Below are 59778 nucleotides of genomic sequence, written 5' to 3'. Positions count from 1 at the left end.
GTCCTGGAAACTGATGCATCTGGAACTGGTTTAGGGGCAGTTTTATCTCAAGAAGGCAAACCTTTGGCTTTTTGGAGTGCAACCTTATCTGATAGGAGTCAAGCTAAGTCAGTTTATGTGAGAGAATTGATGGCTGCAGTGAGAGCTGTTCAGAGATGGAGGCATTATCTCATGGGTAGGCATTTCATAATCAGAACTGATCAAAAGAGTCTTAAGTTCCTTACTGAACAACAAGTGCTGGGGGAGGAACAGTTTAAATGGATTTCCAATTTGGCTGGTTATGATTTTGAGATTCAATACAAGCCTGGGAAGGACAATTCAGCAGCAGATGCAATGTCCAGGAGAAGTTCTTATTGCGCACTATCAGTCATTAAGGTTAATGATCTAGAGGAAAGGCAAGCTGAACTCATGCAAGATGATAAATTACAGGCTATTATACAGGATTTAATTGTGGATCCTGATTCTCATAGGGGATACACCTTGAGAGACCACAGATTGTATTACAAAGGCAAGTTGGTTTTGCCTAAACTCTCTAACAAGATTCCTATCTTGTGCAAGGAATTCCATGCTTCTTTGGTTGGAGGACATTCTGGTTTTTTCAGGACTTATAGGAGGTTGGCTGCAGTGGTTTATTGGGAGGGAATGAAAGGGGACATCAAGGATTTTGTGGCTCAATGTGAAGTTTGTCAGCAGAACAAGGTTTATAACTTGTCTCCTGCAGGATTACTTCAACCCTTGCCTATTCCCACTCAAGTGTGGACTGATGTGTCCATGGACTTCATTGGTGGGCTTCCTAAGTCTAAAGGGAAGGACACTATCTTAGTGGTGGTGGATAGGTTGACAAAGTATGCACATTTTGTTCCTCTCAGTCACCCCTACACAGCTCCTGATGTAGCTGCTGCCTTCTTACAAGAAGTGGTGCGACTTCATGGTTTTCCTAATACTATTGTTTCTGATAGGGATTCAGTTTTCCTGAGTAGCTTCTGGAAAGAATTGTTTAGACTTTCAGGGACTAAACTGAAGTATAGCTCTGCCTATCATCCCCAAACTGATGGCCAGACAGAAGTTGTGAATAGATGCCTTGAAGTTTATCTTAGATGCTTGACTGGCTCTAGACCAAAACAGTGGGTTACTTGCTTACCTTGGGCTGAGTTTTGGTTTAATAGCAACTACAATAGATCTACAAAAATGTCTCCTTTTCAGGCTCTTTATGGGAGGGACCCTCCTTTGCTACTCCATGGCACTACAATTCCTTCTAAGTTAGAGGCTGTGAATGTGTTACAAGCTGACAGGGATGAACTATTGGGGGATTTGAGAGCTAATCTTTTGAAGTCCCAAGACATGATGAGGAAATATGCTAACAAATCAAGGAGGGATGTTGAATATCAAGTGGGGGACTTGGTTTATCTCAAGCTTCAACCCTATAGAAGAAGATCCCTAGCTAAGAAGCTTAATGAGAAGCTCAGTCCTAGGTTTTATGGCCCTTTTCCTGTGGCTGCTAGGATTGGTGCTGTTGCTTATAGATTGGATTTGCCTCCTATCAGTCGCATACATCCAGTTTTCCATGTCTCCTTACTCAAGAAAGCAATTGGTACTGGTTTCCAAGTTCAGGACTTGCCTCCTGTTTTGACCGAGGACCATGAGCTGCTGGTTGAACCGGAGGAAGTGCTTGCTGTCAGAGAATTAACCCAGGGAGTTGTGGAAGTGCTTATTCAGTGGCAGTCCCTTCCTGCTTGTGAGAATAGCTGGGAATCAGCTGAGAAGATTCATGAAGCTTTTCCCACCTTTCCCCTTGAGGACAAGGTGGTACTTCTGGGGGGGGTATTGATGATAGTTCTATCCCTAAAATACCTAAGTCTAGGTTTACAAAGGTATATACTAGGAAGCATAAGGGAAGTAAGCCTTAGAAGGTTACTTCTAATATAGCTGCTTAGCTGTTATGCTGATGTCAGCAATACAATTCTGTTAGACAACTAGCAATTAGTATAAATAGGGATTTGGTCATTCAGTTGAGGCAGTTATCGAGTTGGTTAGGATTTGGGAGATTTTGGATCTCGAATTCCAGAGGCTAGGGTTTGTGTTGCATTCCAGTTTCCATTGTTGTGATCTCGAGTTCAACCTCAATTCTTGAGTGTTGATACTCTGTTTTCTCAATAATACGATTAGTTGATTCTTGAGTTCATCAGTTTTGCACCATGTTTATCTTATTTATGATGATTCATCTATGAAACATTCATTGTGCATAGTATTTCTTTAGTTGCATTTTCTGGAAAATCATTTGATTGAAGGTGTTTGACACAAAATCACGTGAATGATTATCATGGGTGCTGAGGGAGATGGTTTTCTCTTATTTTGAGGTAACATGAGAATCTCATACCCCGAGACACATAGATTGATATTTGTTCATCCAAGAATTGTTTGCTTTGTTTTCTCTTCTCTTTTCTGTTTCATAACTTTTGTTTCTCAAGGATGCAACCAATACATGTGTAAAAAGGCTGCTTTTCTGACATTCATTTGACATCGAACTACATTCCAAACACCAGTTTAGAAGATATAGGTAAACATTCTGAATTTGTTCCCAAATCAGTGGTTTTCTTGGTTTTGAATTTGTTTCTTTAAAAGGTAGCTTATGTTATGTAGTTTCTGATGTTGAAGTTCCAGTCGTACAACATGGTTTCTGGTTTTATATATTGAAAATTACTTTGTCGATGTAGTTCCATATTCTTGCTTTCCCCATTAAATCTTCATGAGCTTGTGCACAAGTGAGGCCAAGGAAGAATTGTGTAGACTTAATTTCTGATTTTGTTTTCTAATTCTTTAAAAGTTGGTATGGATTTCTCTGTGAAGGTTATCATAGTAACCTGACTGAACATTATTCAGTTTTTGGAGTCATTTTGGTTATGAATCTTACTCAGTAATTAATATAAGTGTGAACTGTTTTAGCATGTTTTATTGAAACATGTAAAGAAGAATAGAACTAGATGGAAACTTTGATCTGCAGCATCTCTTTACTCATGAATTGTTGTGCTGATAGATGATGTTTTGTTATCTAAGCTTTTGCAGGTTTATTATTAAGACTCGATTTTGGTATATTTCTTCCTTTTTATAAGAAAAATTTCTCCATTACACAAAAGAGTATCTTTGTTATATTGCAATCTTAATACTCTATGATGATTCAACCTGTTATTAGGGGTTAAAATGTCATGTTGTTACCTTATTTACTTGATTTTATTAGTTGATTAGTAGTCTTTAATTTATCTGTTAGGACGGCAAGTTCGTTGATACATAGGAAGGAGCTGATCTTTCAAGTTTAGCTAATAAGGTTGCTAAAGTAGCAGGCTGACCCTGGTGAAGCTGCATCTTTTGCCAGTCTTGGAATTGCTGCAGGATCTTTTTTTTTTTTATGAAACAGTGAAAGAATTTGTAGAAGACAATGATTCTGCAAATGAAAAATGTCAAGTTCAACTTGGGCTTAGTAGTCCTCTGAAAAAAGCGATTGCAGCAGCTTATTGACTATCACCCTATCATGCTTTTCATGAAAGGAAGTCCTAAAGAGCAAAAATGTGGATTTAGCAGGAAAAGCTGTTGAAGGTTTGAAGGAAGAAAAGGTCAAATTTGGAAGTTTTGATATCCTGTCAGATTTAGAGATTCGTGATGACTTAAGTTTTCTAAGTGCTGGCCTACGTTCTTGGTGGGTGTGACATAGCAATTGCTATGCATGAGAGTGGGGAATTACACGAGTTTTTCAAAGATCATGGGATAGGTACCGTTGGTGAAACAAAATTAACAGAATCAGGAAATGCCAAGGGTGGCACTTCTAAATCTACTGATTTGAGTACAACCTTAACCTCTTGGCTAGAGAACCTGGTAAATTCAAGCCCGGTTATACTGTTTATGAAGGGAAAACCAGATGAACCAAAGTGTGGTTTCCGTAGGAAGGTAGTTGAAATTCTTCAGCAAGAGAACGTTTCTTTATCAGTAAATTTCCCTCTTTGATTTAAACTCTCTTTCCAGTGGCACTTATGTAAGGCAATAGAAATAGGGTTTGGCTATGAGCATTGGCTTCATGGAGAGGTTGTTGCAGCTACCATGGTATCTACATTCTTTAGAATAGAAACATGAATTATACCTTTATTTTGAGGGAAACTGTATGCCAATGTACAGGTAGTGGTTGCTGACATGTCGTATCACCTAGGTCGGATTGATAATTCTTTTGTGCGGCGAGTTAGAGACATTTTAATACATGCCAAGTTACCTATTATGCCTCCTGAAATCATGACTGTTGACATATTGAAAAATGCCATGGGGTTTGTATTGATTTTGTAGTACTTTTTTCATGTTCTTTTTTTTCTTAAATTATGACAAAAGTTTCATTTATTTTTGTAGGTTGATAAGAAGGTAGCATATGGGTTGCTAAGGCTTATCCTTCTAAAGGGTCCTCTAAGTAATTGTGTTTTCATAGGGGATTATGATAGATAGGCCCTAGATGAGACATATCAGAAGGGTAGAAGGCTTAGACTCTTACAGGTCCTTCTGGGAAGAAGGTTTTCAGTTTGATTACATGCTCCAAAGATCTTAAAGATAGTTTGGGCTGAAGACAAATCAGTATGGTATACCGGGTGAGGGAGAACGATACATACTTCAATATTTAATTTTAGTACATGCCAAGTTACCTATTGGTCACTCCATCGTTTACTGTTTCATTTGCGTTGGGAAGAATAGCTTTGTGGACTGGATTGTATTCCCGGTAACCCTCCACACCACTTTGGCTCGATCTTCAATCATGTGTGTATGTTCTTCTAATTTGTATTTGTTGATTTGTCTTCAGATGCTTATCAAGGTTTTTCACACGCACTTCAATCACGAGTTGGGGCTATCAATGGGGTTTTCTTTCCAGTTTCTCTTTGAAGGTAAACCTCAGACACCATTCTTCTTCCCAGTGAACTTGAGGTTTGGATACAAGGGTTTGATGTAAATTTTAAAAATCATTCTTTGAAAAAGGTGTTTAGTGGTTGCTTCTTTTCCCTCTTCTTAAAGTTAATTTTCTTCCTTCTTTTTTTTTTAATTCCAACTGATAGAGCTTGATATCTTCAACTGTAATTTTGCGCTCGGGTGAATTGTCCTATTAAACTTGCTGCAGTTAATGGTTGATTTGAGAAGATCACATTCCAAGTTGAAGGGTATATTGAAAATTGTCCAGCAGATGAAGCCCCAACAACATTGGTTGTACAAATATCTAGGCTCAGCGAGATTAACCAGATTTATGTCCAGAAAGTTTAAGGTTTAAAGACATACATTATGACCATGCTAATGAGGCATCCAACCTATCAACCATCAAGGAGGACAAGAGAACTATTAATGTCGATGACCAAAGTGATCGCAATACCAGAAAGCTTCATTCTAACCCTGCATCAGTTGATGTTCTCTTAGGCTACAAGATTGAAATTAGGCAAGAACTAAGATGCTTCAGACCAATGGACCAAATGCAGTTAAGAGAGCTTAGAGACCAACAACTTGGGGGTAAACCAAAATTTACTTACTTAACTCCCGACACTGATATTAGAGCATGAGAAAGATAGGGTTTTAAAGGGTTTTCTTCCATGCACGCAGGTCCATTGCAATTCCTTGGGATCAATTTGCATGACAGGATAGCATAATGACTTTGATGGGATCCAAGTGTTCCCTGAAATAACTGTTAAATAGTTATGTATTATGTGGTGTTAAATCATATATGGCTAATGACTAATGATATTGTAAATGTCTGCACATAGTGTCATGGTTGATGTCTTAGTTTTTGTATAGTGATATTTATTTCATTAACTATTTATCTAAGGCATATTTATTTTATTAACTATGAAGGGCCTAAAATTTTCAAACTATATAATGCTACACAACCCTTGCCTTTTATTAGTTTGTCTACTGTGGCAAAGGCGAAACGATTTGTTCTTTATCAAAGCTGCAAATTTTGTTCTGTTTCCTTTGTTTTTTCGGGGGAAATTCATTTTTGTTTGTCTTATTAAATGTTTGCATAAGAAGAAGTGGTAAACTAGATGGATGAATTTCTTTGCAGTTGGGCGTGGGAGGTATATGAATCAATTTCTAGAGAGTGCAATTTATCTTTTCAATGTACCAAAAAAAAGTCAATGTGATTGATAATGAGCGTATCAAGTGAGAGAAATGTTTGTTTTGAGAAATAAGACTATTAAATCGTGACCATTAAATCTAGCATAAATTGTCAAGATTAAAACATAAGTCATATGATTTATTAAAAAAGTCACATGATTAAATGATATTAAATCTCAACCACCCGTTTATGATTGTACACTCACGATTTGATGCTCTCACATCTCACAATAATAGGCTTTTCGATTGATATATTTCATTGTTTATATCCACAAAATATATAGACAATTATATTTTTTTACACTAGATAATTGCTTAATACAGATAATTATTTGATTTATATTAATATCTCAAAATCATACATTAATATATATTAATTTATAATTATATTTTTTATTTTTTAATAACACTACATTAACCGTGCAAAGCACGGGCTTAGATAATAGTATGATCATGGAGGAATAAAAAGTTCAAGATGTGGGCTTTTAGAGGACTCACACTTCGGATTTTTCATTTATTTCTTTTGGTTCAAATCTAGTATTAAATTACATGTAGGGTATCTAGTACGAACACTTGGTCACATGTACCAACTTTGAGGGAGATATTTTGGGTGACATAATTATAATAAATAACAAAAATTATCGGTGAATATATAAATAGTGACAGACACTCGACACCACCTGTAATTTCTGGTAGTATAAAAATAATTCCAGAGTTTATAAGCATCAGGTGTCTGCAAAATTATCATTATTTATATGTTCACCAATCAGCTCAATAATGATAACAACAACAATCTCATATTAATGCATGGCTGGTGGAAGTTTTATCTCAAAGGAATATCCCTTTGTCCTTTAGGTGTTGTAGATTGAGATTCACCCTTGTCCATACATATGTGGGATTTTTTTTTTCTCTCAAGGGGAACTTACCTATTTTAGAACAAGCTAGTTTAGGTGTTGTAGATTGAGATTCACCCTTGTCCATACATATGTGGGATTTTTTTTTTCTCTTAAGGGCAACTTACCTATTTTAGAACAAGCTAGTTTCGTATCCGACTAAAAGAATATCAACAACACTCTTTTAAATACACTATTACACACTCTTAAACTTGTCTTGCATTTCGCAAACATATTTTGGACATACATATTTTTGGCGTTTGAGATTACTAGAAATGTGCTTTTATTATTTTTAGAACTTCATGACAGTCTAAACCGCCATAAATTATACGTCGCTTATTGTGAGTATGCATTGAAATGTGTTGTTTTATCATAGCAGGGATTTTTTTTTTGTCATATGTCGTGTCATCGTGGTAGAGACCTCCCAACAAACTTGGGTCATCTCACCGTCAAGGTGCAAGAGGCAATCAAAGGAAAAGGGAAAGCATTATGATTCAGATTTGCAAGCATTTGGGTAACAGACAAGGCATCGCTTTCCACAAATCATAGGTCTTAACTTCTCACCAACCATTTCTGAACTGTGTCAATGATATTTGTGTCTCCGTTTAAAATATGTTGTTTAAAATTAAATGAAAAATTATAAAATACTAGATATTTAAAGGGTATTATTTTAACACAAAAATTTCAAAATTTTACAAGAAATTAACAATACTCTTAAACAAACTCTTCACTGAAACATTCATTTACAAAATTTATTCAAACAATATATTCTATATAAATACATCTCCACCCCTTGAATCTGATAACTTCCTGCTAATCTCACTTTAATTTATAGCACTCTAGTTTTTTTTTCACATAAAAAAAAAAGCTGTTGGTGTCTGAGGTGTGTTTATTGGCATCATGCCAAATAACAATCCTCATTTCAGAAATTAAGTGAACTTTAGATTCATCATAAATTTTTAGTACAGACTACAAGTATCGCCAATAAGAAGTAATCCCACTCGAGTCATGACTATAAACAGCAAAATTCCCATTTCAAAAATGTAACACAACTAGCAACAGATCCTGGCAAGTGGCAATCATTTGGTTAGATTTGTCACGAATAAACCTCTATTGCCAATCCCAAAACAATTTCTCAATTTATTTTTTCCAAAGGCAAATCCTTAGAAATGTCACACAACTCATTTATGAGCTTTTTCTCATCACTCTTAATAATAATAGTAATCATAACTGTTATTATTAATAATAATAATAATGATAATAAGTCCAACAACTTTCTGGAAAATGCATTTGAATCATTCCTACTTTTCCTCAATAATATCAATGGAAGAAAAAGTCATCATCTATAATACAACCCTCTCATTGTTAAGTATTGTGAAGAAGCAAACTACTAACACAACCTACACATATTGAACAAGATACCTGATAAATAAATAGATGCAGCATCTGCAGTGGATTCTAGAAATGAAGTAAGAGTGCTGCAGGACCAAACTTAATTGGAAAGCCTTTCACACCCAATAAGTGGAGTTAGAAATTCACTCCCAAGAAGAAACAGAGACATCCATGATGAAATTCTTAGCTAATCAATAGCATCAAACCAGATAACAAATAAAAAAAGCAAAACCGTCTGAAGGTTATTAGGGAAGGGATGAGAGGAAACAAATTAAATATGCCTGCGTGGTCTTGAAAAAATACTACTACTCTGTGGCCGTTGCATGCTAGAAAAAGATATGTCAGGAACAAAAAGGCCACTATCAGATGAATATTGAGGGTTTTTTGGCCAGTGTAAACCAGAAGCTGTAGGTGGGGATGGAATCTGAGGAACTGACAAGGATGAATCTGGAACACGTCCCAAGCAGTCATCATCCTCCATTTCGTCTTCACCGGATCTTAAAAAAGGAGAATCAGAATCCCCAAGCTTACAACTGTCAGCCTGCACAAACTCATCCGATAAACAAGAGGTGAAAAAGAAAATCACAGAACCCTACAACCATAGAGCTAAGACTATAACAAAGCTTTTAACCAATATCAAAGCACAATTTGAATGGATAGGTCATGAACAATTGTTTATAATGTCAAAGCACTCAGTTTGGTCACTAATTTAGGCAACAACATAGATGCAGATATAATGTATACATTGTGTAGTTTGTCTATATACCTTACAAAGTAAACAAATACACGAAAAAATGCGAGAACAATCAACTGAATGAGTTTAATAATCTTAATGTGGGAAAATATCAGTTTTTGATAGATAGTGATGCAACAATAGCTCATCATCCAATCATGTACCCCACAGTTCTTCACAAACTGTCAAATTTATCATCCGCAATGTAGTCAATACAACACCTTTTCCTGACCAAAATTTGCAGCATATTTATGAAATCTATGTTTTTCAGTTGTTTAGTCATGTGACCATGTTAGCAGGGCATAAACCCTTGAAAGACAGGGTCATCCCTATCACGGTCCCTCAACTTCCTATCTAATAATCCTTTTGTCCAGTTATTTTTCAAGTATAATAAGTGACAGGTTAAGCCCTTCGGCAGCAATGAGCATAGGCACCTGGTGTAGATTCAGTTTATCATGGGAACGTGCAAAAGTTAGTATGCGAGGGCATGCATCCCCCATGTATGTGTGCGAGAGAGTAAACGGGTATGTACTGTATAATAAAGATAATTAGTCCATGATGAAAGTTAGATATGTGTTCTGGAACACGAACCCCAGTAAATAGACAAAGCATCAAAAGATAGAAACTCTACGATATAACAAAACAAATGAACAGGAGATACCAGGTAACATTGCATCCAGATCTGGATGACAATAAATTATGAGGGTTATACTGCAACAACTATGGACATACCCGTGATGATCCATCCATGTAATTATAGTTCTGACTAAATTCATTAATCCCAAAAAAATCATCAATTGACCACTGTGAGATGTTTCCAGCTGTAGAACCACCACCATAAGACGCCTTAGCTGGTGGAAACTCCCCAAATCCTCCAACTTCAGTGGGTAACACTTCATTGTAATCTGATGACTGAAGCATTGCAGAAACCTTTCTGGAGACAGAAGAAGACTTCGTATCAGAATTTTTCTCTCCCGAATCTGACTTCAAAGAAGTTGAGGAAGCCCCAGGTTCTGTAGCTTCAAGGCCTACTCTTACACCAGTGAGTAGAAATCTTTGATGACCAGAGACATATGCATTTGCAGTGTGTATCGACAAATCACATTTTCTGCAAAGTAGAGCTCGATCCTCTAGACAGAAAAAATAGCCAAATGCTTCCTGTAATGAGTAGCAGACTCTACCATCACCACAAGCTTATCCAAAATAACAAACATTTCTAACTCATTTAAACTAAATCAGGACAAATAACAAATTAAGAAGGTTCTGAGTCCATATAAACACCAAACTTTTCCTATTTCCTGAAAGGAAGCAACAGGTTTTTCAAAGTAGGCTAATACTAGAGACTAGCATATCCAAGGTAAAGAATTGACTTCTGAATATGGTGAAAGAAATAAAAAAGCAATTAATGAATATCTCAAGCACATTCCACATGCTAACTTGTTACAAGAAGCACGCAGAAGATTATTGTTACCACCAACAAAGAAAAAGTCTGAAGTCTGAACAACTATTAAGATGTGTAAGCTCCTTCTCATAGCAAGGTCATGCTTTAACTTCCCAACATCTTCCCTTCCCCTCCCCAAAATCTAAAATATGAAAACATGCTCAAAGAGAAGGAGAGGAAGTGGAAGAGAGGAAGACACGAAAGCAAATGAATATCTCCATGAAGCACAGGTGAGAGATTGAAACAGGTAATTAATAAATGTGAGAATCAGAAAAGTGCATTATTGTTAGTTTAGACACAAAAATGAAGAAGTATAGATTACAATTAGGGTTCAACATGATTCCAATTAATATTATTGCCCCTAATCTATTAAGATTTAAAGTAAGTTCCAAGGATGTATGATATATTTAAGATGCCCCATAACCATTCAAAGACTTCACCTTCACGCAATTGAATCAATGATGTCATTATTAAAATTCAAAAATATAAATAGAGAAATATGAATGCCCTCTTTTAGTAACTATAGAAAAAAATGGAATTTATTGTAAAAACTCAAAATGTAAGGACCAGTTGCAATTACCAATTTATTTTTTCAGTTCTTGTTTTCCATTTTAACTAAAAAACTTTCACATTGTTTTCAGTGTTTTGAAAAGGAAACAGTGATTCCTTTAAAAAACTTTGAGAACAGGATACAAGGTAAAAACAATATGGCAGTTTTGTATTTAAAACTGAAATCATAAAAAATGGAAATAGAAATCTATGTAATAAAATCGAAACTAATTTTTTAGACTAAGTATGAAATCAAAAAATAGATTAAGAAATCTATCTAATAAAAATGAAACTAATTTTTCACACTAAGTGAGTGTTCAGATAACACTTGAGTGAAATGTGAACGGACTTTCATCTCAATCCAAAATAAGAGTCTTGTTCACATTTATCTTAAAGTGTGTGCAAAAGTCACTCGTGTCAACAGATATCCAAACATAGCTAACCTATGACTAAGACATAGTTTTAGTAGCCACAAGTGTTTCCACTCAATCCTCTTCCATCCAATTTGGGCGTAAGAAAATTAATGGTATTACCGTATTACGGTAAATAACGATACGCGATGAAATAGCTTCCATCCCCTTCCATTTCATTCCATCCTCATTTAACAAAACCAAACAATCCAATATTTAATAACTAACATTCCCTTCCATTTCATCACATTCCACCACTTCCCATCAATCCAAACATAGGAATAGGCCATTACAAAACTTGCCAACAGCTAAAACTAACTTATTGCAAAATCAGCAACAAAAGTGGATACAATCCAAAACAACTCTTTGATTTGATAATACCCAATATTCCTTTTTCCATGGATTTAGCAGTTATAAAATCAAATAGAAAATCTCTCTATTCTGCAATAACAGAAAAAAGAAATTACCTGGCAAATATCACATTTAGGCATATGAGAGGAAGAGAGAGAAAGAGGAACTCTCTGGTGCTTGCTAGCGAGTTTATTAGCAGCATGAACCTTCTCATCACAATCCCAACACAGCGCTGCCTCATCAGCACAGCACAGAACCTTCGCCTCCGCACCTTCACACACGTTACACTGAATCTTCATCCTCTTCAAAATCCCTTGCTTATCTCCAAAATTGTTCCTCTTGTCTATAAAATTTGATCAAATTCAGAGTGATTTTGCGGTGGAAATTGAGAGAAGAAGAAGAAGAAGATAGAGAGATAGAATATAGAGGAAGCAGGTTAACGCGCATTGAAGAGAGGGTTTAAGAAGCGGGGAAGAAAGAAAGAAAGAAAGGAAGGAAAATGGAGGATATTTTGGTGCCACGAAGCTCGGTGTACACGTGGCAGCTAGTGGGTAGTGTCGTGGCAGAGGAGACCGCCTTTGCTGGCTTTGTTCATGGAAGTTGGAACTGTAATGTAATAAAAATCCAGCAAAAAACATTACATTACAAAGAACAAATATCTTGTTTTTTCCAAGTTGCATGGCTGTGGTGTTTGACTGTAGTGGAAGTTTGAACAAGATATTTCCATGGTACTTTTAAATAATATTTAATGTATAAGATATTTATTAGATTCGGAAAAATTAAAGTATTACATTATAGGTGAATCGGTGTTTCCCTACTCTTGATGAACTGCTGCTAAATGTGAAAAGTTAAAAATAAAAAATGTGTCTAGCAAGCGTCTTATTACTCGTGCAAAATAAAGATGCAATTTTAGTATTTTTGAATCGTCGAAAACTAAAAAAAAAATATTAGCCAAGTTTCCAAATCCTGCAAAATAAATACTCAAGTTTGAGGCGGTCTCACAAATTATTAGGAAAATATATTTATTTTTACAATATATAAATTATGGCTGTAAAAAACTACTACATCTAGTGTAAAAATTGGCGGTTAAAAACATTGTTATTAGAAGAATCACGACAATTCTTTTACACCAAATTTTAGGAGATACTTGTGATACTCATCATTTATATGGTTTCTCACAACCATAAATTGTAGAGTTTTTTTTTTTTTTTTATAAACTCTGGAGTTTGTAAAGGGTCATGCTCTGGTAAAGTAAGTCATGATAAGTTTAGTAATAGTAGCAAAACTAGAAAAGTTAATTAGGACTTAGGAGTGACCTATAAAAAAATAGTAGAATTTTGAATTTTTGTTATTGCCAAACATGATAGTTAATACGTTGTTTGAATTTAATTTTTGAATATTCTCTTCGTTCTAAAATGGTTGTAGTTTTAATTTTTCACAGTTTTTTTAAAATAGTTGTTGTTTCACAAATCTAAGACTATTTGTCACATCTTCTTCATTATATCCATGTTTTAATATTATATTTCTCACTTATTGTAACACCCCGATTTCCAGGTGTCACTTTAATAACCAAAAATAAACTTTACGCGGAAAACAGGTAATTTTTTTTTTGATTGTTTCCTTTTAATAAAAGCAATAAAGAAATAAAAACAAAGCCCAACAACTAAACTAACCGATAAACAACATATACAAAGGTACAGCCTCTGCTGCACTATCCCGTCACGCGCACACGCAGTGACTCCAAGGTAACATGCTCGTAGGCGAATATATACAAACCAAAACTGTACGCAAAAGCATCAAATATACCACTATCCAAGAGAAAGTCGGCCTCAAAATGGCCTCAACCCAAGACCCCTATAGTCCGACAGACTCTCTGTGATCCTCAGCAAGAGAACCACACAAAAGCCATATATCGGGAACCTACCCGGTCCCAAAAGTAAGACGAATCAGAGCTATGACAGTGACAACCAACTCAAAAGACTCTAACCACCCATATCCCACACTACTATCATCGACTCTCCCTCGATCAGCCATGAAGTCCGGGTCCTCGTCGAAAGCTTCAGTAATAGACATTTCGCTCCGGGTCTTTCCCGCACGACGAATCATCACGAACCGGCTGACAGACGCCTGGCAGCAGGCCGACCGCCCAAACACAAACATACAAACAAAGCCAAGGTGCTAGGGTCAACTTACAGAATACAATAGATATACAATCAACATGCGATAGAGGGGGGTATGTTTATATGTTGTATATATACATATAAGTTCTGCATTGTATCAAATCTCTAATACAATTCAATCATCAATACCTCAACAAATATAGTTAGAGTGCATGATATGTCAATGCAACGTCAATTAAGAGGGTTCCGGAGGAAATAGGCTGGGCACGATCGAGTCGGTCCTAACACTGGCATTGTGTCGACCATAACCCTCGGGTGTCACTTACAACCTTGACATAGTCGGATCAGTCCTAACCCTGCGGGTCGACTTTTCCCTCCGCTATGCCTGACATCAACAGGTCGATCCTAACCACACAGTCGATCATATCCCCCATCGAATGGCCGAGTTACCCGAAGGCATGCTGTACCCGAAGGTATATATTGTACCCGAAGGTATATAGATATACTGTACCCGAAGGTATATACTGTACCCGAAGGTATATAGATATACTGTACCCGAAGGTATATACTGTACCCGAAGGTATATAGATATACTGTACCCGAAGGTATATACTGTACCCGAAGGTATATACTGTACCCGAAGGTATATGTCGATTCGGCGACAAAAGACAATTAATTATGAAAGGAGTGCGATCACCCTTGATGACTTCTTGAGTCATCTGACTCATCAAATCTCGATGGTCAAAAACTGCTCCGACCCAAACTCAAAACAACCCAAGAGTTAGTGTCGGTCAATACAACACAACTCCACCAACAAGAATACACGAGGGTCTAGTGTCGGTCAATACAACACAGCCCAAACAAAACCCAGAGTCTGTGCCGGTCAATACAACACGACTCGAACAACACTACCAGGAGTACTAGAGTACTCGGTGACTTTCAATCATCACCATAGCCCACCTTGATGGCTTTCCCAATTCCAAACTCTCCAAACCCACAACATAAGTCGACTTTTCCCCGCCTTTCATAAATATTTTTCCCCTTCAGTTCTCCTATGCTTAAACGTTAATAAAAATGATTTCAATTCAAATTAGTCAAATTATGAGTTTATTTCTCAAAGTCTAAGTTTCCCAAGTCTTTATTTTTCGAAAGCTCTATCATTCTAAGTTTCCAAAAAAAATCAACCACCCAAAATACATTTCCCGGGGAAAGTCTAGGAATTCCAACGAATCCCAACAAATGGCTAAGTCTCAAACCCCACATTCGGACTTGCCTAGGGTTGTTCATCCAACCCGAAATGTCAAAGATCACCAGATCAATGAACCTCCACTCCGAAGTTGCGTCGAAACGCTCAATTCAACACATCATCAATATCATAAGTTATGAAAACAATCATAACAATAAATCATCATCATAAACAACATCAGATAAAGCATAAGTCGAATTTATCGACGCCTATCATGCAATCATAGCTAAATATAGCAAGTTGCCCTAACCTCGAGCTGTTCCAGCTTCGCAAACAAAGTTTCCTCAAACAATTGCTCTGAGTATTCCAAAGTTCCTTCAACTGAACCTCGGAGGAAAACAAAGCAGAAACCAAACAAAATCGATTAGTTCGATCGCAAAACAATACATAAACGATAGACAAAGCATTAAAGCTTCAGAATACGACAATCGGGTACGAAAGGACAAGTTTTCGAAAACGAAAAACTCCCCCCTAAAGGTAATAACCCACGGCCTCAAAGGAAAAAGGGCTTCGACTCTTTTTCTTCGATCAAATCAATTCACAAGGTAGTTTTAGGGTAAAACTAAGGCAAAGAAACTGTCAGAACAATTTTCGGACAATCGGGCCGAAATACGACTATCCAGGGGCATTTTGGTCCAAAATAAAGGCTCAAAACTTCAAAGTTATCAGTTCTGAAAACAAATTTGACAGCAATGATCCTCATGACATCCGTGACAACAAATCCTAAAGGCACGAAGTCAGATTAAGTCTTTTCGACAATAAAGTTTCGAAATGTGAGACAAAAAGGGTTTTGAAACAGTTTTTCAGATCCTGGACAACTGGATCACAATCAGCGTTTACTGACAGAGGTTTTAGACTCAGGGGAACGTAAGGAACATAACCCAACCAAGAAATCGAAGAAATCGGACCATTTTAGAAAAAGCTCAAAACTGTGAGCACAGAAACGACTTCAGAAACGCAACAGAAACAACAATCAGAGGTAGGTATCGTGTTAGTTACCTCGATACCTAGAAGTAGGGACGAACTGCACGAAGATTGGTCAAGTTTTCGCGAAAATCTCCTCCCCCCTTGCTCTCCACGAAATTCAGCCACAAAAGGAAGAAAATGAAGGAATTTTTGCTTTTTGAGCTATTTATAAGCAGGCGAAATCGCGGGAAAATGAAAATTTCGCGATTCCGATTTTTGCAGCACGATCACCGTGGAATTCTAAGAGAGATTCTGGCGTCAGAATTCCAAAACTCAAAACAAATATCTAAGATTTGGGAAAAACGATATCCAAAACGCCAAAAGCGGTGTAAGTTAGTCTGTCCTGAAAAACTACTTTTTGCTGTGATGCTCAGACGACAAAACTTCCAACAGAAGAAAGATTGGAAATGTCGAATCAAGTCTGGCTGCGCGGACGGAATCTTCGTTAGATGTCCCGAATAGAAAAAGTCTTCATCCTTCGCTCAAAACTAAGGTTTCGAAGCAAAGAAATTAGCGTCGGCGGACATCCGAAAAGTTAAACCTATCGTGCGTACAGTCCAGAGTTCCGAAATGAAACGCTGGTCGATGGAAAAATAAAGAGAAACTTTAAATTTTCCAAGAGTTCGAAATCTCACTTAAAACGTTGCTTTAAGAGCGAAATCGCTTATTCTGGACATGCTCGCCATAAGGCAGGTGTGCAGACGACTCGCACTAGCTCCGAAAGGAACAACGCCACATTCCTCGAGCAATTCCTGAACTTTCTTCTTCATTAATCTTTCTCAAATATCAAACTCCTGTCACGCTTACACTGATTCCACGCGTGAGTCGGAAATTAACTTGTTGCGAAAATCCGGGTCTTACACTTATCACCTCCGACTTTTACATATCGCAATTCTTACCAATCGCTTAACCGTTAATTATCATTTTTTCTCTTTAATATAACTCAACTTTAAATATGAATATTTTAATCAAATTTAATTTTATATTACTTAATGAGCTCTTAAATTGTATGTATTTTAGAGTGGAGGAAGTATAAAATATTCACAGCTATAATATAATAGTATTTGTTGAAAGGCTTATGTTAATAACTTTAAAAGCTTTTTGTGATTATCCTTAGGAATCAAAGCAGTTTTAGATCCATTACTTGACCATGAAACATGTATTTAACTATTTTAATATTTATCAATTGTAAAAAAAAAAACTACCTTTCACTTTAAAATAATGCTCACATTATATAAGAAGGTGTGTGTATTATTTAAGTGTGCTATATTTTCTTTAAAAAAAGTGTGGAGGAGCCTTAAAAGATCCACCTCCAATGTAACAAAAGATTGTTGCTGAATTATGTTGTTTTAAAAAATCGAGCCGGACCAGCTAGTCTTACACTCTTATTAGTTGGATCAAGAACTGGTCAAGTGATCGGTTAAATTTGGATTATTTCAAAATTAGTAAGAACAAACAAATAACAAGTCGAACTTGACCAAAACCAATTCGGTGCTTTAAAATTAGTCAAACCAGTAAAAATTCAATCAATCCCAAAGCTGATAGTCTAATGCAAACTAAAATCTAATTGTATTATTTTACACTTCTTTTTTCATCTTTTTCTTCCATTAACCACTATCTTCATTGGGACTACTATAGTACGCTTCACATAGGTGGCAATCCTGCTAAACATCTCATGTGTGTCAACTACTTTTATCTACTCATGATCAACAGCTAACATCTTTACCAAATTAAAGTTTTTCTTCCCACACTCCACAATCTTGTTTCCATACCAAATAATTAGGCCTATCATCTCAGTCACTAGGGGGGTGCTACTGCTATTTAAGTAGAGAGTTAACGATGTTGTTGCTAGTTTTGGCAGCGAGAGAGGTTTAAGAATGCCGTTAGTAGTTATATATAACAATTGATTTACCAAATATAGCGCATAGCCACATACAAACATGTGCAATATAACTTTTTGTATCAGAACTCAGTAGTTAGTCTTTATCTCATGAATAAACCCAAGTTTTCTTTGATTCTGAATTCATTGGAAATCACATGCTTCTCCATGAACCCCCAGTTGGTAGTTAGAAGCTGTCTGTCATGCTTTATAATGGCAATCAGCAATGGATGATTTTTCTATTTTGTGTGAAATTTTATATGACCATCTTACCTGAAAATATTGTATTTAATTATTTATTCACTTTTCTATAAATATTAAATAATTGACATTTATATAAATATCAACGAAGACTGATAGATAAAAAAAGATTAAAAAAAACTTCAGTACAGCTCCTGTTAAATAGTTTGAAAGTTTTGTAATGAATTTTAGTATTTGATATTTTTCTCTCTTTATTGTTTGAAAACTTGCTATCTATCCCCAATTCTGTTTGGGTTGGAGAGGCGTTTTTTTTTATCTTGATTAAAGTATCCCCACAGCCGATAGCTGTGTGAGACTAATCTCTCGCCCCACGGTCAGCGCACTAAGCGGTAGGGGGCTGGCCAATAAGTTTTTTCATTAATCGATTTCTTTAATAAAAAAACTTGCTATCTTCATTTTTAGCTGGCTGAGAATGTATACATATATATCCACTTATTTTGGGAAATGCTTTGATTTATGTAAACAAAATGAGATAGCACAAAGTTAGGTCATGCCCTGTCATGAACCGATGTTTTAGGGAATAGAGGATTTGCAAGCGTGAACCGAGGGCCCATTGTTTAGGCATGAGACTGAGTTGAAGCTGGATATTTTGAAGCATGAGATGAGATACACCGTGGTTTTAGGCAAAGGGACATGAGATACACAACACAAGGGAGAGGAAAAAGAGTTTTCCAATGAAAAAATGTTACCAAGAATGGATGACAACCAAGTTCCACATGAGGTGAACAAAATTTATTTTTGAAGTGACATGCTATATCACTCGTTTATTTTCCTATCAAACCCATTCAGCGATTTTGAAGAAGCTAGAAATAGTTCAACAACTTGGGCCTAAGTTGATGGAGTGGATTGGAGCAAGACTGGGATATTTGTTACATTGATAGTGAAGATTCAATGTTGAGCTTATTGGATCAAATTAAAACTTATTTTCAACCTGAAGAAAATATTAGTTAATTGTTTCTGGAAACAGCTCTGTTTTAATTAACATTTAAATTTTATCATAATTTATTTTATTGTAAATAATGATTATAGAGAAAAAATTGAAAAGATAGACAAACGAAAGAAATTTAAAAAATAATCAAAAGCAGATATAATAAAAATAAATGCTTTAGAGCCTGATCTAGATTTGGGCAAAGATGTATATCAAGTTTAAACTAGCCCTAAAAATTTAGGCTCAAGCATAGGTCCATATCAAGGCCGGGTAGGCTCATTACAGACAATATTGCCTACAGACCAGTCTCCCTGTTAGTTTTCTCTCTTTTATTTCAACATTTCATTTTGCCATTCTCACACCCAAACCCAAACTTAACACTCAAACCCAAACCCAAACCCAAATTCAATATGGGTGCAAAAGTTAAACTCAAACCCAAACCCCTGTAAGATCAAGTTTTGATCTAGTAGTACAACTCTATGTTTTGATGATTACAAGTTAACCTTTTAGTATGAACAATTATGGTACTCTAACGTGTTTTCTGAGTGTGCTCTTAACAGGCTCTGACCTTGACACAATCTCACACAAATCAGAAGCACTATGCTAAAAGAGTGACCCTAGCAACGCTTTCGCAATCTCTATGTTCAATCTGAAAAGTAGAAAAGCTTCAGAAGATCTGAAGTAAATCAAGCTCTGATAAGGACTCAGCTCACTTGAAGTTCCGATGATCCAAACGTTCTGACAACCCAGACATTCTGAAGGCTCAGAAGTTCTGATGGTGTAGAAGACTCTGAAGATCCAGAAGCTGAAGAGTGAAGACTACGAAGTCCAGAAGCAACTGGCTCTGAAGACCAAGTGCTGATCCTCTAAGTTGAGAATCAGAAGGTACAACGGTCAGAGGATCCATGCTTCCCTCTTACTCTGATCAACAAGCTTCACAAGTTCCAACACGAAGCGCTCCTCTGATCAGAAGTCAAACGAGGTTAAAGGTCAAGTCACTATCCAAAGTACAAAAGCAATTGTACTATCCTGACGACCTGACCTAACATTCTCAGCCACAACAGAAGCTGGAAATTCCAGAACTGCCATCCAACGGTAGCATTCCCATGCAACGTTCAAACCCTAATCCTTGGAGTATAAATAGAGGCTGAAGATTGAAAGATGCGGTTAGAAGAATCTTACACGCGCAAGCTATATTCAAACCTTCTAAGCATTCTTTCATTATTGAATTCATTGTGTTTACTATAAGCTTTTTAGAAGCAATCTCTTTGTAAACAAGATTTCTTAAACAATTGTTTAGTTACCTTTAGAAGATCAAGGTTGATCGGATCCTAGAGAAGACTAAGAGAGTGAATCTTAGTGTGAGCTAAGTTAGTGTATTGTTAGTCACTTGTAGGTTTCAAGTGCAGTTGTAACAATTATCTGATTAGTGGATTGCCTTCATTCTAAGAAGGAAGAAATCACCTTAACGGGTGGACTGGATTAGCTTGAGTGATTCATCAAGTGAACCAGGATAAAAATCCTTGTGTGCTTTTCTATCTCTTATCTTAAGCACCTCTTGTGTCTCGAAAAGATTTGCTAAAATCTTAAGGTGGAAGTTTTATTCTGAAAACGTTATTCAAACCCCCCCCCCTTCTACCGTTTTTCATACCTTCAATTGGTATCAAAGCGCAAGTTCTGATTACCACACCTAACAGTGTTCAGTGATCCGGGCCGGTGTGAAAAACAAATGGCTACCACCAGTGAAACACAGAAAGATGGATACAATGCAAATCCTCCCATGTTCGACGGTCAAAGGTTCGAATATTGGAAAGATAGAATTGAAAGTTTCTTTATGGGCTTCGATGCAGATCTCTGGGATATCATTGTGGATGGCTATGAGCGTCCAGTTGATGCAGACGGCAAGAAGATTTCCAGGTCAGAGATGACTGCAGAGCAAAAGAAGCTTTACTCACAGCACCACAAAGCAAGAGTTATTCTTCTTAGTGATATTTCCTATGAAGAGTACCAGAAGATTACAGATCGTGAGTTTGCCAAGGGCATCTTTGAATCCTTGAAGTTGTCTCATGAAGGAAACAAGAAAGTGAAAGAATCAAAGGCGCTGTCTTTGATCCAGAAGTATGAATCCTTCATAATGGAACCTAACGAGTCCATTGAGGATATGTTCTCCAGATTTCAGATGCTTGTAGCTGGAATAAGACCTCTCAACAAAAGCTACACTACAAAAGATCATGTCATAAGGGTCATCAGAAGTCTTCCTGAAAGCTGGATGCCTTTAGTGACGTCAATAGAGCTTACCAGAGATGTTGAGCGTATAAGTTTAGAAGAACTCATCAGCATACTGAAATGTCATGAGCTGAAGCGCTCAGAGATGCAAGATCTGAGGAAGAAGTCTATAGCCTTGAAATCCAAATCTGAGAAGGCTAAGTCTGAAAAGTCAAAAGCTCTCCTAGCTAAAGTAGAAGAATCTGAAGGAGCATCAGAAGATTCTGATGAAGATGAGCTGACTCTGATCTCTAAAAGACTCAACCGCATCTGGAAGCACAGGCAGAGCAAGTACAGAGGCTCTGGAAAGGCCAAAGGAAAGTCTGAATCCTCAGGCCAGAAGAAGTCCTCGATTAAGAAAGTCACATCCTTTGAGTGCAAAGAATCAGGGCACTACAAGAGTGACTGTCCAAAACTGAAAAATGACAAGAGGCCAAAGAAGCACTTCAAGACAAAGAAAAGTCTGATGGTGACTTTTGACGAATCAGAGTTAGAGGATGTTGACTCTGATGGTGAAGTTCAAGGACTCATGGCTATTGTCAAAGACAAAGAAGCAGAGTCAAAAGATGCAACTGACTCTGACTCAGCATCAGAAGAAGATCCTAACTCAGACGATGAAAATGAGGTATTCGCTTCTTTCTCAACCTCTGAACTAAAACATGCTTTGTCTGACATAATGGATAAGTATAACTCCTTATTGACTAAGCATAAAAAGTTGAAAAAGGATTTCTCTACTGCTTCTAAGACTCCTTCTGAACATGAGAAAATTATTTCTGAGTTGAAAAATGATAATCATGCTTTAGTGAATTCTAACTCTGTGCTTAAGAACCAGATTGCTAAGTTAGAAGAAATAGTTGCTTGTCATGCCTCTGATTGTAAAAATGAATCTAAGTATGAAAAGTCCTTTCAAAGATTCCTGGCTAAAAGCGTAGGCAGAAATGGAATGCATGGCATTGGCTATTCTAGTTCTAGTAGAAATGAGTCTTCTATGCCTAAGGCTAAATCATTGTATGAATGCTTTGTACCCTCTGGTACCATATTGCCTGAACCATTACCTACTAAAGTTGCTAACCCCCCTCTCAAAAAGGGAACTTTCTCCATGTCTAAATATCATGCTAAAATTCTTTTATACTATCATTTTGAGAAACCCAAGGTGATCAGAACCTCTGGGGTAACTAACAAGAAAGGACCCAGAAAGTGGGTACCTAAGGACAAGATTATCTATGTTGCAGATATCCTTGATAGCTCCACTGAAACACCAATCATGGTATCTGGACAGTGGATGCTCGCGTCACATGACGGGAGAAAGGCGTATGTTTCAAGAGCTAAAACTTAAGCCTGGAGGCGAAGTTGGCTTTGGTGGCAACGAAAAGGGTAAAATTGTTGGTACTGGTACTATTTGTGTAGATAGTAGTCCATGCATTGATAATGTTTTATTGGTAGACGGCTTAACTCATAACTTATTGTCTATAAGTCAATTAGCTGACAAGGGTTATGATGTTATTTTCAATCAAAAGTCTTGCAGGGCTGTAAGTCAGATCGATGGCTCTGTTCTGTTTAACAGCAGGAGGAAGAACAACATTTATAAAATCAGATTATCTGAGTTGGAAGCTCAGAATGTGAAGTGTCTTCTTTCTGTTAATGAGGAGCAGTGGGTATGGCATAGACGGTTAGGGCATGCCAGCATGAGAAAGATTTCTCAGCTGAGTAAGCTAAACCTTGTCAGGGTCTTACCCACTCTGAAGTTCTCTTCAGACGCTCTTTGTGAAGCATGTTAGAAAGGCAAATTCACAAAAGTCCCTTTCAAGGCAAAGAATGTTGTCTCTACCTCAAGGCCGTTGGAACTTCTGCATATCGACCTGTTTGGACCAGTGAAAACTGAGTCTATAGGTGGCAAGAGATATGGGATGGTCATCGTTGACGACTATAGCCGCTGGACATGGGTAAAATTTCTATCCTGCAAGGATGATTCTCATTCTGTGTTCTCTACCTTCATAGCCCAAGTGCAAAACGAGAACGCTTGTAGGATTGTGCGTGTCAGAAGTGAGTATGGTGGAGAGTTTGAGAATGACAAGTTTGAGAGTCTGTTTGATTCCTATGGAATTGCACGTGATTTCTCTTGTCCTAGAACTCCTCAACAAAATGGTGTTGTTGAGAGGAAGAACATAACTCTTCAGGAGATGGCTAGAACCATGCTCCAAGAAACTGGCATGGCTAAGCACTTTTGGGCAGAGGCAGTAAACACAGCATGTTACATTCAGAACAGAATCTCTGTGAGACCAATTCTGAATAAGACTCCTTATGAATTGTGGAAGAATATAAAACCCAACATTTCTTATTTTCATCCTTTTGGTTGTGTTTGTTATGTTCTTAACACTAAGGATATATTGCATAAGTTTGATGCTAAGTCTTCTAAATGTCTATTACTTGGTTACTCTGATAGATCTAAAGGTTTCAGATTTTATAATACTGATGCTAAAACAATTGAAGAATCTATTCATGTTAGATTTGATGATAAGCTTGACTCTGATCAGTCAAAGCTAGTTGAGAAGTTTGCAGATTTAAGCATAAATGTTTCTGACAAAGGCAAAGCTCCAGAGGAAGCTGATCCAGAGGAAGATGATCCAGAAGAAGCTGGTCCCTCTGATTCACAACCTCAGAAGAAGAGCAGAATCATTGCATCACATCCTAAGGAATTGATTCTGAGCAACAAAGATGAACCAGTCAGAACAAGATCAGCCTTCAGACCCTCTGAAGAGACCTTGCTTAGTCTGAAAGGATTAGTGTCATTAATTGAACCTAAGTCCATTGATGAAGCTCTTCAGGACAAGGACTGGATTCTGGCTATGGAAGAAGAACTGAATCAATTTTCCAAGAATGATGTTTGGAGCTTAGTGAAGAAACCTCAAAGCGTTCATGTGATTGGAACCAAATGGGTTTTCAGAAACAAGCTGAATGAGAAAGGAGATGTAGTGAGAAACAAGGCAAGGCTAGTTGCTCAAGGCTACAGTCAGCAGGAAGGAATAAACTATACTGAAACATTTGCTCCTGTAGCAAGACTAGAAGCAATCAGACTGCTGATCTCTTTCTCAGTGAATCACAACATAATCCTTCATCAGATGGATGTTAAGAGTGCCTTCCTAAATGGATACATATTAGAGGAAGTCTACGTTCATCAACCCCCAGGTTTTGAAGATGAGAGGAACCCTGACCATGTTTTCAAATTGAAGAAATCCCTCTATGGTCTGAAGCAAGCTCCCAGAGCATGGTATGAGAGACTCAGCTCATTCCTTCTGGAGAATGAGTTTGTAAGGGGTAAAGTAGATACAACTCTCTTTTGCAAAACTTACAAAGATGATATCTTAATTGTGCAAATTTATGTTGATGATATTATATTTGGTTCTGCTAATCAATCTCTATGCAAAGAATTTTCTAAGATGATGCAGGCTGAATTCGAAATGAGTATGATGGGAGAACTCAAGTACTTTCTGGGTATACAAGTTGATCAAACACCAGAAGGAACGTACATCCATCAGAGCAAGTACACTAAAGAACTTCTGAAGAAGTTTAACATGACAGAATCCATAATTGCTAAGACTCCAATGCATCCTACATGCATTCTGGAGAAAGAAGATGCAAGTGGTAAAGTTTGTCAGAAGCTCTATCGTGGTATGATAGGATCACTTCTATACTTAACTGCATCTAGGCCAGATATTCTGTTTAGTGTTCATTTATGTGCTCGTTTCCAATCAGATCCAAGGGAAACCCACATATCTGCTGTTAAGAGGATCCTGAGATATCTGAAAGGCACCACTAACCTTGGCTTGATGTATAAGAAAACATCAGAGTATAAGCTTTTAGGTTATTGTGATGCTGATTATGCTGGAGATAGAACAGAGAGAAAAAGCTCTTTTGGAAATTGTCAATTTCTGGGAAGCAACTTAGTCTCATGGGCAAGCAAGAGGCAGTCAACCATAGCACTATCCACTGCAGAGGCAGAATACATCTCTGCAGCAATATGTAGCACTCAGATGCACTGGATGAAACATCAGCTGGAGGATTACCAAATCCTTGAGAGCAACATCCCAATCTATTGTGATAACACTGCTGCAATCTCATTGAACACTTCATACATAGCATTGACACAATTAAAAGGGAGGATATTTCCTCAACTCTCTACATTGCCTTCGCATCGCTGCTTTCTCAAGCTCCAGACGATGCTGCCTATGCTCTAAGAGGACTAAGCTCTGGCGCAACTCCTGCCTTTCAGGACCCTCCGCCACCGTCTCCAGTGTCGTCTCTATTACTCTGATCTCCTCATACAGTTCCTGTTCCCTCTGGAAGCAAATTTGCATTTCTTCCATGAACCTAAGGAAGCTTCTGAGGATGTTGTCCAACTCTGGACTCAAACTCATGCCCAATAGCCGGTTTGTCAAGCTATAGACGCTCGGTTCTTCTGGATGGCGTGCATTGATGAAGAGATCTTCATCGAAGGCTTTCTTCCTCAACTGCTCGATGCATGCTATGAAAGATGTCATTGCTCTTTTAAGTTCAAGAAAATGAGATGTGAAGACTGATATGGTTTAACCGCTACTTATACGCTCAATTCGGTCTCCAAACGTTAATGCTGAAGCTGTTTCTCGAGGATAAGTTATTGGTAACTGAAGCTTCTCTTTACTCTCGTGGTCGGTGGTAAATGTTCTGCATATGCATTAACTCATGTCATTAATTAACTAATTTCTTTTTAATCATTTTTTTATTTTTTATTCCTTCTCCATCTTTTTGAAACTTAGACCTTCTCTAAGGGGGAGTACCTTGTACTTCAAACTAAGTTTTTCACACCACATGTTTTTTGCTTATGACAAAAAGGGGGAGTATAACCTAGTTTTTGATGTGTAAGCTGTGTTAGTGTGATTATTTCTTTTCTTTTGGAGAATCTAAGAGTTCCACCTTTATGACCATAGATGTGTCACTGGGCAAATACAAGGAATACATTTCACTTCTTCTAAAGTGATATTAGTTTGACTCTGATACCCTATTCGTGACTCTGAATACTTATGCGCTCTGATTATTCAAATTCATCTATGTCATGCGTTTTCACTCTGAACTCTTATATTTTTTAGCTCAGAATCTAGACATTACTAACGTTTTCATTAAGTCTTAGATTCAGGGGGAGCTAAGTTCAGAATCAAGCAGTGACTTGAATTCAGAATGAGAAAAATAAACCATTCACATCAGGATAAGTCTAATTCTATTTCTCTAAACTCTGAGTGAATTCATTTATTGTTTAAGAATTGTTCATCAAAATACTTAGTTTTGTCATCATCAAAAAGGGGGAGATTGTAAGATCAAGTTTTGATCTAGTAGTACAACTCTATGTTTTGATGATTACAAGTTAACCTTTTAGTATGAACAATTATGGTACTCTAACGTGTTTTCTGAGTGTGCTCTTAACAGGCTCTGACCTTGACACAATCTCACACAAATCAGAAGCACTATGCTAAAAGAGTGACCCTAGCAACGCTTTCGCAATCTCTATGTTCAGTCTGAACAGTAGAAAAGCTTCAGAAGATCTGAAGTAAATCAAGCTCTGATAAGAACTCAGCTCACTTGAAGTTCTGATGATCCAGACGTTCTGACAACCCAGGCATTCTGAAGGCTCAGAAGTTCTGATGGTGTAGAAGACTCTGAAGATCCAGAAGCTGAAGAGTGAAGACTACGAAGTCTAGAAGCAACTGGCTCTGAAGACCAAGTGTTGATCCTCTGAGTTGAGAATCAGAAGGTACAACGGTCAGAGGATCCATGCTTCCCTCTGACTCTGATCAACAAGCTTCACAAGTTCCAACACGAAGCGTCCTCTGATCAGAAGTCAAACGAGGTTAAAGGTCAAGTCACTATCCAAAGTACAAAAGCAATTGTACTATCCTGACGACCTAACCTAACATTCTCAGCCACAGCAGAAGCTGGAAATTCCAGAACTGCCATCCAACGGTAGCATTCTCATGCAACGTTCAAACCCTAATCCTTGGAGTATAAATAGAGGTTGAAGATTGAAAGATGCGGCTAGAAGAATCTTACACGCGCAAGCTATATTCAAACCTTCTAAGTATTCTTTCATTATTGAATTCATTGTGTTTACTATAAGCTTTTTAGAAGCAATCTCTTTGTAAACAAGATTTCTTAAACAGTTGTTTAGTTACCTTTAGGAGATCAAGGTTGATCGGATCCTAGAGAAGACTAAGAGAGTGAATCTTAGTGTGAGCTAAGTCAGTGTATTGTTAGTCACTTGTAGGTTTCATGTGCAGTTGTAACAATTATCTGATTAGTGGATTGCCTTCAATCTAAGAAGGAAGAAATCACCTTAACGGGTGGACTGGATTAGCTTGAGTGATTCATCAAGTGAACCGGAATAAAATCCTTGTGTGCTTTTCTATCTCTTATCTTAAGCACCTCTTGTGTCTCGAAAAGATTTGCTAAAATCTTAAGGTGGAAGTTTTATTCTGAAAACGTTATTCAAACCCCCCCTTTCTACCGTTTTTCATACCTTCAACCCCTAGGTTTCGGGTTACCCGAACCCAAACCCAAAACCCAATGTGAGCACCGAATCGACAAAAAATCAAAAATATCAATCCGGAAACAACATGAACATAAGCTTATTAAACCTCATTATCATTCCAATACAAAGGAAAAAATATAGTTCATGAACATAAAACTACTTAGTAACTTTTAAAAAAACTCTACTTAGTAGCTTTAATAGTATATATAAGGGTTGGTAATTACATACATAAGACTTCGGGTTTGAATTTGGGTTTGGGTGCGGGTTTAATCAATCCCACACCCAAACCCAAATATGTTTTAAAATTTGGGTGAAACCCAAACCCGAACCCAAACCCAAAAAAATCGGGTTTCGCCCACAATTTTGGGTCGGGTTCGGGTTGGACCCCGCAGGTTTGGGTTTTCCTGGCATCTCTAAGTCCAATCAATGTAACCAGTACGTCAATAATTAAATTAGGAAAAAAAATCAACGCATAAAAATCTGTTGGGAACACGAATGAATGAATAAGCCCTTATACATTGTTTTACGACTTTTATCACAAGTGTGATGTGCTTGTAACACGAATGAATGAATAACTTGATTGACCAGTCATTTCATTAATGAGGTACAAGATTTTATGCGAAACTTAAGAGGACATCATGATGATCATTCTTAGAGTTAACTGTATTAGCAAAGGGATTATAATCATCTCATTGTCAAGTGACTATATCAAGTGAACCATTGTGTCTATCTCTCTTTTCATAAATATTGAGATGATCAACCTATTTAGTACATATAAAGAGAAACATAATTTCAACATGACCTTGGTCTGTATCAGTCCAAAAATGTTAATCTTCGTGTTACAAAAGAGTTCCCTTTGGCCATGCATATGAATTGCAAAGGCATTCTTTACAGCTATTAGTACCAAAATACAGTAAACAAGTTCAAGATGGCTAGTTTTTAACATTAAGGACAAGGGGTCTAACATAAACTCTTGATCCCTCCAGGGAGACCAATAAACTGTCCTACCAAAGGATTATAAGAATTAATGAAATATTATCAGCAAAAAGCCCTGGAGATGATGAACTGCAAGACTGCCCATTAAGAAACTACTCCAGTTGAAGCTTATGAGAAACTTTATCCTCGTCAGTTTCAAAGTAAATTCTGCTTCATCTTCAGGACTTGGAATCTGGATATTAATGTATGAGACTCTGAAATGTATTTGTAGCTCAATCCTTAAGAAGGTGTGCGGCATTGCAAGCTTAAAGTTATCTGAGCTCATGTGGCCTAACTTTTTTGCATTGCACACCCAGATCCTCCAATAAAATTTGTTAATCCTCTTCAAAATCATATGGTGCCGCATTCACTTTAATTCACATGTTTTCTGATCATAACAAGTGATCGGGCAAGAAAACTTTCAGACTCGGAGCTTTGGAAGATATCTCAATGATATCCCCATCTTCGACAGTATAGTTGATATGAGAACCATCAATATATATCACACCTTTTCCACAAGACCAATTAGTGTTCAGTGTATTGTCATCTTTGATCAGTCCATGCATAGAGTCTGACACTGCCCCCGGTGAAATAGGCTCCCTTACCATGTACTGGAGATCCTGAGATAAAATGGGCATTGGAAATCCACCAGCTGAAAGCATTGCAGCTGTTGAACCAGCAGCTGTTGAAACTCTTAGACCACTTGATCTGCAGTTAACTAGTCGTGAACCTGGCTGACCATCCTTCATGATTCTGCAAACATACATGCTTAGTTGGCTTCTTTTAGATTTTTATTATTTTCTCTTTTCATCTTCTTTATCAAGTTTGAGTTGTGGGAGACAGAATTAATACTTTGAGATGAAAATAAGGAAGAAAATAGATGAATCAAAGAGTTTTCATATCTGATGGGAAGCTAGCATTTACCTGAAGGAGAACCTAGAAAGTGCAGCAGGACATGGATGTGCAACTAAGATATCATTTAGAGCATAAGTTGACAAGTCTCGTGTATTAACAGATATCTTTATCCTTGTCAACTTGGAAGGAACAATTTGATCTTCAAGTATACCATCTAAGACCTGAAAATATTATTAGAAATATAAGAATCACATTGTAAATAGTTAGTAGTGAGTGTTAGTAGTTTGTTAGAAGTGAAATAGTTAGTTAGGAAGTTGTGTTATAAATAGCATACTCATTGTAATTTTTCACTATCAATTTTAATAATGAATGAATATTGGAATCAATTTTGCTATTCTCCCTTTTGCTATGTTTGGGATCCCATTGAAGAAATCCATGTGATTTCTAACAAATATTTTGAAAAATAGATGGAAGAATGATTATTACTGAAAGCAGCTAGCTTGCCACAAAGATCGCGTTTACAGTTGTTCAAGGATCATAAAAAGGATGCAATTATGGAGATGACCAAAAGCAAATGTTCTGATGCAAACTAATCCAACAGTAAGATTGAAATAACAGAATAGAGGCTAAAATGGAATGAAAATGGTTTTGTATATTATTGAAAAGGTGAAAATTATAGTAGGGTAACCCACTGCCCAGAGCTAAGTTCCTAAAGAGAGCTATTACTCTCTACATTCACACTAACTGAAAAATTCCCTTCAATACCCTTCTTCCATGCTCCCCTGGGGGATATGGACACACAGTCATTACCTGGTAACAAAATTTTCCATTGTATATTCTCTCACTGCCAACTAACCATTCCTTTGTAATTTCCTCACTTTTTCGTTGGGTGTAGACCCTAGATATCTTGGGTCCATGTGACAATTGCTGAGCCTGTTCTTTTTGGACCCATAACTAATTTTGTGCCCTGTCATTGCACTCTTCTTCAATTATAGCCTTGTCCTCAAGGCTAAGATCAGGGAATTGACTTCTAAGGGTGAGCTCATCTTCCCCATATCAACCGATTTTACCTTCCACGGAATTAAAAATTGGGTCATATCCTACCCACGCCTTGTAATTGATCTAGTTTCTAAAACAGCATTAGGTTCCAGCCAATCCAGGGGGGGTAAATCATGCTCCATTTGGTAATCACCTATTGCCTTATTTAATAAGGCCACGTGAATGATAGGATGTATTTGGGAAGTGCCAGGCAGTTGCAGCTTGTAGGCTACTGATCTGATACGCTCCAGCACTTGGAGAGTTCCATAAAATTGAGCTGATAACTTGGGATCAATCCTTGAAGCTACTGAATTCTGCCTTTCAGGGCATAGTCTCAGAAATACCCACTCCCCAACCTACAAGTCACGTGTCAACCTCTCCCAAGTCAGTTCAAAATCATGAGTAAGAAGAGAATTGTAAAAATGTATCATAGGTCCTTCCATACATAGGTTAGCCAAATTTACCCCAACCTTGGGGCTTGTTTGCATAACATGGAAGTAAACCCCGACTCTCGCAATCCAGCCAATTGGGCCCCCTCCATTGAACAAAGGTAACTCCACCTTCTTAACTGGAACTCCTCCAAATGGTTCCCATGCAACTTCACCTATCCTGAAGCAAAAGATGGACCATCTGACTTCTCCTTCTCTTTACCACTTGAGTCCTTGTTACCACTGCTCCATTCAGCTTCCCTTTCTCGATCTGAACGGCTAAATTTCAAACTCCTGGTTAGCATTGCAATCAGTTTCTCTAGATTTTTATCTCCCTTAGTCTGTATTGCATCGAGCATAGAATGTACATTAGCTACTTACACTTTCCAGATCTGCTACCTTGGCCTCCATCTTCTTCAGTGGGCATCGGTCGTTACTCGTCTCCTTTTCGCGTTGATCTCTGCCTCGGGTTAATGCAGCAGGTCAGACCAGTTTGATGCAAACTAATCAAACGGTAAGTGATAGAATCAGGTAACTCAGAATAGTATATTTATGTAAAATAGGGAATAGGGAGCTCAAGAGCTCTACAAAATGGTAACCCTTCCAGAGTCTATGACTCCTACCAGAGAGATAATCTCTCCTAACAGATTCCTTTCTAAGAACCAGAATGAATCCCCTCTCTTCTTCCTCTTTCAAATACCCCAAATCCCTGAAATCCCGGGACACGTCACTAACTAACTCACATTCCCCTCTCCTGACCCTACTCTTCTTTTCCTAGTGTAAACCTTCCATATCCTGGGCCTCTCACTTGATGCTCCTATGATTGGATCCTCATTAGGATTAAGCCCAAGTACCCTATCAGTAAGATTGAAATAACATAATAGAGGCTAAAAGGGAATGAAAATGGTTCTCTATATTATTAAAAAGATGAAATATACAATAAGGTCACCCACTACTGAGAGCTACGTTCCTACAAAGAGCTATTGCACTCCATTCATACTAACAGAAATACTCCCATTGATACCCTTCTTCCATGCTCCCCCCTATATTGACACACACACCCATTCCCCTATAACTAACTTTTCCCTCATACATTCTCTCAATGCAAAGAGCCAACTCAACATTTCTTTGTAAGTTGTAGCTTCCGCTCTTTTTGTTCAGGTGTAGACCCTCCGTATAACTCATTTTGGGCCCTAAGCCCCTATCAGGTTCATACGGATTTTCACTGCTCGAATATTTTGACTGTAGCACTAGCACTGCAAATTATAGGAAAGTTTCTTCCACCTGATGTTAAAAAGAGGCTGTATATAGTTGGTGAATTGATGTAATTTTCTCATTAACATAGAATGAAACAAATTTGAAAACACAAAGAACTGGCTCCATGTAGAAGTCTGTCTTTTCTAATAATTATAAGGTGAGAAAGCAACGAAAGAGTAATACTATGTGAAATGTCAATTTTCCTATAAGTTAATATACGTCACAACTCACAAGTTTTATCCATTCCACATTTCTACTATTTGCCCCAGTTTCACCTATCAAATTGCCATTTAAGTGGGAGTATGTTCTGCATAGGGTTCATATGTCAAGAGAAAATCCCTTATTTGTAGATATGTAATGAGGGTATGGATTATTTCACAACAAATGAGCATCTGATGCTGAATAGCTGTACAAAATTTGAACCAGTCACCTAAAAAAAAATATCAACAAGGGAATTTCCATTAGGGGGAAACAAGACATAATTTAGAAATTTGGAGAACTATAAGTTTATGAATAGATTCCCCTTCAAAAGATATAGCCACTTGTGCAGCAGGCTTGGAGTTCAACAACTGATAGACAAGATTGGTATCAAATTTTTAAGGTTGGCAACCAAATTGAAAACTGCATTAAAGTTGAGTTGCAGAACCATTTAGACATTTCTCATCTCCCATCATGGGTTAGAGGTTGATAAGTGCCAAATTTACCTGATTTTCTATATTAATTTCGGCACTTATTTGTTCTAAATGTGTACGTTATCTTTCAAATTATCCCTCAATAAGGTTAATTTAGTAAGTAGATAGTTTTTATATAGATAAATCTAAGATATGTTAGTTTTACCATTTAGACTCTTTGGTTTTTATTGTAGGAGAAAAGTCAAGAAGATCCAACCATTTGAAGATCAAAAGGGCTAAAAATATTGAAGTCCGCTTAAGCCAAATGTTTCCTCGCTTAAGCCAAATTACATGGCAGTAGCAGTGGTTCTGGAAGACAATTCGGCTTAAGCGAGAATTGGTCTCGCTTAAGCCAAAGACCTTACCTGAAGGTGAAGAAACCTGCTCGCTTAAGCGACACCTTTATCAGCTTAAGCGAAACTGTTGCCCTGTTTTATAAAAGGCTCGACCAGATCAGAATTGAGGCATCTCTTGACATATTTTGGACCTCTTAGAGAGAAAATTGCATAGAGAAGAAGGAAAGGAACTTTGGGAGCTTTGATCCCCCATCCATCGTGCTGGAGACACACCGAGGACGGCACGGGTCACCGCTTTCACCTTAGTTTCCTCTTGTAAGCTTTGTAAGCAATCCATGGACATGGGTTGCTAAGTTTCTTTGTTGGATTTGGATGTAGCCTTTAACTATGACTTGTTCTTCTTGATTTCTATATGAAAATATCGTTTCTATTACATGATTCAATGGTTTTCTCTTGTTCTTAATGCTATGTTTTAGTTTGCGCACCTAGAACATATCGCTTGATTCGGCGTAAGAGCGGAAGCTACAACGTCTAGAGTCCGACCTAGAGTTAACCATCTAATAAATCTAATTGCTAGGAATAGAGTTAGGTTTGTTAGTCCCTTAAACATCTGAGCTTAAAGATAACTTAGCTTTTCTATGCATGTGAGGAATCAATGTTTAGGAAAGTAAGTTATAGATATCCACTCATGTGAGGAATCAATGAAGTAGGGTAGAAATGGTGTAGATGAATCATGGATATGAATGAATATTCATATAGAATCATAGGACACTAATAGTTAAACGGTGAACTCCAATTCCAACAGCTTTCTCTCTTGATATCAATCGTTTTACTCTCGCTTTGTTTAATTTGAATGTGTTTTGGTCACCGAAACAATTATGAACCTTTTGAAAATCTATTGCTTGGGTAATTTTACTAAAGAACGACATTTGTGTTAGCAATTCCCTGCGGATACGACAAAACCCTATGCTATACTACAATTGAATCTTGAGGATTTTGAAAGTAGTATCAGTGTAGAAAAATCTCTCAACAAAATGGCGCCGTTGCCGGGGAATTGCGTCAATACAAAAGCATTGCTTTAGTTTTTCTTACTTTGAGCAATTGTGAATATAGTGTATAGTTTTAATTTCAGTTAAATTTTCCTTGTTGTTGCTAATCTCTTGTGTTAGCTTGTGTTTTCTTGTTCATTCAATCGACTTGCTTAAGAGAAAATAGCAACAAGAAGCTTCTGAATCACCCACTTCCAAAGATGCAACGACCATCCCTAAGAGATCAGGTAATGTGGTGTGATATTTGTTTTGATACTCACTATGTGGGTTATTGTCATTTCCAGGAAGAACAAGTTCCACCACCACCATACCTACCATATTACTCCCCAGAACATGATAAGATTGCTAGGCTTGAGGATACCTTGGCCCAATTCATGCAGATTTCAATAGTTAACCAAAAGATTACCGAGGCTTCCATCAAGAACCTAGAAAATCAAGTGGGGCATCTAGCACATCAAATAGCTGAATATGGTAAGGTTGTTGTGGAAACAAAAGAAATTGAGAAAGAAAATGAGGAAGAAGGTGAGGAGGAAGAAGAAGTAAAAGAAAAAAATGATCCACCAATTCACAACTCACCTCAAAATTCCCCAAAGGTAAAACATGAAGAGGTTGAGGTAAGCTTTGAAGTTTTTGATGATTTTCAGCATCACCAATGCATTGGTATGATTTATATCGTTGAACATATAGATTCTGTATTTGGTGATAGGTTTGATGAAAATATTTCACTGAATACTTCAAAGAATGTATATAGCTTAAATTGTGAATTAGGGTTGATTGAAAAAAGAAAGAAAAAGAATGATTTTTGGATGGCTTGGAAATGTTTTGATAGAACACTTGATGAAAACCAGGTCAAAAAGCCAAAGAAGCGGAAGGGGTTATACTATAACCCTTGTTTGTGGTCACCATGATAGTTTTTGTGTCAAGCTAATGACGTTAAACAAGCGCTTCCTGGGAGGCAACCCAGTGTTTAGTTAGATTTTCCAGTTTTCTAGTTATTTTAGTAAGTGACATGGTGATTTTGTGAAGTTTCACTTTAATTTGTGTTTTCCTGTGCTTCACAGCTTTTGGTCACCATATTGAGTATGTTCAAAGGCTTAGAGATCAATGATTTGATGGATTTGTAAAAGATAGGGTTGTGACTTGTTTTTGCATGTGAACTTAAGTAAATTGTGCATCCTGTGATTTTCTGTTTAAAACCTGAGTTTCACAGTTATAGCAGGTCTAATTTGATGCTTACCATGCATATGAATTGATGATTTTTGAGGTTGGTGTGTTCTGAGAAAATTGAGGTATGTAGTAGTGTGCACATGATGAAAAACAAGTCACTCTATGTGATTTTCTGCATTAACTGTGCAAAATTGCTTTCCATAACTTTTGAACAAACTCATGTTTGTGTTTAAATGTTAGTTTTCAAATATTAGAATAGGATCCAATGTGAAAATTTAGGCTTTGAAGTGAAAGTGCATTAAGACTGCTCATCGTGTAGTTTTCTTCATCTTGGAGTGTGCCATATGGGGATGTACTTCAGCTGTGCAGTTTAAGGCCTCTCACAAGTTTTAAATGATATGAATGGTGAGTCTAAAGACTTAGAAAGCTAGGAAAATGTGAAAAGAAGAAATTGAGGTGTAGGGTTGTGAAAATAGCATAATTGTGTGTAAAGGATGAGTTAGAGTATGAAATAAGAATCTTGTGTCTCTTTTCATGATTTTAGTCTTCACACAAGTTTCTTAGATGATAAGTAAGTGGTTTATCCTCTTATGAAGCATTGAGAATTGATGAATCAAAATTTGAGGTATCCACTTGTGTAAATAGTCAAAAAGAGTGCTAAATTGAATTCATGTTCTTTAATGATTAACATGTGGAATTCAAGGGAATCACAGGTTTAAATTGAAGATAGAAATGCCTCATTATGATTGAAAATCAAGGAAGAAGAGAAATACAAATTTTGGAGGTTAGACTTGTGAATTTTGGCAAGACTTAACTGTATTATGCTGCATAATTACAGGTACTTCGCTTAAGCCAGTCAAATGATCGCTTAAGCCAAAATCAGAAAGCAGTTACAGTGTACCAGGGTTCAATTTCGCTTAAGCCAGAGCAAGTTCCGCTTAAGCGACACTCTGAAGAAAAGATAGCACACAAGAACTGGCAAGTTCGCTTAAGCCTGAAAATTCTCGCTTAAGCGAGATACCTATTAAATAAAAAAATCACTCACTCTTTAAAACACAAACCCCACTCTCACACACAATCACGTGTCACTTCCTCTCACACACAAGAGCATGTAACTTGGTTCCATTGCACACACATGAGCAGGATTTTAAACTCCTTGGTTCCAGTTTCTCCATTCTCTCCCTTTCAATTGTACTTGTAAATTGGGGATTTTGGTTGTCTACTTCTCAGGTAAAGTTTTCTCATTCCTCCCTCAATTTGATTTCACATTCTAGAGCTCTAAATTTGGAGATTTTGATTGTGCAAGCACTGATGAGCATCGAGGAATTTGTGGTCTCATTAGGAAAATAATTGCATGCTTTGAATAGGACTGTTTGAGGCTCTTAAGTTTGGTTACGAGATTGTAAACTCAAATTGTTATATGCTTCATATGTTAAAGGTTGTGCACCCTAGGTGTTTGACAAAATGCATGAATGAAAATGTTAAAATTGTCTTCTACCTAATGCATGAGATCTAGGCTGTTCAGGAGCAAATGTTGCAGCACAGACAGGGTCGTGATGCTTGGCCTGAGGACAGGCCGAATTCCAGGGAGGAGGAGAGAGCTGCTGGACATGGAGATGGAGATGAAGCTACTACTTCTGCAGCAGCTAACATGAGAGCTAATGATTACATGATTGCTGTTCAGGAGCAGGATGGAGTTGAGGATTGATGACCACAGCCACTCATCCAAGTTCATTTTTATTTTCCGTCATTTCACTTTCTAACTATTAGTACTTTCCTTGGTTTTGGTTTTTATTTTGCTGTGTTCTTAATTGCTAGCACATGTTTTGAATTTTGGATTATGAGTTTGTTTTGCTCACTGTTCTGAGTTGCAAATGATTGGCTGTTGGTTTAGGTAATGAGCATGGGCTATGAAATGCTAAATTGAGCATGATGTGTGTTTTTAAAAGTTCTTAGTTCATTGTGATTGCACTAACTTGGTGTCATTATATGATATGAATGCATCATTCACATGAATGTCATAGGCTCATTTTGAAAATGCTTGAAATCAGGGACTCCTAAGCCTAGTGAGGAGTGTAGGCAAACACTTGGTGAGATTCGAGAGATTCGTCATTGTTTTGCACAGTTTTACTTGTTTGAGTCTCTAACTATTGAATTGCATGGGAATGATAGAAAATGATCAAGGCAATTTTGTTCTTTAGTGTACATAAACTACTTAGCCAAATAAGTCTACCATTGATTAGGAATTCCAATTGCACCCCTTTTGAGCCTAAATGGAAATTTTGTTGTTCTTTGTGTATGATCCCGAACTTAAATGACAAAAAAAAACAATGTTTCTCCCATACTTTTTAAGTTAAGAGAGCACTTATGTGAGGATTGTATGCTAATGTGCTAAGTTGGGGGGAGTGGAGGCTTTGATATATTTTTGTTAGTTTTCTATCCTTTGTATATATAATGTTTGAAAAAAAAAATGCTTGTGCATAGTCTATCAAAAAACAAAAAGAAAACAAAAAGAAAAGAAAAGAAAAAATGATTGAAAAAGAATGGAAATGAGAAGAAAAGGGGTTTATGTGCATGAAATTGTGTAAAAGGGGTGAAAAAAGAGGATTGGTAGAAGGAGAGTGAAAAATGTTCATAATTTTTGCATGAATCCAAATGTAATTGCTCTCTTGACTTGAAAATATCTTGAAATCTAGAAAAACCAATTTTCTTGATAACCCTAGCCACATTACAACCCAGAAAGACCTTTGTGATTTTTGAGTTTCCATGCAGTTTTAATAGTTGATGAGACAGGTAACAAGTTTGACATGTTGTGAATCAATGGCTGAATAGTGTGAAACACTTACCTCATTGAGAATGGAAGAGTAGTGAATAGTTTGATGAGAATTTGAATGGTTCCCTGATTGAAGAGTATTGGATTCAATGTTATGTCAATGATTTCATGCTGGTGTGTTTTTGTATAATTACTGTAACCATTTGTTGTGGGCTTCACATGTTCTAGTTGGTAATTGATGCTTGAATCATGCTTGTGAAAAGAAACTTTGACATTAGTAGTTCATAAGCCATGCTTGTTCAAGAACCTTTGTGAATATGTTTTGTTAGCCAATACCTTTTGTTTGAGGACAAACAAAGTTTCAAGTTTGGGGGAGTTGATAAGTGCCAAATTTACCTAATTTTCTATATTAATTTCGGCACTTATCTGTTCTAAATGTGTACGTTATCTTTCAAATTATCCCTCAATAAGGTTAATTTAGTAAGTAGATAGTTTGTATATAGATAAATCTAAGATATGTTAGTTTTATCATTTAGACTCTTTGGTTTTTATTGTAGGAGAAAAGTCAAGAAGATCCCACCATTTGAAGATCAAAAGGGCTAAAAATATTGAAGTCCGCTTAAGCCAAATGTTTCCTCGCTTAAGCCAAATTACATGGCAGTAGCAGTGGTTCTGGAAGACAATTCGGCTTAAGCGAGAATTGGTCTCGCTTAAGCCAAAGACCTTACCTGAAGGTGAAGAAACCTGCTCGCTTAAGCGACATCTTTATCAGCTTAAGCGAAACTGTTGCCCTGTTTTATAAAAGGCTCGACCAGATCAGAATTGAGGCATCTCTTGACATATTTTGGACCTCTTAGAGAGAAAATTGCATAGAGAAGAAGGAAAGGAACTTTGGGAGCTTTGATTCACCATCCATCGTGCTGGAGACACACCGAGGACGGCACGGGTCACCGCTTTCACCTTAGTTTCCTCTTGTAAGCTTTGTAAGCAATCCATGGATATGGGTTGCTAAGTTTCTTTGTTGGATTTGGATGTAGCCTTTAACTATGACTTGTTCTTCTTGATTTCTATATGAAAATATCGTTTCTATTACATGATTCAATGGTTTTCTCTTGTTCTTAATGCTATGTTTTAGTTTGCGCACCTAGAACATATCGCTTGATTGGGCGTAAGAGCGGAAGCTACAATGTCTAGAGTCCGACCTAGAGTTAACCATCTAATAAATCTAATTGCTAGGAATAGAGTTAGGTTTGTTAGTCCCTTAAACATCTGAGCTTAAAGATAATTTAGCTTTTCTATGCATGTGAGGAATCAATGTTTAGGAAAGTAAGTTATAGATATCCACTCATGTGAGGAATCAATGAAGTAGGGTAGAAATGGTATAGATGAATCATGGATATGAATGAATATTCATATAGAATCATAGGACACTAATAGTTAAACGGTGAACTCCAATTCCAACAGCTTTCTCTCTTGATATCAATCGTTTTACTCTCGCTTTGTTTAATTTGAATGTGTTTTGGTCACCAAAACAATTATCAACCTTTTGAAAATCTATTGCTTGGGTAATTTTACTAAAGAACGGAATTTGTGTTAGCAATTCCCTGTGGATACGACAAAACCCTATGCTATACTACAATTGAATCTTGAGGATTTTGAAAGTAGTATCAGTGTAGAAAAATCTCTCAACAGAGGTACCTTCTGAACCTCAAGCCAATCCTATCTTTCTTTTCTGGTACTCTGTAATATTGAGCTTAGTCTCAACCTCTCCTTTAATATATAAATTTGGTTTTTCCAAAAAAAGAAGTTAAGTTTCAGAATAATAATGGGCTTAACAGAAGTAATTAGCAGTTCATTATTATGACAACAGTGTCATTAAATTTAAACATTTCAAGCTTTTGATCCACAACATGCAAGCTGCTACAGCTTCAGTTCATATCTCAGAAGAATAATGATTACTGTTAATATTTCCTATAAAGGTATAAAAGAGCTAATCTTGCCTGTTCAAAGTTTTCAGCAGTTGCAGCACAAAGATGGCCAGTGCTTCTGCTAGCATCAAACTCACTGCTGAACTGTTCCACCTATTGCAATTGAAATATGACCAAAACAGGTTACTTGGTCAGGTTGGTTTTTTGTGAAAAGCAAACTGACAGTCACAATCACATATTCCAAAGATGATAAAGTAAAATGACTGAACTCTGAAAGCAATGTTTCAATATTAAAACCAAAACTACATGTGTACAGACCTCGTCAATCCGCGTAGGGTCAGAATTCACTCCAAGAACAGGAATTTTGTCATCCATGAAATGGCTGGCCTGCAGAAGAGTTCCGTCACCACCAACTGTAACAACCAAGTCCACTTCATTGATTGGCTGTGACAAGTTGTTACGTGGCACAGCTTTCCATTCAACTGACTTTTTCTTTAAAATTGCTTCACAAAAGTTTATGGTATCATGGTGCACCTTACGCCTACTATCCAAGAAGTGTAAGATCTGCAATTTTTCCAACAGAATTTAAATTCCAAGAATCCAAATCACACAAGAAAGACGGTATGCTTAGAACCCAGTCAAAACCCTTACAACTGCAGCATCCCTTATTATGTAAGAATTCATTAAGGATCGATTTCCTGGATGCAGTGAAGATTAACTCTTCTCATGACACAGAATTATTTTCTTGGTTCTAGCTCATTTGTAAGAAATTACAATCACCCCCTTTTACCAACACAAACAAAGCATATACTTCATCCATTCCGAAATGGTTGTTGTTTAAGGTTATGCACATAGTTTAAAAGAGCTCATTAATTGTTATATAATTTGACCGAAATACTGTTATTTAAGTTGAGTTAAATTCAGAGAGAGAATAATAGTTATTAGTTATGTAACAAGTGAGAAATGTGATTTGTGAAAATTGTAGGTGGTATGTGAGAGATATAATATTAAATGGGGTATATATGGAAGAATATGCGATAAATAGTATTGAATTTCTAAAACAACAACCAATTTGGAAAATAGGTGAAAAGCTAAAACAACAATCGTTTTGGAACAGAGAGAGTATTAATAGGAGCGTTCAGCATTCACCATTCAACCAAGGCTTTTCTATGGCAATATAGCCGGACAGATACAAAAATAGAAATTTGTTTGATTCTATGATTTCCCACTTGGCCATTTGACTCAATCAAGCATAGCCTCACCCCCCGTGCAACATTGACATTTTATCAAGCATGTTGCGTGCATATAGACATGGGAAAGTGCCAGACAAACTCATGAACTATGGATTCCTACAAGGTTGAATAAAACAACAAACTAGTGGAGATAACCACCACCAAGCATGTGGAAGAGACGATGAAACAAAATGGGAAAATGGCGGGTGCAGACAGAACCAATATCGAGAAGAAGCGTTACCTGAGGGTGAGTGTGGGGAGGTGGTGCCGAAACGCTGAAGGGTTTTAGCAGCAGTAGCAATCTCTTCATCACCGCTTGGTTTGATCTCTTGATTCTCCTCAAAAGAATTTGAGCAATGCAAACATAAACAAGCAGCAACTCTGTTTCTTTTGAAGATGATTTTTCTATTATATTTTTTTACACCCAATTTTATTTTATTTTATTTTACAAAAGACATATATTTTTGTTTTATGTTTAAAATTTAAAAGAAAAAACCAAAACTAGTTGCCATTGATTTTGCTACCAAACTCACATTTTTTCACCATCCAAATTGATGCACTTATATCTATGGGAACTAATTATACACCTTATACACCGCAAATATAAGTGCGGAATATAATTATACATTACACAATCATAAATGCGGAAAAAATGTCCAAATGGGATAGTATGAGAATGTATACCAAAATTCATGTCCAAATTAGTTTTCAATTTCATAAATTCAGTTTTAGTTTGTTGCATTTTTAGTTTTAAAAAATTGTTACCATCTTTGTAAATTCAGAGAAGATCTTGCATCATCTTCAAAAAAATTCATACCATCTCCTCCCATCTCTCCACCCTGAATCAGCCTCCGCCCCACCAAACCACCACAACCACCGCTCTAGGTCGTACCTCCATCGTGAATTCGTTTCCATGTCTCGATCTCTCTACTTCTCGAATTTGTTCCTCGCTTTCCTCCTCCACTTTTGCTATGTGCAACAACTTCTCCTCCTTCTCTTTGAATGTGTGTGTGGGTGATTGAAAAGGGAAGAGGAGAAAGGGATGTCTTCCTGCATTGTACATTATCCCAATGTTGGTGTTGCTGATGAGAATCCCAAACCCTGGAATTTGGCACAAACAAGCGTGTGTTTTCTAGGTCCAATTAGGTAAAAATCTATTGTGTGGACATAGATTTAGTTACAATATGATGCACATAAGTTCCTTGACCAGTACATGGAGGCTCGTGTGGGAGCCACTAGGCATGATACAGTTCGTCGCCCTATGGAGGATGCTTCGTCTACTACGGATGCACCTGCTACTTGAGTTATGTGAAAGGTATTTGAGGGTAGGGTGTTTTGTTGTATTAAGCCAGCTTGACCAGTGTACGTATGTGCATTCACGGTTTTGGGACAGGGTAGTTCCCCACGCTTTTGTTTGATATATCTCACTTTTGTTCTTGGTATGTATCATATCTACTTATGGCCAATGCCTTCAGATGACACACTTGACTCCTTTGTGTATATATGAGTTATGTTATCTAATGAGGCATGTTTTTTTGGAAATATATCCTAAAAAAATATATAAAAATAACATTATTTCTCATTGTTTTCGAAAAATCACTACCATGTTTAATTGTGTTAAGGTTAGTATCGTGACTCTCGAAAATTGAGGTGTTACACTTCCTAGTTTCAAATCATAAATTGATAATCAAATCTTGAGGGAATTATTAAATAGTTAGATTTTTACTCTTATTTAAAGATCATGACTTAACTTATTTGTTCTCATGTGAAGTTGTCAGTTTTATATGTTATGAGCATGTGTTAATTTATTCTTATGAACTTATGTTTAGTCATTTTATGCTTGATTTTAATTTGTTCTTATATGTTTTGTTAATATATGATTTTGCTATTTAAGTACCTATTTTTAATTTTATCAGTATCTTAACCATTATTGCGATTTTATAAATATTATTTTTCCACGAGTCGAGTTAACAGGTACTCTACGAGTGTACGCAAACTCTCGAGTAGGGATGGCAACGGGTAGGATCGAGCACGGGTTTTACAATTACCAAACTCAAATCCAAATCCCAGAACCCAAACCCAAACACAAACCTTATGGGCGATAAAATGAAATCCATGCCAAAATCCATTGGGTTTCGGATTTACCCGAAACCCAAACCCAAACCCATTAGTTACGTAGCAACTCAATCCAGAACTTACTTTCATATAAAAAAAAAGTGAAATTCATAGAAAGAAAAAAAACAAATACTATTAATCATCCTCATCCATCACTAAAGTGAGACAACAATAGTTTAGAGTTTACTTTCTCAAACATACAAAAGTACAATTAATCATCAAACACTAAGAACAAAGTTTATAAATATATATATGTATGAGGGAATTTTTGTAATTTTATGTTTCGGGTATCTTTGGGTTTGGGTTTGGGCGGGTATGGGCACGGATTTAACTAATACCAAACCCAAACCCATAAATGGCTACAGTAACGGGCAAAACCCAAACCCAAACCCAAATCCAGTCAACTCGAATTTTGCCTGTCAAATCGGATCGGGTTCAGGCGGGTACCCATGGGTTTGGGCAAAATTGCCATTGTAACACCCCGATTTCGGTGGCGTCACTTTAGTAACCAAAAATCAAGTAAAGCGGAAAAGCAGGTATTTTTTTTTCATTTTCTTTTTAAATAAAAGACTTGTCGAAATAAAGACTCAACCCAATCGCGATTAACAGCGACTAACATACGATATAAGTACAGCCCTCGCTGCAACTAAAAACATCGTCACGAGTGTTCTCAAGTGACGGAAAGTAACTGAAAGTAGTTGAAGGTAGCGCCCGCAGGAAAATAAGTGCAACTCATAGACAGAGTCATAAGTTTTATAAATACAGTCCTCCAAGAAAGTAAGTTAGCCCAGAACGGCTTCCAAAAGACCTCTTACGTCAGACAAACTCCATGTGATCCTCATGGAAGAGAACCACACAAAAAGCTAATAGTCGGGGACCTACCCTGCCCCAAAATAAGAAACGAAAAGCAGAGCTATGACACTAACACCCAACCTTATTAGGCTCTAAACACCCATACCCTATATTTCCATCATCGACCCTCATTTGGTCTTGCATTCAGTCTGGGTCCTTGTCGAAACTTCAGAAATGGCCATTACGCTCCTGGTCCTCCCCGAGTGACGAATCATCACGAACCAGCTGTCGAACGTCTGGCAGCAGGCCGACCGCCCAAACACAGACATACAAACAAAGCCAAGGCGCTAGGGTCAACTTACAGTATACAATAGATATACAAACAACATTGAAGAATAAGGGGGTATATATATATGTTGTATATATACGTATAACTTATGTATTGCCTACCCTAAGGTATATACATAGCATATTTATCAACATCAAATCATCAAGATATATAACGATGTTTATCAACATCAAATCACAAATGACAATTGGATCTTCAACACATCAACAAATATAGTTAGGTGCATGGCGTGCCAATGCAATGTCATGCTCAAAAGATGATCCGGATAAAATGTCACCATCACGATGGATGGGACGAGCCAAGCATCTCGCTCCGCTAAAGCATCTCGCTTTTATGAAGCATCTCGCTCCTGTGAAGCAGCACGCTCCTGTGAAGCATCTCACTTCAATGAAGCATCTCGCTCCGATGAAGTCCGATCTGAGATCGTCCTTCGGAAAGCAGCACACTTTCCAAGAAATGTATGCATGAATGCAATATGGTTAGCCAAACAACGAAACGTCCTCACCAAGGTACGCGTGTCTAGCTAGAGTACATTGTCTCTACAATACCCTAAGGTAAACAAGGAAGTGCTAGTCGCACTTGGTAACTTTCCTAGTCACTTTGGATCACCGTCTCGATGGCCAACCAAACTACACAACGAGCAAAAGAATGCATCTCGCACTGAGTGACCTTTCAAGTTACCCTGGCTCACCATCTCGATGGCCAAACAACTCATCAACGATTAGAGAGAATGATGCTCGCATTCTGTGACTTCTCGTCACAACAGCTCATCCTCTTGAAGACTGAACCAAATGCTCAAGGAGCAAGGAGTGTCATCCGCACTCAGTGCAACGCTAGGATCGCCGACACTTCCCGTTTTCAAACTTATTTCAGATCCTAAGTCTTTTCCAAGAAATTGTTATTACTATTTGAAGATGTTCTATCTTTGGTTAATGCATTATGAATTTCATTTATGAAGTCAAGTTTCGTTTCTCTTTTGTTCCAAAACTCTATAAGTAAAAAGATCCCAATAAACCCAAGTAATTCCCCGGGAAGGTCTCGATCCTAAAATGACTATGGCTTAGACCTCCGGTCAGAGCCTGCCTAACAATTCCCAAGCCTCGTCATTAGCATGGCAAAACCTCACGTTTTCCCACACTCCGAAATCATATAATCATGTACTATCTCAAGTCAGTACAATTCAATAGAGCATATGCAGAACATCGTAAACTCAACAGAAGTAATGGCATATAGCTCAGTTCAATAACAATATCAATATAACAATAATTCAGTGCGAAAATCATAAGACGGAAAACAGTAAACGGCTGAAGCCTCTCAGAAAACGGAGACACACGTCTCATATAAGTTTTACTCGGTCGAAGCCTCCAGAAAACATTTTCCAATTTCAAAGCGATAAACAACATTCAATGCAATCTTCAATATCAAGCAGTATTCAAGTCGAAGTTATCGACGCCTACAATACAAATAGCTAGTAAGTAAGTTGCCCTCACCTTAGCCAATTTCCATACTAAGGTGCAAGTCCGATCCGATTACATCTTTGGTTGCCTGCGTCGGCTCGATTCCTTCCATTGTGTAGCTTCGATGCAAGGTGCTTCCGTTCGTCGTACCTTTCACAAGCATACTTAACGAAATCACTAATCGAGCTACTTACTACTCAAGTCTAGAGCTATGACTTCAGGAAATTGACTCAAAGCGAACACATGTTAAACGACTCTTTCTCAGTCAACAACTACAGTAATTAGTAGAGGTACTTATCTCTTTTTGAAATGAAAACCATTTTGTAAAATAAATCGCAACTCTTCACTAATTAACTGTTAAACTTCGATTTTCACAATAACAATGAAAATGTTTATTTTTCTTTAAAACTTGCTTACTCGAGGCTAAAACATATACAAGAGTTGAAGGCTTACGAAAATCAAGTTTCTGAAACTTGTCGGCGAAGAGTCGCTAGAGAAAGTTGCGACTCATGGGGCTGACGGAGGAACTGTCGCCGGAGACACAAAGAAAGGTTGTTCCTTCATCCTTTCGCGGCAAGGAATTCAACGGCGCTGTCCGTTTCCCCAAAGAGTCGACGGTTTTCCCAGAAAGTTCAGCCGATGGTCGACGGTGGTCAGATGAGAAAACTTCCTTCTGAAGAAAGATTAGAAACATCGAAAGAAATCGGTACGAACGTGTGAAATCTTCATTTGAAGCTCCGAAAGGAAAAAGTCTTCATTGACAGTTTATTTCAAGGTTCTGGAGCTATCAGAGATTCAGTTTCTGCAAACTTCCGAGAATTGGAATCGGACGTTCGTACATTCCAGGGTTTCGTGTCGAAACACTTGTCATGGAAATGAATAAGAGAAATTCTTATATTTCTCTGAAGATTTTTGGAATTAGTTCCTATAGTGTTTTAAGAGTAAATTAGTCGTTTACTAACGCTCTTGCCCTATGCGTAAGCGAATAAGACTCGCGCTATAACTTATATCGACTTTAATACTATTCTTAGTCTTTTCCTGAACTTTCTCCTTCATAAATTTATTCCATTCAGTAAACACTTGTTCAGGTTTCCCTCAAGATACGTCGAAACCTAATCGTGGTTAGGAATTTAATTAATTAATTCTATAACTGAAATTTTGGGTCTCACAATACTACCCTCCAAAAAGAAAGTTTCGTCCTCGAAACTTAGGGTTCAGTAAAAAGCTCCGGATATTATTCCTTGATCTTTTCCTCTAACTTCCATATAGCACCGTCCATGTCTTTGTTCCAAATAACTTTCACTAAAGCACTCTGCTTTCCCCTCGACTGTTTCACTCTTCTAGCCCCAATGCTGACCGACGGCGTCTCAACAAACATATCATCTTTCAGCTCTATGTTGTCCGGCTCAACCACTTGCGTCGGGTCTCCGTTGGAAATAATATTGGTTGGCACTCTGTGCAGTCGCACAATCTTAACCACTTGCTTTTTTACTTTCGGTCGTCCGAAATTCTCCTTTAACTCGGTACATCTCTGCCATTTCAAAGTGAATGTTCAACCTGTCCTCCTGATCTGCACTCATGATCCAAAACTCAACTCGATCGCTTGATAACTCCTAGACGAATTATTTCCTTGGAATCCCTAAACGTCACTTCGAACTTCGTAACTATCCTCATTTGTACCCTGAAATCAATCTTCTACTTAATCACCATTCAAATTAAAACTTGACTTGAGTCTTAACACCTTGTTCATCGCTGGACTTATTCCCTTTAACATCAATTCACAAACAACTGATAAGCTAATCATCATCTTAATATCTAACAATCCTTCATTGTCATTTCCTTCCTTAAAACTTTCCTCACTCAAACCAATTTACACTTACTGAAATCCCTAACGCTTCGCATAAATCGAGACTTATCCTCTAGAAGATCATCATAACTATACCTCAAGGATCTTAACTAGTCATTTTATCATCCTATCCTTCAACTTTCTGAGGTTTAACTACAATCGTAAATGCTAACACCACTAAATCTCTTATTCGTACATGATTTTCAACTCCCGAAGTCAATCTTAACCCTAGGATTCTCATTCAACTTAGCAAAATTCACTTGCTAACTCTAGCATGCATCACCGAAATCCATAACAAAGTTCCAATCACTCTTAAACTCTACGAAACTTGTCCAAATATAAAAACCTCAAGTATTCATCTTAATACTAACACTTTCCTTTCTGTAACTTGATCATCCTCCAATCAATCCAATACTTAGTCTCTCGATCAAAACCTGACAAGACTTCATGTCTCACGCGTTCGTGATCAACTCGATTGGCTTAAAATCTAAACCTTCACTAAGTTTTGGACCTCTAATATCCTTTTAACTCTCTAACACTTCTTAAATGAATATTCATTTCTTAAAACGACAAATCCTTCCCAAAGAAAATCAATTACTTAACACGAACTTTCCTCCCAAACCCGAGACTAATCCTCGATCGATTCAAATTTGGACTGGGCGGGACATAAGGATTCCTTATTCCCGCCCAAATCAAGCAATCAGATGAACGAAAGCAGCCAGGGCGGAATTTACGAAACAACAATAAATCCCGCCCTTCCTTTAGATGGGCCCACAAGCCAGCTGGAAGATTCCATTAGATTTGTCTTATATGCATAGAGGCTTGGGCCCCGGTTGTCAGGCCCAAGTACAGGGAAGGTCCACATCATGATCACTCCTTCTATAAAAGGAGAGGTCAACACCTTGTAAAAAGTACCTTTTGAACATTTAATGAGAATATTCCTTTTATGATATTTTTGCCATTTTAGTGCTCTGCTAGGGTTTACTTTCTGTCATTCTCTTACATAAGCTTTCCCTAGTACAGAACATTGGCGCCGTCTGTGGGTCTAACCTCAATCTACTAGTTGACGTAGAGGGTGAGTGTTAAGATCCATGGAAACCCGTTCGTGCGGTGTGGGCCGCCGTGATCATCGCCAGAGGGGTGGTGGTCGTCAGGGCGGCCGCGGTGGCGGACGATACAACAACCGTGCAATACCTCAGGAGCAGGAGCAGGAGGCTTCCTGGGAAGGAGTTCACTTAGTGGCGCAGTCACCAGCGTCGTTGGCGAATGTAGCTTCGGGAAGGCCCTCAGATCTGATAGCTAAATCAGATCCAGGTGTCAGGCGACGATCAACACCACCTGAATATGTGAATCTAGAAGACCTCAAAAATAGCGCTAGGAGAAAAACTCAAGAAGTAGTGGCGGGAATCACGCCGGCGGCTTTGCAACAAATGTTAGATACTTTGCAAAAAGTACAGAGTCAAAACGAGCAGTTGCAAGCCCAGGTGGAATATTTAACCCAGAGGAAAGATTATAAGCAAGGACAACGACTCGAAGCCGAGGATGTCGTCGAGTTTCAACCTTTTGTTCCAGCAATCACAAAGGTGGGCATACCAAAGCATTTGCAGACGATGGCTTTAGACGCCTTTTCGGGCGACTTTGACCCCATGGAACACTTGCGCTACTTTAACACCAAAATGGTTATTGGTGGGGCGACAGATGAGGTAAAGTGTAGATTGTTACCATCAACTTTCAAGGGGATGGCGATGCAATGGTTCATCCGACAGCCGCCCTTCTCCATTGACAATTTTACAGATTTGTCTACTAAATTCTTAACTCAATTCTCCGTCAACAAAACTACCAAAGCAACCATGTTTGACCTTATCAGCATACATCAACAGCCAGGAGAGAAGCTCAAGAACTACATGGCGCGATTCAGTAAAATGGCTGTTCAACTGGAGGAAGACAACCCAGATGTGTGCCTGGCGTCCTTCAAAAATGGCCTCAGGGCGGGGGATTTGAATCGAGATTTAACCAGACGACCGGCGAAGGACATGATGGATCTTCGTGCTCGCGTTCAGGAATTCATTTTGATCGAGCAAGATGATCAAAAGAAACAAGAAAGGGAGGAGGGGCGAAAACACGTCCAGCCTGGCGGAGTTTCGCAGGAAAAACACAAGACTGGAAAGGAAACAAGGGTAGCTCAAACTCCACGTATTCCAAGACCCGACCCCTATCAAAATTCCAAACCCGGGTTCCAGAATACGTGGCACAGAAATCCCCAAGGTACCACTACAACCCCGGCTGGCCAACAAGGAGCCTCACCAACTCCTATCCCACTTACTAAATTGAATGCCCCCCAAGCACTATCTTAAAAGCAGTTGCACAGACAAATGCGGTGCAATATCCGCCACCGCCTAGGCGACCACCAGCTAATGTGGATACAAACCGATGGTGTGAGTATCACAAAACGTTGGGGCACACCACAGATAATTGTTGGAACTTGAGGCGGGAGATCGATAGGTTGATCAAGGCTGGCCATCTGGCGAATTTCTTTAAAGAGGCAGCAACATCAGAGGCCACTAAGGTAACTCAGGGGGACAGGGGCAAAGGAAAAGAGATAGTGGAAAAGTTGGGCGACCCTGTTGGAGAATGCTCATCCATTGCAGGAGGATTTGGAGGGGGCGTGATTTCAAGCAAGGCTAGAAGGCGTTATGTGGCGGCTGTACATTCCGTGCATGAGGCGTATGAGGGCGAGTGCTGGTTGAATCACTCTCCCATTATATTCACCCCTCAGGATTTTGCACATGTTATTCCTCATGAAAACGATTCGATTGTAGTGACAATTAGGGTCAACAATTACATGACGAAGAAAGTGTTTTTGGACCAGGGATCTTCGGCGGACATCATCTACGGGAACGCCTTTGATCGCCTGGGGTTGAAGGAGTCAGACTTAAAACCATATACTGGAACCCTGGTGGGGTTTATAGGGGACCGTGTCAATGTGCGAGGATATGTTGAATTATCAACGGCTTTTGGCGAGGGGGATTTTGTCAAAAAATTTCAGGTGAAGTATCTGGTATTGGCATGTAGAGCCAATTACAACGTACTCTTGGGGCGGGACACCCTAAACAAGTTGTGTGCCGTAATTTCAACCGCACATTTAACTGTTAAGTACCCGGCCTGTAATGGGAAGGTTGGCGTCCTTCGAGTGGATCAGAATGCAGCAAGAGAGTGTTATCTTAGAAATGTGGCTCTCTATGGGCGAAAGGCCGCCAAGGAAAGCCACCGTATCACAGAGATTTTTTCACACGAAGGGTTTAGCTTGAACCCAAGAGATGACGCTGATGATTTCCGCCCACAACCTTTGGAAGAAACAAAATCAGCACAAATCAAAGATAAGGTTCTGAAAATCGGCAGCGGCTTAACAAAGGAACAAGAGGACAGATTGATCACCTTGTTGGGCGAGAATTTGGATCTTTTTGCATGGACAATTAATGACGTACCAGGAATCGATCCCAACGTAATCACTCATAAGTTGGCAATACGGCCAGGAGCAAAACCAGTCATCCAACCAAGGCGAAGGATGAGCGATGAAAAGAACAAGGCGGTGCAAGTAGAAACTGAGAAGTTGATCAAGGCACAATTTATTCGCGAGGTGCAATACCCAACCTGGCTCGCCAACGTAGTGATGGTCAAGAAAGCTAATGGAAAGTGGAGAATGTGCACGGATTACACAAGCCTGAACAAAGTGTGTCCCAAAGATTCATATCCTCTTCCTAATGTTGATAAGTTGGTAGACGAGGCTTCTGGCAACGAACTTTTAAGTCTCATGGATGCATATTCTGGCTACAATCAAATCATGATGCATCATTCGGATGAGGAAAGTACGGCGTTCATGACTAAACAGGCGAATTATTGTTACAAAACTATGCCTTTTGGTTTAAAATGCTGGGGCCACATATCAACGCCTCATGGATAAAAAAAATTCAAAGCAAGTTGGAAGAAATATGGAAGTGTATGTCGATGACATGATTGTTAAGTCACCTAAGTCAAAGGATCACGGCGATGATCTTAAGGAAGCCTTTGCTCAGCTAAGAAAATATCAAATGAAGTTAAATCCTGAGAAATGTTCATTTGGGATTCAAGGGGGAAAGTTTTTGGGTTTCATGATAACATCAAGGGGGATTGAAGTAAACCCAGATAAAGGCAAGGCGATCTTGGAAATGAAAAGTCCAACAAGTGTCAAGGAAGTATAGCGATTAACGGGACGCATGGCTGCTTTAGCACGTTTCTTGCCGAGGGCGGGAGATAAAGCGGCTCCGTTCTTCACTTGTTTGAAAAAGAATTCCAAGTTTCAATGGACAGAGGAATGTGAGCAAGCTTTTCCCAAGTTGAAAGAATCATTAGCAACGTTGCCGGTGCTATCCAAACCCACGCCAGGCGTTCCTTTGATGCTCTACCTGGCGGTCACGGATAGGGCGGTCAGCATGGTGTTGCTTCAGGAAGAAGGAAAGAAGCAGAAGATTATATATTTTGTGAGTCATACCCTGCAAGGTGCTGAATTGCGCTACCAGAAAATTGAGAAGGCGGCCTTGGCAATTCTAAAAACTGCAAGACGCCTCAGGCCATATTTTCAAAGTTTCTCAATCAGAGTTAAAACTAATGTTCCTTTAAGACAGGTACTCCAGAAGCCCGACTTGTCTGGGCGGTTAGTCAGCTGGTCAGTCGAGTTGTCTGAGTATGATATACAGTATGAGCCAAGGGGACAAGTTACAATCCAAAGTTTGATCGATTTCGTGGCGGAATTAACACCCACGGAAGGCGAGAAAACCCAAGGCGAGTGGATCCTGTCTGTTGATGGATCCTCAAACAACACCGGAAGTGGAGCTGGAATAACTATTGAAAGCCCGGATAAGATGGTCATTGAACAATCTTTGAAATTCGAGTTCAAGGCAAGCAACAACCAATCAGAGTACGAGGCTCTAATCGTCGGACTAAGGTTGGCCATTGAATTAGGCATTCAGAAGTTGTTCATCAAAGGCGACTCACAGCTGGTTGTTAAACAGGTAAATGGCGAGTATCAAGTCAAGGATCCGCAACTTTCAAAGTACCTGGAAGTGGTGCGTAGATTAATGATGGAGATAGGGAAGATCAGAATAGAACACGTTCTAAGAAGTCAAAACGAAAGGGCTGATGTGCTAGCAAAGTTGGCTAGCACGGGGCGATTGAGCAATTATCAAACAGTCATTCAGGAAACTCTCCCTCGCCCCAGTATTGACTTGGTGGAAGTAAAGTTAAAGTCAGTGAAGTCAGTTATTGAAGGCGAACCTTCGTGGATGGAGCCAATCAAGACTTTCCTCAAAGATCCTCCTAAGGACAATGCCCTGAATACAAAAGAAAGGCGTAGGGAGGCTAGTTTTTATACGTTGGTGAACTATATCGACGGGGAATTATGTCTCCTATGCTTAAATGTATCGACACGAGAGATGCCCAGGGAATCATGGCGGAGGTCCACGAAGGGGTATGTTCTAGCCACATAGGGGGCGATCGTTAGCAGTAAAGGTGTTAAGGGCAGGATTTTACTGGTCGACAATGAAGAGGGATTGTCTAGAATATGTTAAGAGGTGTGAAAAGTGTCAAGTTTTTTCTGAGTTACATAAAGCCCCGCCTGAAGAGTTAACAACCATGATGGCACCTTGGTCATTTTCTATGTGGGGGAGTGACATTCTAGGACCTTTCCCAGTAGCTAAAGCCCAACTAAAGTATATCATTGTGGCGGTTGATTATTTTACCAAGTGGATAGAAGCGGAAGCGGTGGCGACTATCACAGCCGCCAAGGTCAGGAGTTTCCTGTGGCGACGTATTGTGTGCAGATTTGGGGTCCCCATGGCTTTGGTTATGGACAATGGGACTCAATTCACAAGTAATGTTGTTGGAACATGTTGCCATGCATTTTGTCAAAACAACCGATTGTCGAAGCAGATGTCGTGGCATCTGATCTCGTGAAGCTAGGGCATCAGTCCTCAGCTTGTGTTTCTGTTGTGGGCCTTCTGAAGATTTACTGAAGATATGTTTTTGAGTTACTTGAGGAGCAAGTAGCTATTCCAGAAGGGTTTATTTGTTGGGTTGTTATTTGTTGAAACAATCTTTGTTAAAAGATTGGTTTCTATCTTTACTTGTGCAATAAGAAACCGAATCTATCAAGATTGCGTTTTGAATTGCAGTTACTGCAATATGTTTTTTCAGCCCGTGCCAACCCTAAAGCCCATGCTACCGCTGCAGAAGTCTATAAAAGGATGAAGACCTAAAACATGAAGGTGTTGAAGCTGATAGAGAGAGATCGAGTGTTTTAGGATTTGTTAATTGTGCTTTGTCCTTTGTTAGTTGTGAATCTGTCTTTGCTCACTGGTTCTATAAAGCAAAGAGAGATTCTGTGTGTTTGTTTGCGTTCAAACTCTACTTGTTCATTGTGTTCACCAATCACTGTGGCAGTGATTGAGAGAAAGTGAGAGGGGCTCTCATACTTAGGTTGAGATTCTAAGTAGAAATACACTGGGTAGATTAGGAAGTGAACTATGAACTGAGTTGTTCATGAGTGTCTGTAATTCCTGAATCTTGAGATAGTGGATTTCCTTTCTTTGGGTGCAAACCCTCCAGACGTAGGTGAAAGTTTTCACTGAACTGGGTTAACAATTACTGTGTGTTATTGTTTCTGTTGTTAAGTTTTGTTTTGCTGTTAAGCGGTTGTCGAACCTCTTGTCCCAGCATCGTGCAGGACAATCGTATCAGAGGGAACCTGAATTACAATTGGCATCAGAGCAGGCACCCTGTTCTGGTTGGGTGAGCTCCAGGGATTTTTATTCAAGTTCTCATGGATAACAAGGAGGGAGGATCAGTCAATAGGCCACCCATTCTGGATGGTACTAACTATGACTACTGGAAGGTTCGCATGACAGCCTTTCTCAAATCAATTGACAACAAGACTTGGAAAGCTATTGTCAAGGGTTGGAAGCACCCCACTAAGGCTGAGGTTGAAGGCACCTCTACTACTGTTGTGGAAAAACCTGAAGAAGAATGGACCAGTGTTGAAGATGAAGCTGCTCTTGGAAATTCAAAGGCTCTAAATGCTATCTTTAATGGAGATGACAAGAATATGTTTAGGCTGATCAATACGTGTACTGTGGCAAAGGATGCTTGGGAAATTCTGAAAACTGCACATGAAGGAACTACTCGAGTAAGGATGTCAAGGCTTCAGATGCTTACTACTCAATTTGAAAATTTGATGATGAATGAAGAAGAGACTATTTCAGAATTCCACATGCGTGTCCGTGACTTGTCTAATGCTTCATTTGCTTTGGGAGAACCTATGTCAGATGAGAAGCTTGTAAGGAAGATCTTGAGATCTCTTCCTCAGAAGTTTGCTATGAAAGTCACTGCAATTGAGGAGGCTCAAGACATTGAGAACATGAAGGTTGATGAACTTATTGGCTCTTTGCAGACATTTGAGTTGAAACTGAGTGGAAAATCTGAGAAGAAGAATAAGAGTATTGCTTTTGTGTCAAACACTGATGAAGGTGATGATGAAGATTGTGAGGGTGAAAATCTTTCTGAGGCTCTGGCCATGCTAGCAAGAAAATTCAACAGAGCATTGAGAAAGATTGACAAAAGAACCAGGCCTAATGTCCAGGACATGAAGTTCGATAACAAACCCAAATTGTCCAATTCACAGAGGAAGACCAAAGAAGAAGAAAGATCTGGTCAGAATAAAGGAGTGCAGTGTCATGAATGTGAAGGATATGGTCATATCAGGTCTGAATGTGTCACCTATCTAAAGAAGCAGAAGAAAGGTATGATGGTAACTTGGTCAGATGAAGACACTGAAGATGAGGAGGAGATATCTGTAAACAAAGTCAATGCTTTCTCTGGATCCATCTATGAGTCTGATACAAGTGATGAGGACATTACAGATGAGGAACTGGCTGAGACTTACAAGCTGCTACACATCAAGTGGGAAGAAGCATGTAAACTTGTGAGAGAAAAGCAAAGTGAGATAGAACAACTTGTCTCTCAGAATGAAAGGCTGAAAGAGCTCAGCACAAAGCTGAAGGAAGATCTGGAGGAATGGCAAAGTAAGTTTAAAAATGCTGATGTTATGGAAAAAGCTAATCTAGTGTTGATTAATGCAGGACTTCAAGAGGAAGTGGCAACTCTGACAAGAAAGCTTGAAGCTACTCACAAATCTGTTAGAATGTTGAACAGTGGTTCTGATATGCTTGATGAAATTCTGAAAGAGACTAGCAAGCAAGGAGGGAGTTTGAAGGGAATTGGCTTTGACTATAGAACAACAAACAAAGAAAATCAGAAAGGTTCAAAGAAATTTGTGTCCGCTGCAAAACAAACTGAGTTCAAGAAGCCCAGAAATTATCAGCTGTCAGATTCATTGCCTCGATATGTACCTCTGCATGTGAAACCCCAACTTAAGCTTGACAAAACTGTACCTTGGAAGTGTCACTACTGTGGTAAGAATGGTCATATAAAGCCCTACTGTTACAGGTTATATGGTTATCCTCAGATGTACGATAAAAAGCCTGTTCAGATGAGGAAGCAATGGAAGCCCAAGTGTGAAGTCAGATGTCAGGTAGCCTACACGTCTTTCAGAGCATCATCAAAGGAAGATTGGTATTTTGATAGTGGTTGCTCAAAGCACATGACAGGAAACAAGAGTTTCTTGCAAGACATCAGAAGTCACTCCACCAACTATGTTACTTTTGGAGATGGAGCTAAAGGGAAGATCAAGGGAGTAGGAAAACTTGTCAGCACAGAATCTCCTAACTTGAACAATGTGTTACTTGTAAATGGTTTAACAGCCAACCTAATCAGCATAAGTCAACTGTGTGATCAAGGATATGATGTGAAGTTCAATAAGATAGAATGTGTTGTGACCACTGATGATGAGAGAGTTGTGATGAGAGGAGTCAGATTGAAAGACAACTGTTATATGTGGACATCAGAAGAAAAAGGTCATGTTTCCAGATGTTTGTTAACTAAAGAAGATGAGGTGAATGTATGGCATCAAAGACTAGGACATCTCAACTACCGAAGCATGCAAAAGATTCTTGCAGATGAAGCAATAAGGGGGCTGCCCAATTTGAGCTTGGGAGAAGGAAAGCTATGTGGAGAATGTCAGATTGGTAAGCAAACCAAGGTGCCACACAAGATGCTCCAGCATCAGACCACGACAAAGGTTCTGGAGTTGCTTCACATGGATCTCATGGGTCCCATGCAGGTTGAAAGCTTGGGAGGAAAAAGGTATGTGTTTGTCTGTGTAGATGATTTTTCAAGGTATACATGGGTTGAATTTATGAGAGAAAAATCAGAGACTTTTGAAATATTCAAGAATCTATGTATGAGACTTCAGAATGAGAAGGACTGTGTAATTGTAAGAATCAGAAGTGATCATGGAAGGGAGTTTGAGAATTCAAAATTCTTGGAGTTCTGTGGAACAGAAGGTATTAGTCATGAATTTTCTGCCCCCATCACGCCACAGCAGAATGGAATAGTTGAAAGGAAAAATAGAACTCTCCAGGAATCAGCTAGAGTAATGTTACATGCTAAGAAGATTCCGCACCAGTTCTGGGCTGAAGCTATGAGTACTGCATGTTACATACATAATAGAGTCACCATCAGGGCAGGGACATCCTCCACACAGTATGAGCTATGGAAAGGTAGAAAACCGTCTGTAAAATACTTTCACATTTTTGGAAGTAAATGTTATATCCTTGCAGATCGTGATCCTAAGAGGAAGCTTGATCCTAGAAGTGATGAAGGAATTTTCATGGGATATTCTATGAACAGGGGCTTATAGAGTTTTTAACTCTCGCACAAGGACCATGATGGAATCTGTGAATGTGACTGTAGATGATGAACCAAGCAAGAAGGAAGAAGAAGTTCTGAATGAAGATGATGATGGTACTGATGTTCCAGTTGATGCTCCAGCAACCGCCCTCGACAATGAGTCAGAAACAAGTGCTGATGAAAAGGAAGACAAAGATATCACATCAAACAAAGCTCCATCAATTAGGGTTCAGAAGAATCATCCTCAAGAAAACATTATTGGTAACCTTCAAGAAGGGGTGACTACCAGATCCAGAAGTATAATTGCTCACAGTTGTTTCATCTCTAAGATAGAACCCAAGAATGTCAATGAAGCTCTCACTGATGAATACTGGATAAATGCTATGCAAGAGGAGCTAGAGCAGTTCAGAAGAAATGAAGTGTGGGAGTTAGTTCCTAGACCTGAAGAAGTAAACATCATTGGTACTAAGTGGATCTTCAAGAACAAATCAGATGAAACTGGAACTGTCACAAGGAATAAAGCAAGGCTAGTTGCTCAAGGATATACTCAGATAGAAGGAGTTGATTTTGATGAAACCTTTGCTCCTGTAGCTAGACTGGAATCTATAAGACTCTTGTTAGGTGTATCTTGTCTCTTGAAGTTCAGATTATATCAGATGGATGTGAAGAGTGCTTTTCTGAATGGCTATTTGAATGAAGAAGTCTATGTTGAACAACCTAAAGGATTTACAGATCCGCATCATCCAGATCATGTGTACAAGTTGAGGAAGGCCTTGTATGGTTTGAAGCAAGCACCTAGGGCTTGGTATGAAAGGTTAACTGAATTTCTTGTAAGCAATGGCTACAGCAAGGGTGGAATTGATAAAACTCTGTTTGTGAAGAATGACAAAGGTAAGCTCATGATAGCACAGATTTATGTGGATGACATTGTCTTTGGAGGAATGTCGAACTCAATGGTGGAGCATTTCGTCCGACAAATGAAATCTGAATTTGAGATGAGCCTAGTTGGTGAATTGAATTATTTTCTAGGACTACAAGTCAAACAAATGGAAGATTCTATGTTCATATCACAGAGTAAGTATGCTAAAGGGTTAGTCAAGAAGTTTGGCCTTGAAAAGGCTGGTCACAAGAGAACTCCTGCTGCTACACACATCAAACTTTCCAAGGATGAGCAGGGGGAAGATGTTGATCAAAGTCTCTATAGAAGCATGATTGGAAGCTTGCTGTATCTCACTGCTAGCAGACCAGACATCACTTTTGCTGTCGGAGTTTGTGCTAGATATCAAGCAGCTCCTAAAGCAAGTCATCTGCTTCAAGTCAAGAGAATTATCAAGTACATCAATGGCACAAGTGACTATGGTATTCTCTATACTCATGATACAAATTCCTCCTTAGTTGGTTTCTGTGATGCAGATTGGGCAGGGAGTGCAGATGATCGAAAGAGCACATCTGGTGGATGTTTCTTCTTAGGGAATAATTTGATTTCATGGTTTAGCAAGAAGCAGAATTGTGTCTCATTGTCTACAGCTGAAGCAGAATATATTGCAGCAGGAAGTAGTTGTACTCAACTCATGTGGATGAAGCAAATGCTGAAAGAGTA

At 38.3% G+C, this 59778-nt stretch overlaps 3 protein-coding genes, 1 long non-coding RNA gene and 1 pseudogene across 4 annotated transcripts; 2 read left to right on the top strand and 3 right to left on the bottom strand.

Moving 5' to 3' along the window:
* The first annotated feature begins 2829 nt into the window (after nucleotides 1-2829).
* LOC130744497 (monothiol glutaredoxin-S17-like) lies at nucleotides 2830-5829 on the top strand (annotated as a pseudogene).
* A 2442-nt stretch (nucleotides 5830-8271) lies between these two features.
* LOC130745244 (B-box zinc finger protein 22) lies at nucleotides 8272-12492 on the bottom strand. The gene is made up of 3 exons (XM_057597416.1): nucleotides 12009-12492; nucleotides 9874-10299; nucleotides 8272-8949 (listed from the first exon to the last, which is right to left on the bottom strand). Exons 1-3 carry the CDS (start codon nucleotides 12189-12191, stop codon nucleotides 8680-8682), a joined length of 879 nt encoding a protein of 292 aa, XP_057453399.1. The 5' UTR covers nucleotides 12192-12492; the 3' UTR covers nucleotides 8272-8679.
* A 1063-nt stretch (nucleotides 12493-13555) lies between these two features.
* Nucleotides 13556-15829, bottom strand: LOC130749828 (uncharacterized). The gene is made up of 2 exons (XR_009023110.1): nucleotides 15509-15829; nucleotides 13556-14019 (listed from the first exon to the last, which is right to left on the bottom strand). It is a non-coding gene; the product is annotated as an uncharacterized LOC130749828 (long non-coding RNA).
* A 13065-nt stretch (nucleotides 15830-28894) lies between these two features.
* Nucleotides 28895-42464, bottom strand: LOC130745243 (NADH kinase). Its single transcript, XM_057597415.1, has 5 exons — nucleotides 42024-42464; nucleotides 40869-41114; nucleotides 40623-40703; nucleotides 30013-30164; nucleotides 28895-29841 (listed from the first exon to the last, which is right to left on the bottom strand). Exons 1-5 carry the CDS (start codon nucleotides 42090-42092, stop codon nucleotides 29481-29483), a joined length of 909 nt encoding a protein of 302 aa, XP_057453398.1. The 5' UTR covers nucleotides 42093-42464; the 3' UTR covers nucleotides 28895-29480.
* Nucleotides 42465-52594: 10130 nt separating this feature from the next.
* On the top strand, nucleotides 52595-53863 carry LOC130744496 (uncharacterized). The gene has a single exon (XM_057596677.1). The coding sequence runs from the start codon at nucleotides 52595-52597 to the stop codon at nucleotides 53861-53863; it is 1269 nt and encodes a 422-aa protein (XP_057452660.1).
* Nucleotides 53864-59778: the final 5915 nt, after the last annotated feature.

This window comes from Lotus japonicus, chromosome 3 (assembly GCF_012489685.1).
Source record: "Lotus japonicus ecotype B-129 chromosome 3, LjGifu_v1.2".
NCBI classification, from domain to species: Eukaryota; Viridiplantae; Streptophyta; class Magnoliopsida; order Fabales; family Fabaceae; genus Lotus; species Lotus japonicus.
The sequence above is the reverse complement of the archived record's forward strand: the minus strand, read 5'-3'. Positions and strand labels throughout refer to the sequence as shown.

Coding starts and splice junctions, on each gene's coding strand:
- LOC130745244 (XM_057597416.1), bottom strand. CDS start 12,191: ATGAAGATTCAGTGTAACGTGTGTGAAGGTGCGGAGGCGAAGGTTCTG. Junction 10,300..12,008: donor CTAAATGTGATATTTGCCAG/GTAATTTCTTTT, acceptor TACTCATTACAG/GAAGCATTTGGCTATTTTTT. Junction 8,950..9,873: donor ACATGGATGGATCATCACGG/GTATGTCCATAG, acceptor GAGTTTGTGCAG/GCTGACAGTTGTAAGCTTGG.
- LOC130745243 (XM_057597415.1), bottom strand. CDS start 42,092: ATGAAGAGATTGCTACTGCTGCTAAAACCCTTCAGCGTTTCGGCACCA. Junction 41,115..42,023: donor CTCCCCACACTCACCCTCAG/GTAACGCTTCTT, acceptor GAAAAATTGCAG/ATCTTACACTTCTTGGATAG. Junction 40,704..40,868: donor ACCCTACGCGGATTGACGAG/GTCTGTACACAT, acceptor CAATTGCAATAG/GTGGAACAGTTCAGCAGTGA.
- LOC130744496 (XM_057596677.1), top strand. CDS start 52,595: ATGGCTGCTTTAGCACGTTTCTTGCCGAGGGCGGGAGATAAAGCGGCT.